The 72,089-nt window shown below is 41.1% G+C and overlaps 2 protein-coding genes across 3 annotated transcripts; both read right to left on the bottom strand.

The window, feature by feature from the left end:
• Positions 1-12,571: 12,571 nt before the first annotated feature.
• Positions 12,572-28,088, bottom strand: LOC118289369 (sodium- and chloride-dependent GABA transporter 3-like). 2 transcript variants are annotated; one of them, XM_035616328.1, is made up of 15 exons: positions 27,981-28,088; positions 27,239-27,458; positions 26,099-26,233; positions 24,733-24,870; positions 21,799-21,910; positions 21,586-21,718; positions 20,861-20,995; positions 20,496-20,599; positions 19,373-19,497; positions 19,106-19,218; positions 18,448-18,585; positions 18,258-18,360; positions 14,434-14,534; positions 13,278-13,445; positions 12,572-13,145 (listed from the first exon to the last, which is right to left on the bottom strand). In XM_035616328.1, exons 2-15 carry the CDS (start codon positions 27,366-27,368, stop codon positions 13,026-13,028), a joined length of 1,755 nt encoding a protein of 584 aa, XP_035472221.1. In that variant the 5' UTR covers positions 27,369-27,458; positions 27,981-28,088; the 3' UTR covers positions 12,572-13,025. The 2 variants fall into 2 exon arrangements, with proteins under 2 accessions (XP_035472221.1, XP_035472223.1); XM_035616330.1 differs by lacking the exons at positions 12,572-13,145; positions 14,434-14,534 and having other exon boundaries at positions 13,284-13,445.
• Positions 28,089-35,197: 7,109 nt separating this feature from the next.
• LOC118289368 (sodium- and chloride-dependent GABA transporter 3-like) lies at positions 35,198-63,117 on the bottom strand. Its single transcript, XM_035616326.2, has 14 exons — positions 62,988-63,117; positions 45,978-46,112; positions 44,407-44,544; positions 41,757-41,868; positions 41,468-41,600; positions 39,288-39,422; positions 38,964-39,067; positions 38,531-38,655; positions 38,283-38,395; positions 37,707-37,844; positions 37,487-37,589; positions 36,191-36,291; positions 35,736-35,903; positions 35,198-35,600 (listed from the first exon to the last, which is right to left on the bottom strand). The coding sequence occupies exons 1-14, from the start codon at positions 63,115-63,117 to the stop codon at positions 35,487-35,489; spliced, it is 1,749 nt and encodes a 582-aa protein (XP_035472219.1). The 3' UTR covers positions 35,198-35,486.
• Between the last annotated feature and the right edge of the window lie 8,972 nt (positions 63,118-72,089).

The raw sequence follows: 72,089 nt of genomic DNA, 5'->3' as shown, positions 1-72,089 counted from the left end.
TCGCTGCTGTGCCCCTGGACTTGATATAAACTTCAAACCGTCTAGGTGCACAGCACACAACTACAAAAACACACCAATAAGCGACATCACTTCATGTTTAAAAACATCACCCTGCTGAAAAAAACAGCACAGACCAGCCTAAAATGGTTTCTGGTCTTAGGCTGGTTTAGTTGGTATACTAAGCTGGACAAGCTGGTCAGACTCGTGGGTCAGTAGCTGGCCAGCTTGGTATGGCTGGCCCAGTCAGGCTAAGCTGGTGTCAGCTGGTCAAGCTGATTGGCAAAACTGTCTGGTAAGCTGGTTAAGATGGTTGGATGGCCAGCCACTTGGACTGGTCAGCAAAGGTCAAGCAAGGCTCATAATAGTCCCTCTTAAATTAATTAATTTAATGAATGAATGAAATTAACGCTTTTAGATAATTTACATGGACTGTTTTAATACCTGTGATACATTCATTTTTACAGATAACAGATTGGATATATATTCTGGTACATTTATGGTGATGTACGTGCTCTGATCTGAACTGAAAGATGTCATATCTTTAAAAATGGTTGTCATAGACAAATATATATATATATATATATATTTACCTTACTGTTTCTCATTAACACTGAGCTTTTCATTCGCTGTTAATTTTTACATTCTTTGCAGGTTTCTTTTTTTTTCATAATTATATTTCACATAATTATGTGCAAAATGTTTTTGTATTTGAAAAAAATATAATATAAATCAAGAGCACTGCCCCAGTCTGTAATCCAATCTGTCAACTGAGATTTTGCAATTGTCTTCATCATCATTCTCTATGACCACCAGGTATTCCAGCTAAAAGTGTACCCTGGACCACATTAAAAGAGGGGAGTTCAAAGGGCTTGGCCATTGGTTGGGCTGGTTTGAATAAATAAATAAATAAATACATTTTATTCATAGGGCCCTTTTCATCAAAAGATCTCAAGGGGCTACAGGTTAAAAGCAGTTCTGGGTAAGTGTAGGAGGTTTGAGTGAGTGGAGCGGAGGGAACATGTTGTGTTTTGTGGTTTTAGAAGTTCTTTGAGGTAGAGGGGAGCATGTCCATGGATACATTGGTGTGTGAGGAGGGAAACCTTATACTCAATCCTGGTGGAAACGGGAAGCCAGTGGAATGAGTGGAGGATGGGGGTAATGCGCTCATGTTTGCGCACTCTCATCAGGATCCTAGCTGCAGAGTTTTGGATGTATTGGAGCTTTGGATGTAAGTTGGTTTGACCCAACTTTAGGTCAAAATAATGACCCAGCACAATGGATTGGGGATTGACCCTAATTTACAGTAGTCTACTGTATTTCTAGCCCACCATTTTTTTGAAGACAACCAGAAACAGCAATTCCACTATTTGCTCTAGCATATCATGAAAAACGGTAAGAGGTATAAGCAGGGTTTTATTTGTTATTTTTGCTGGGATTTTATATAGTCTTTTCTATGGTTTTGATTGGGCTTGTGTGTGTTAGCAGGATGCTGTGTTTAAAGTTTATTTGACTTTAGAATACAACAGAGCTGTGCACCACTACCACTTTCTCCTGGATGGAGTCAACCTGACCTCTCCTTGCGTCACGGCTCAAATTTCAAAGTCATCTAAAACAGTTGCTTGAGGTATGCCTAGAGTCATAGATGTAGACAAAATGGGTTATGTGTGTTACAAGATCTTTAGACAGGGGCATAAAACATATTTTTAACCATCTGAGGGTGGCACATAATATTTACTGCACTTTATATTGTTTCCAGTGTGCTCAGGTTGGGTGCCATCGTTCATTAAATCACTTCGTTTAGGAGACACCTACTGGGGCATGCAGTCAAATTTGACATTGGAACAGAAAACAGAGTTTGTTCACTGACTTGATTCACACAGTCTCTTTTTATTTTTACAAATACAAATATTTTCTACTAATAGAAATTTTAGTTTCTAATGGACATTTATTAATTGTATCAACAAACCTATCTGTAAATGTCACCCTACAAGCTCAAAATCTTATTGACCATAATTTGATCCAATACTAAACCTTATCAATAATAATTTAAGACCAATTTTAGATTTCGCATTTCAGAATCTCCTCTTCTTGCAGTTTGGAACATTTTAGAGTTAGATGTTGCCAGCTTTATCTGTCCCAACATAGTTTGAAGCGACCTCTAGATGTACTGCCAAAAAAAGTCCAAAATATAATGCTCTGAATTGAAATTCGTTAAAAATAGGTTCACTGATGCTTTTGAATTTTGTTTATTTAACATTTTACAGACAAACAGCTGCTACCAGTGCTGCTACCAACTTCACTTTATTTAGTGGGAAGAGAGTTTTTAATACATTGACGTTAAATATTCTGCTCCACAGTAGACTTTACTGTGATTACAGTAATGTGCTTCTTTAGTTTGTGTGTGTGCATGTTGAGACCGTGGACAGGATGCGATTCTATCCCAAGATTGACATATAGACACAAACAGTCATGCTCACATTCACCCCTAAGGACGATTTAGATTCTCCAGTTAACCTGCATGTCTTTGGGATGAAGCAGCGGCCAAGGGAAAAACATGCAAACTCAAACACAAAAAGGCGAAACTGTGGTGTGAACCCAAAACCTCCTTCCTCTGTGGTCACCATATTTACCTCAAGTAGAAGAAGGTCTATGTTAGAGATAATTTCCAATTCCCTTTGTTGATAAGCACAGTACAAAACTTTCTTGTTAAATCTACTCCTTTAACCCCTGTTAAATTTTTGTTTTCTTAAAGGTAGGGCTATGTCCCACCCGCTTTCCCGAAATGTCTGCATCGGAGGAGGAAGCCTCGAGCGGAGCACAACATCGCGACCTGACTGTTCGTGGCTCAAGAAAACACCTGACATTATCATGATATTAACGTAAACAATGAACATGGCTATTGTTGGTGGGCACATTTGTCAACCTAACATGTTAGTGTTGGGAAATCTCATGAAAAATAGATTTCTGATGCAATAACTTGTTGCTGGCTAGCTAGCAACTGGCTGCTGCAGGCTAAGCTTAAACATAAACATTAGCTGTACTTGACAGTTTGTTTTGTGTCATATTTTTTAACTTCAGTGCATTTCAGCCATATTGTGACTTTGAAACAGCTGCAGTACCTTCAGAGCTTTCTGCCCTTTTTTCTGTTACTATGTATATGACACAATGAAGGTGAATTTTGTACAGGACTCATGACATGATGAGTGTTGTTGGCTCAGACTATGAGTTTACTCCAGACTCTGTTCAATGTATCTAATCATACATATAATCATTTATCGAATCTAATCATGTGTTACTGTACATGCCAGAATTCGAGGACTGAGCTTGGAGTAGTGATGTGACTAGGGTTGCCAACTTTGTCACTATGAAATAAGGGACAAAAGGTGGTCTGCCGGGGTACAGTTTTCTAGGAATATACAGTGTATTGTTTTAAGCCATTTGTTATAATTATAGCTAATAATCATAATCAAATATTAATACATAACTCTCATGCCTTGGCGACATATGGTAGGGTTAATGTAACAAACCAGTTTAGACCCAAGCGCGAGACACACGTAGCTCAGTTGGTAATCAGCTTTATTGTTCATAAACTGCCGGCGGGCAGACAACGCTGATGGAACTGTCCCGGTGGGCGACACCAACCAGGAAATCGTCAGTCCACAGGCAAGGCTCAGTGTCGGGGGCAGAAGGCAGAGGTCTTTACCGGGGTTCAGACGAAGCGGGGAAACCAGGGACAAAGACAGGGTCGTAACCAGGCCTGAGACGATACTGGGAAGTCGGGAGCCGAACCAGAGTTGATATCGGGAGATCCGTCCGTGGGTCTGACATGGAGTACAAAGAACAATCTGGCGGTGAGTGAATGAGTGAGAGGTTAAATACAGACCTGATTGGTGATGAGCTGCAGGTGCGGGGCCAGGTGAGGTGATGAGGTGGGTGTAGCTGATTGCTCGTGTGGGACAGAGGGGAGGTGACGTGGGAACCTACTGGGCATGATGGTGAGCTGGCTGTGACAGAACCCCCCCTCAAGGGACGTCACCTGACGTCCTCAAAAACAAAAAACAAAGGAGAGGAAACAGACAGATTGGTGGAAGGGGGAGGGTTGGAAAAAGGTGGGCCTAATATTCGTCAGAAGCTGACCAATCCATTCTTTCAGTTGGACAAGTGGAGGGGGTGTGGTGGAGGGATCCTTGGTCCTCCCTAGCTGTCTCCTCCCCGTCTGAAGATGATTCCCCCTCGTCAGGAAGATCAAGGGGAAGAGCCGAGGACACCTTGTCCCCAGGATCCCTCTGATCCCCTGAGGACCGAGATGGTTGCTGGGGATGCTGCTGGTGGAACTCCTGGATAAGCTGAGGGTCTAGGATGTGACGAGCAGGAACCCAGGATCTTTCCTCCGGACCGTACCCCTCCCAGTCAAACAGGTTCTGAATAACCCACCCTCGCTTTCGGGACCTGATGAGGCGATGGACCGAATACCTGAGGCCTCCACCGATGAGTCGAGGGAGAGGAGGAGGAGGGGCAGCCGGGACCAGAGGATTTTGGACACGTGAAAGGTGGGGTGACATCGCATAGACTGAGGAAGCTGTAGTCTTACTGCTGCCGGGTTGATGATTCTCTTTATGGGGAATGGCCAGATGAACCGGGGTGCCAATTTCTGAGACTCCACTCGTAGGGGAAGATCTCTAGTGGACAACCACACTTACTGTCCAACCTGGTAAGTGGATGCCTGGGAGCGACGATAGTTAGCAGCCGTGGCGTACCGTTCGCGGAATGTAGGAGCGACGTTCGGGCTTGAGACCAGGTGCGGTGGATGAACGTCTCCACGGACAGGCAGGAGACCTCCTTCTCTAGGGCTGGGAAGAGAGGAGGTTGGTAGCCATATGCACACTGAAAGGGGGAAAGCCCCGTGGCAGAGCTAGTTAGGGTGTTGTGCGCATACTCAACCCACGGTAGCAACTGGGACCAGGATGAGGGGTTTCTGGACGTCATGCACCGGAGAGCTGTCTCCATCTCCTGATTCTTCCTCTCCGTCTGGCCGTTGGACTGAGGGTGGAACCCGGAGGAGAGACTGACCGAGGCCCCCAGCTGCTCACAGAACTCCCTCCAAAACACAGATGTAAACTGGGGTCCTCGGTCAGACATCACGTCGACGGGAAGACCATGGAGCCGGAAGACGTGGTAGATGATCAGCTGAGCGGTCTCTTTGGCCGAAGGAAGCTTGACCAGGGGAACGAAATGAGCCATTTTGCTGAATCGGTCTACCACGGTGAGGATGGCCGTGTAGCCGTCCGATGGGGGTAGACCGGTGACGAAGTCCAGGGAGATGTGGGACCAGGGACGAATTGGGACCGGCAGAGTTCGTAGGAGCCCCGCTGGCGCCTGATGAGAAGGTTTGTGTTGGTAGCATATTGGACAGGCATTAACAAATTCCTTGATGTCCTCCTGCAGAGTTGACCACCAAAACCGCTGGAGGATGACATCACGAGTCCTTTGGATACCTGGGTGGCAGGTGAGTTTGGACGCATGGGCCCACTGGATGACGTCGGACCTTAGGCTAGGAGGAACATATAATCGGTTAGGAGGACAAGCACTGGGCCCGGGCTGGCCCTCGGTGGCCAATCGCACCTGCTCCTCTATCCCCCACGTAAGGACCGCCAACCGTCAGGGGACCGGAAGGATGGATTCAGGCTCGGTGGGTGTATTCTCCTCCTCTTGGAACTGCCGGGATAAGGCATCAGGCTTCGTATTCCGGGACTCCAGCCGGTAGGAGAGGGTGAAGTTGAATCGCGTAAAGAACAGGGATCACCTGGCCTGGCGTGAATTGAGTCTCTTGGCGGTTCGGATGTACTCCAGGTTTTTATGGTCAGTCCATACCAGGAAAGGATCCCTCGTTCCCTCCAGCCAGTGACGCCAGTTTGACGGCAAGCAGCTCCCGGTTGCCGATATCATAATTCCTCTCTGCCGGGGATAGACGTCTGGAGAAGAAGGCGCACGGATGCAGCTTCTGATCGTCCGGCGACCTCTGAGAGAGAATCCCCCCTACTCCCACGTCCGAGGCATCCACCTCCACCACAAACTGGAGGTCCGGATCCGGAACTTGGAGGATAGGAGCTGAGGTGAATCGTTTCTTGAGAGTCTGGAAGGCCTCCCCGGTGGCTGGGGTCCAGGTAAAGGAGACCTTGGAGGAGGTAAGGGCTGTGAGGGGAGCGGCGATGGTGCTGTAATTCCAGATGAAGCGGCGGTAAAAGTTCGCGAATCCCAAGACCTCTGTAGCTGCTTCCTTGAGTCCGGAACCCCCCAGGAGGAGACCGCAGAGACCTTTTCTGGGTCCATCTCTACCGTCCCCTGAGCCACGATGTATCACAGGAAGGAGACGGTTGATTTCTCCGCCTTTACAAACAGTGAATTCTCCAGGAGTCTCTTGAGAACTGCTTGGACATGGTGGACATGCTCTTCTTGTGACTCAGAGTAAATTAGGATATTGTCCGGATAAACAAAAAGATAGCGGTTGAGCATGTCCCGGAGAACATCATTCACCAGGGCCTGGTAAGTCCGAAAGGCATAACGAGATATTCGTAGTGTCCTGAAGGGGTGTCGAAGGCCGTTTTCCACTCATCCCCTTCCCTGATCCGTCCCAGGTGATAGGCGTTGCGTAGGTCGAGTTTTGTGAAGATGGTGGCTCCTTGCAGTAACTTGAAGGTGAAAGAGATGAGAGGAAGGGGATAGTGGTTCTTAATGATTATATCGTCGATTCCCTGGTAATCAATGCATGGCCGCAGTGTCTTGTCCTTCTTCCCCACAAAGAAAAATTCTGCCCCTGCTGGTGAAGAGGAGGGACGAATGATGCCTGCAGCCAGATAGTCATTTATGTATTTGTCCATGGCCCCCCTCTCTGGAGCTGACAAGGAAAACAGGCGTCCCCTGGGTGGAGACGTGCTGGGTAGCAGGTTGATGGGGCAGTCATACGACCGATGGGGAGGTAAGGCGAGAGCCCTCGCCTCGCTGAACACCTCCCGGAAGTCGTGATACACCGACGGGCCCCCTACCACCTCTGGAGTCAATTTGGGAGCAGTGGTGCGCCGAGAAACGTCCGCTCAGCTTCCTCTCCTGTCTTCTTGCCTGCCCGATAAGTTCATCCAGTGTCAGTGGGATCTTGTATGACACCCGGCCGTCCTTGATATAATCCGCGAGACCGTGCAGAAAAACGACGCGGAGGGCCGAGGAGTTCTAGTCGCTCTGGCGGGCCATGGTGCGAAAATCAATCCTTGACACAGGCTCATCAATCACTGTGCCGCCTCCGAGCTGGCATCTCCCACGCCGAACACCTTACGGAGCTCCTCGGAGAATGCCCGGAACGAGGAGCATGCGGGGGTCTGGCGTTCCCACTCGGCTGTCCCCCAGAGCCGAGCTCTTCCCGTAAGGTGGGTAATTGCGAACGCCACCTTAGCATCCTCTGAAGCGAAGGTGGGGGGTTGTAGGTGGAACAGGAGCGTACAGTTCGTCAGAAAAGTCCCACATGTCTTGGGATCGCCGTCGTAGCACTCCGGAGTGCCGACACGAACCTCCGGAACCTCTCTGGCCGGAGCTGGAGCCGCCACTGGTGTCGGAAAAGTATGCTGCGTTAGCGCCGCTGCTAGCTGCTGGATCTGCGTGGCTTACCTGGGCCAGAGCCTGTGCAGGCTGCCTCCTCGTGTCGCTGAAGAACGCCTTCAATCCGCTCGAAACGATTGGCAGATATCGGTGCGTCCGCTGGGTCCATGTCTGGCCAGATTGTACTGTAACGAACCAGTATAGACCCAAGCGCGAGACACACGTAGCTCAGTTGGTAATCAGCTTTATTGTTCATAAACTGCCGGCGGGCAGACCACGCCGATAGAACTGTCCCGGTGGGCGACACCAACCAGGAAATCGTCAGTCTACAGACAAGGCTCGGAGTCGGGGGCAGAAGGCAGAGGTCTTTACCGGGATGGAGGCGAGACAGGAAGGTCGGGGACAGCAGGCAGAGGTCTTTTCTGGGTTTCAGGCGAAGCGGGGAAACCAGGGACAAAGGCAGGGTCGTAACCAGGGCTGAGACGATACGGGGAAGTCGGGAGCAGAACCAGAGTCGATACCGGGAGATCCGTCCGTGGGTTATTGCTGGAAAGTCTGACATGGAGTACAAAGAACAATCTGGCCGTGAGTGAATGAGTTAGGAGGTTAAATACAGACCTGATTGGTGATGAGCTGTAGCTGCGGGGCCAGGTGAGGTGCTGAGGTGGGTGTAGCTGATTGCTTGTGCGGGACAGAGGGGAGGTGACGTTGGAACCTACTGGGCATGACGGTGAGCTGACTGTGACAGTTAATAATAGTTTGTTGATTTACAGCAGGTATATCCTGGCAATGTTGCCGCCCTAGGTAAGATTTTTGATCGGATCACCCCACCCCCAAGGTATTTACAGTACATGCATTGGTTACTTGCATCACATCATGATAGCAGACAGTGTTCATCATATTGTCAACTTGTGACTGACAGTTCAGGGGGCGCAGTATGTCTTTTTTTGCAATTAAAAGTGTTCAGTGCTGAGCTAGAATTTGGACCGAAATTGCAGATGACCAGTCTGTCTTTCAAGCAATAGAGGGTGATGGTTGAGGGTGGCGGCGTTGAGCAGTTAGGCAGTTTTGTGACTGATTTCCAGGACTGCCTGCTTATACCTGGCACTGCCAGCCTCAGAAATTAAGCAGTACGATCAGAGAAGCAAAATCACCATCGGTTAAACCAACAAACAAGATCTAAACAAAGTCATAGAAGAAACTGTCCGGTCGAAAAAACAACAACTGACAATTGTCTAGTTAGTTCACTTCTCCTAAAGTTCACATTGCAGCCTCTGCCTGACAACTCCCTCAGATGGGTTGTAACATCTGAGGGAGTTCCCCTCTCCTCCCAGATAGAGTTGGCTGGGTCCATATAGCTTCTCAGGTACTTGATGGTAGAAAGAGGCCGAAGGGGCTGAAGAGGCCAGGTTCAAGAGAAGGGGCCATTGGAGGAGGGCGCTGCCAAATGTGCCAAACTCACAGAAATGTTTTGGAGAGGACAGACCCAAGTGGCAGCTGGTAAAGAGAGATATAGGCCTAATGATTAGCAGTGTTATTATAAGGCTAATATTTTAGGCTTAAATATGAGCCCATAGTGAATCACAGAATTTGCTAATATGCAAATACTGATTAAAAAAAACAACAACCTCAAGCTTGATCTGTGTAAACAGTAAAATTAACTCTTCATGATTTTTCTTGGCCAGTCCCCTGCTGAAAATGATGAAGAGGAGCCAGAAGCCATGACTGCAGAATGGACAGGTAGAGAGGATAACAGAGTGAACAATATCAATATAAGTTATTTCATGTAAGATTAGATAACACACACATAGAGCAGGAGAGGTGAGAGATTATATATGATATCCAGATATTCAGAACGGTGTTAACATTAGGCTATAGATTCAGAGTTACGCTAGACAGAATTTATTGTGCCGCATAAATGCATTACAATAAAATGATTGAATAAATAATAGGTTAAAGTTGTTTAAACAAGAGTTCCTATCTGCGGTCATGACATCACAGTGTCTATGCCCTTCTGCATTTGTAATGCTATGCAATACAGGGGGGTCAGATGCTGAGAGAGGAGATGAAGAGACAGCAGCCCAGCAGAAGATTCCAGAGGTACAGACAGATGCTTGTGTAGACCAGGAGACCGATCATTTTGATTATTTTGCTCTTCCTCAACCACAGGATTCAGTTTTCCATTACCATCCTCAGCAACCCACAAAACATCCTCTGCTAGCAAAAGCATTTAACAGCAAGCATGGCACCAAATGCAAGTGACTGACATACAGTGAAAAGACACAACCACTGTATTGTTGTGTGTTTGGCATTTGCACCTGCAGCAAGTGATAGTCCTTTCATAAAGGGAGGTATGAAAACATGGAAACATGTTCGTCAGTGGATAGAGGCGCATGAGAAAAGTAAGATCCACAGAGATAGTGCTGATGGTTACTTTCTGTTGGCTCAAAGGGCAGATGTAAAAACCCTGCTGGCTGGCAAACATGTCTCTACATCATGAGCAGGTGAAAAAGAAGCGTCAGGTGATGGAACGCATCATATATGTGATAAAAGTCATAGGCAAATGTGGACTTAGTTACAGACTCTCCCCCACTCTACTCTAGAAAATATTGCAGTCAATCTTGGCCACTTGCTAGAGTTGGTCATACTTCTGAGCCGGTATGATCTGTGCCTTCAACAGCACATTAGCAGTTGTATTGAGCAAAGCAAGAAGCTTCATGTCACTGGTGCAAAAGGTAGAGGTTCTCTTGTGACTCTACTTTCAAAGGACATTGTTGGTTAAGTTGTGGATGTTCTCAGCCAGGTGATAAAGGACACGATTGCAGATGAGGTTAGAGAGGCAGGAATGTTTTCAGTTCAAATTGATACAACCCAAGATGTCACATCAAAGGACCAGTGTGTTATCATTGTCAGATACTGTATGTCACAAATGCCATTCATGAGCGGTTGGTCGCTGTGGTGGACTGTGAAAAATCCACAGGCAAGTATTTCACAGAGCTGCTGAAACACACATTAGACAAACTCAGCATTGAAATTGGCACATGCAGGCAACTCCACTGATGGTGCTGCAAATATGCAGGGACAGTAGAAAGGGTTCTCTGCATTTCTCTCTGCCTTGAGACAATGTATGTTTTGATTTGGCGCTATACAAATAAAATTGAATTGAATTGAATTGAATACACTTGTTAGAACATATTATAAATAAAATCTACACGATAGAAAGAGCTGAACTGTTGCTTTGTGTATTCAATTTCCACCACACTATAGAAAAAGGGGCCGGTCTTGGGCCTTAAACTCCCGGGCTGAAAATGGCCCCACTCTGACCCTGATGACAGGTGTAGGTGATCAGCACTGCTGCTGTTGCTGTTGTATCAGTCAGTGGTTGGATCAGTATAGCAGTCAATAAACCTATTAGACGAACTTTTAACAATCATGCTCTTCTTTTTTTCCACTTTAGATTGGAACTAACATGGGGGAGTACCTGAACAAAGCTGCTACACAAAACCCTTATGTTCTTGTGCTGGGGGAGAGGCATCAGTGTTCCCAACCGTGTGATAATGGGACAGCCTTGGAGCAGCCATCTCTTTTGGGTGCAGTTGATGTGTGTTTCAATACATTTTTTCGTATTTGATCTTAGTTACCCAAAACCATGTACCCAGGTTTGGCAGTTCATTCAGTCAGAACTCCACACAACTCCAGAGTTTCAGAGAGCCTAAAACTGAGAAGATGGGAAGCACTGTTCATCCTGTTTTAGTTTGAAAACTCCAGGGGTTCGTGTTGAAGTATGGACGGGCAAAATCAAAGGCGTTTGGAAATGATGACAAAATCCCCTGCATTCACGTTGTCATTGGTTCTTCTCAGTCACTTACTATACTCACCAGAAAATACAATTGGTAAAGAAGATCCCAACACCTTGAACATTCCTAGAGACAGCATTGGGAGCACATGTTCAAATTTATAGCGCAGCAGAAAATCTGACTGGCCATGGGAGGAAAAAAATCATCAAGAGGCCTAAGCCATCTCATTAGGACCAAACAACTGTGTTACTGCAAAAGACTTCCAGGATGACCTTTCAGTGGAAGCCATAAGAGGATCATTTAACAACCAAGGATTTCATGGCTGGATTCCATGACATACTCCACCACATCCAGAACTTTTATGATCTTTGTATTCTGCATGAAGCAGCAGACTATTCTGCTGTTTTAATTGATTATGCACATGTATTCTATTTTCTAAAATGGAAATGCTTTGTAACATTTCAACTAGAGGGACAACTGAAAGGGCAGAGAAAGACACTCAAGAAACTTTGCTGAGACATAAATAAAACCTAAGGTTTATCATAGTCAATCACATTTGTCAAATTATTCTGCGGGAAAGCAAAAATCTTTTTCACACAGATAATCCTTGAGTGCTGATTTTTGCTCTCCTTTAAATGTACAGTAGCTAGAACTGTTGCTAGAGCAGCATCTACACTAACACCTGTTTAGAAGCCATTGTTGTTAATGGACAGTTGCTTCTCACTATCACATCTAAGAGACATCTGTAGCTGCCAGTAGTTGAGCCCTCAAAGGATGTTTGTGTGGCATAGCCACATCTTTTAATAAGGCAATATGTATTCTCATCTGTAAGAGATCCAGCTGCATAGCAATCTTACCTAAATCTTGACCATTTAAATTGGACCTGATGATGTCAATATTGGAAGGTTAAGGTAAATATATTACAGTATGTAGAGATGCTAATGATCATGAAGAACAAAATTCACTTACCAAAATTCACTACCAACAACAACAAAATTATATAAGAACGCTTGGCTTGAATATTTTACGAGGCATGATATACATTTCACACATTTGTTAGACCTCAAGTATACACACCATGGGTTTGTCCTAGAAACACTGAATGTAAACGACAAAAACTCCACAGGTTTGTGTTAACTACAATTAACACAAAAAGTTGTAATAGATAATAGAATGAAAAAATTGAGTGTGAGTAAAGATTTTTATTAAAAAATATATATTGTTTATACCATTCAAGAATATATATTTTTAAATAATTACTAGCCAATATCTAGAAGCACTCATGAGAAGCCTCATATTAGACCAATGGAACAGCCCCAATGTTAAAATAACCCGCAAACACAAAGCTACCATTAAATACTTGAACATTTATAGTTATAATATGAAACCAATACAAAACATTAAATGATATAAGCACAACATTTTCAATCACATTCCTCTATATTTTGTAGAATAAATCAAAGCATGGTGACTAATAGTTACATAATATTCACATAGCACACAGCCAATATATCATACTGACAAATCATGCTCATATCATATGTTAAGAGCAATCGTGTAAAAATATTGTGTATGACAATGTAGTTTCTCTAGTGTAATATGCTTTTGGTTTGATAGCCTTTAATGAATATTCATACAGACTCATAAAATGTCAGGGAGAGGGACTGAGATTGGTTTCATCTCTGTTTCATTCAGGAGACTTTCTTTATTTGTCTCGGGACCAACAGGGTCACTAACAGGATGCCACAGGACCAATAGACGCTGTTGAGGGCAGACGATTCAACAATTACAGAACAGGATGATCATAAATTAATATCATATATATATTTGACTGATTAAAAATACAAAAGTCAAGCAGATGAAGAATTAGGCAAAATGTATTTGACCTCTTACCTGTCTGAGGGAGCCCTTGGTAAGGCAGATCTTGCCAATAGCCCAGATGGGTATTATAACTATAGTGGAGAGGGCTATGACCCAGCCAAGATAGTAGGCCCAGTCTGGGTAGACATAGTCCTTAGATGTCAGGGGCTCATGGTCCAGAAATGAGCAAATGAAGCAAACCTGAAGGAAAAAACACAGACATAACTTGTATGGACAGGCAAACTGAACTTACACCATGGAATCTCCCAGTCTTATGGCAGTTTATTGTAGTGTTGTCCTTTATATACAATGTTGTGTTGCATATAAAACAAGACATGCTGATTCTGAAATGTTAGCTAATACAGGATTTGGCCTTTGGTATCAAAAATAATAAATTATCCATGCAAACATATTTAGGTGGGACTCTTAAAGCTACAGTGTGTAATGTATAAGAACGTATTAACAGACATTGAATGTATTGTCCATAACTGTTTGTTCATATATGCATAATCATATGCATAAAAGAACCAATGTTTTTTCATAAGCATTGAATGAGTTAATTTTAGTTACATAGGTGGACCTGACTTCTGTGTATGCCGCCATCTTCAATGTGTTTGTGTCAGTTGACAGTGCAGGCTAACAAGTTTGAGAAGCCAGAGTTCGCAAAATGGAGGATCATACTTGTTATTTATTAGAAAAGAAGGTAGGAGAGCATGTATGGAAGCGACTGTCTCACTAGAGTTTGAAATTTAAAAGAGTTAGGGTTAGGGCCAGGGAATTTCTGCTACTGAATTTTTCTGCATTGAAATTATATATGTGAATTTTTTTGCAGCTGAATTCAACACTTCAATTTCAATGATTTTCACTTGTGTTTTTCAATGTAAAAATTAAATGTTAAAAAAAGCAGAGCAAATTAATGACCGCCAACGACAGAAAACAATGCAACAATACGAAGGTGTAGAACCCAAAATCGTAGCGAGTAGTTTGGTATCTTTCTGCTACTCTCGCTGGTCCTGAGAAGGGAAGGGGGGATTGCACTGCTCAGTTGGTTTGCAACATCCCCACCAGATGCCACAAAATATTACACACTGTCACATTAACTTCTCATTGCTACCTAACTTCCATAATCACTGCTGCTCTTCTCTGCTTTGCTTTATACTCCAGCAGCTGTTCACAGTGTGTAACTCACCATGCAAATCAGAGGGGTGAAGTAACGCCAGCACAGTTTGAAAATGACCCAAGGCCTCTGTCCTGTCATTTCTTCAACTGCATCACACATGCGCTCAGCCCCTGAATGATAAATATAGTAAGTGTGGTAGGAGTTCAAAAGGACAGACCATTGTTAGATGGAATGCATCTGATTTTGTATCATCCATTTTATTTTGTCATTCCGGACTTGAGTTCCTGGTCATTACTCACCTATTTCCTTATTTGTTAATTTTCCTGTGCTTCCAGTCTACAAACTTATGATATACTCTATATTATACTGTTTTGTTAATTCCCCAGATTGTCATTGTTGCATCTGTGTACACATGCCTTCATGTTTTTCCTAGTGTAGCCTATGACTATCATTATGTCAGGTGGCTATGGCTTAGGAGATAGTTGTCCACTAACCAGAAGGTCAGTGGTTTGATCCCTGCTTACCCAATCTGTATGCCGTAGTGTCCTTGGGTAAGACACTTCCTGCAGTGTATGAATATACAGTAACAGAAAAAGCGTGGTTAAGCGCAGTATTGTATGAATGGGTCTAAAATTTAAAATCTAAATCTACACCCTGGTCATGTAGGCCTGTGTTCTTTTTATCTGATTCTCAGTTGCTTCCCATGGTCATGAATAAAACTGACCTGGTTCCCATAGAGGCAGAGAACAAAGGTTTCAAATTCAGAGAAAACATGTTCACTGGCCCAAACTAACTTCACATGGTATCAAATGTAGATGTCAGTGGTTAAGTGTTGCTTGTATGTGACATGAAAATGTGCTAAGTAAAGCTGTACTTTCCATTTGTGAGGCCCCAGTCTTAGAATAGACTTGTGTGTTTGGGACTATATAAGGATTTTGCCTTCTTATTTGACCTTTCCTGTGTAAACAATGTGTTTTTCTAACACAACAAGCTGTGACAGCTTTTTTTTTAAAATTTGTGTCATATAAGGAATGCTGATTGGATAGAAACAGTAATCTCTTTTCGCTTCTGCAGACCTTATTGGATACAATTTGTACTATTATTTTATGACAATCAGATGGAAAATACGCTAAGGATTTCTTGGAAGAGCAAGATTCTTGTTTAACACTTTCTTAATCCTCTCTACTTTTTAGCTTGCTGAGAATATTTTCTATGTAATACTGGGTAACTGACTAAAGAAATGTGGCTTTGTCAGATGCTGAGAGTTCTAGAAACCTTTAACACACATTGTTCACACTGATAATGGTAGTTTAACATGTTATTATGTTTGATATACCCAATGATTAAAGAAGACATTCATTTTCTCACCCTGGTGTACTGCTTTAATATGGAAATACTTGAATAAACCTGATTACCATGTTGACAGGCAGGGGTTAGCGTGTTCGTTTGAGCCCTATCGTAGTACTTGTGTGCAGTGGTGTTACACCAAAGCAGTAGGAACAGGACTTGACTGGACCATGGCCTGGGCCCCAATGCAGGACCTACATAGACACTTTGACAGATTTTAATTTCCATCTGAACCAGTAAACATCGTCCAACTGTGTGAATTAATCTGCGAGAATCCGTTAAGTTGGCACTGAATTGATCATATCACCTCAGCCAAACAGTTATTTGGACATTTCTGGGTCATAGCAAATTGAATTAGCAACTCTATAGTCTGACATGGCCACTTACATTGGATTCTGCAAAATTCAGAACTATATATATTTTCAATGATGATGACAATGTTGTGGTCTGCTTTTGAATACTTCCTGATTCCTTGGCTTTCCGTGTGTGTTCTGTTCTGTGACCTGTTCTGTGCTGCTGGCTGGGTATGGCGTCTCGTTCCTTCTCCTCCCGCCAATTCATCTCCACTCCTGTTTCCCTCTCATTAATCAATGTGGTCACCTGACTTTGTACTTAAAGAACAGCTCAAACACCACAACACTGTCGGATTGTGGTCTTAGCTTATAGTACTTTACGCTTAGGCCAAAACTCTGCTTGACCCGTGCTTGTTTTTGAAAGACTTTTTTTGTCTGTCCACTGGCAACAAAACCTACCAGTGCCTAACAACCTACTATATGATTATTAAAATAATGAATGGTTCATAATAGAAATTGTATTTATAAATAAAACATTGTGGAGCCAAAGGTTGTGGTAGGTTGTGGCTACTTGGCCATCGTCAAGGTAAAACACATTATAAATTAACAATTTATAAAAATGAAATAGCCTTACAGCACAATATGATTTGGATAATTTAACCTAATTAATTGCTGTTAACCTGTTGGTTTCTTATTCTCAATACTCACAAGGCATCTTCAAAGTCTAAGAATTGAAGCAAAGTATGAATAGCTTGGATGAATAACATGGCCTTAAGAACAATATCTTATTCCATTGCCACCTTTTTATTGTATACACAGGTGCTAACTCATAGCACCACTACATTGTGTCGTTGTTACGCCATAAGGGAATGAATAGATCAGTGCGCCCTGTAAACTCAGGACTACTTGTGTTTTCCAGAGTGTGTAAGAGTATAATGGGAGGCAGAGCCCTCAGCCACCAGGCTCCTCTCCTCTAGAACCAGGTAGGCAGACAGCCTCTCTACATTTTAAGTTAAAATTAAAATCGTCCTTTTATAAAGCTTATAAGGCTGCTCACGTGTTTACTGATCCATCTCTTAAATTTGCTGCTATATGCCTAGAGTGCCGGGGGAACTCCCATCATGCACTGAGTATCTCTCTCTCTATCTCTTTCTGCCCCCATGTATTTACATTACATGCCACTTACTCTGTATGTCTCTCTCTCTCAGCTAGTTCAGGTATCTCTGACTCCAGAGCTGTAGTATCCAAATCCGACACTACTATTATTAATATTATGTTGTTGATGTTATTAATAACATAATATCATCTTTCAGGGCAAATGTTCCGCCCACAACTGAGTCCGGTTCTGCTAGAAATGTCTTCCTTTTTTTTTCACCACAGTCACCAAGTGCTAGCTCAGTGTGGGAACTGTTGGGTTTCTCTGTAATATTGCAGTCTTGAGTTGACCTTACTATCTAAATTGTCTTGATATAATGTTTGATGTGATTTGGTGCTATACAAGTAAGATTCAATTGAATTGAATTGAATAGTCATAACTTCAAATCAGATCATAATAAATTACAATATCTCTAATAAATTACTATTTTAATGAAGAGCTTATGAAAACTTAAATGGGGCATATTATTCAAGGACTAGACCTTACTGTGAAATATGGGGAAAATGAGAGAATGATCTTTCAATTTCTATCAACACACTCTTGCGAACAATTATCACTCCCTGTCCATGCCCTAATTGATTCTGAAACAGTTAACAGTTTTTCTATCTCTCCAATCTGACATAGCTTTGGAATAGCAAAGCTCTTACCACTTATGTCCTGGATGGAAGCAAGTTAGCCAATGCCACATTTCACACAGTCCCTACGACCTTAATGCTTTTGAGTAACCATCACAAGACTTTTCAAATCAAAGTAATCTCTGCTTGAATCTGGGTTAAAGCAGGTTTTGTCAATCCTCTTGCTGAACAGTCAGCATTATATCCTTCAGAGGGCACCCTTGTTTTTCTATTCTTCCGAGTACCATGATTTGGAGAGATTTTCAGTGAAGACCATTAGATCCACCCATTTAAACTGTTATTGATGTATTCTTGGTTTTCGTAGCATCCTCAACCAAATGAATATAGACCAGTGCAGGCAATGGTTTCTTGAATTAGGTTAGATGGTGTATGAATACAGGAAATGTGTAAATGTATCAGGACCCCCAGACTGTATCTTTCTGTAAGCTTCTGCCCCCATTTTAAATGACTGATACCACTCACCAAAGGCCCATCCAACAGCCACACACTGGACCAGAGATACAAATAATATTGATGCTCCGTTAGCACCATAGTGATCAACCAGCTGGAACAGATAGACTCCTCCCTGGACAAAAGGAATAGAGAAAAACATATATAGTATTACTTGAAATACTCCACTTTGTTTGGCTAAGGTTGCACCACTTTACTGTACCTGAGTGGTGAGAGGGATCTGTATGATGAAGCAGACAGAGCAGAAGAGGAGGAGGAAGATTTCTCTATACCAGGGTCTGCGCATTATTCCTGGAAACATGTCAATCACCGATGATGTTATAGTTTCCAAACCTGCAAACTGATATATGAAAACAGACAGAAAGGAGAATAACTTATGGCATCTGGTAAAGCTCAGTGGGTTACACTGCTGTACAGAAGGTGCTTACTGCTGATGTTTCAAGAATTGATGATTGTAAGTCACTTTGGACAAAAGCTTCACCAAGATTCATGTAATGTTACATCAACTTCAATTATTAAATCCAAAATACAACATGTCCGGTCTTCATTATTACTTTATATGTAGCTTTTTTTAATTAAACCTGATGATATGCTTGGCTCACACATAACAACATTCTAAAATTAGAGTGAAGAAACATAAAGCCGTACATCATTAGAAGAGGTGTTGCAACCGACACAACCAGTAGGTCTTTCTTGAGGTGAAAATGTGGCCAAATGTTGGTACCCATCCACTTAGAAAATATCTTATTTTCTGAAAAAAATTTAAACTCATAGCCAAATAATTGGCATATATATATATATATATTTCATAGCATGGTTAACAAAATAATCAAATCCATTCAAGTGAGATGTCATCTTACCAATGTGTCCAGCCCCAACATAATGAGCATGATGAAGAAGCAGGCAGCCCACAACTGAGGCAGGGGCATCATGGCTATAGCCTGAGGAAATGCTATAAACGCCAGCCCAGGTCCTGGGATGAAAAATTTGATATTTGAATAGTCAGACTCTCCACTTGCCTTGTATAAGATATTTGTCCTTTGGCAGTAAAAGGGCAAAGGTCCTAAACATGGAGGTAGGTAAATTCAGGTTTGACAGAGACAGTAGCTTTGAACATTAAATCACACCTGATTCAACAACCATGTCGATGGGAATTCCCTGGGACTGGGCCATGAAGCCCAGAGCTGAGAAAACTGCAAACCCGGCAAGGAAGCTGGTGATGCTGTTGAGCACACACAACCATAGACAATCCCTGCAAACACACACACACACATTTATCTTTTGAGCCTCTTGTACCTTTATTTAATAGCAACAGTGAAACATAGTTGTATAAATATTATACATTTTAACAGTAGCATTATGCAGTGTATTTGAACTATACAAGAACACATTGATAGAGGTGTTGCCAGAATTTAATTACAATGCTATTTCCATTTTAGCTATATAATCAAAACAATGATAGAAATGTTCAGTCAATGCTGCTTTTCTTGAACAGAAACAATGAAGAATCAATGAAAATAGATAGTATAGTTAACTTTGTCTAATGACGTATCAAATTCCATGTCAATGAAAACACAAAGTCACCAAAGCGTCCCGTTTGATTTATTATAAGGCAAAAGGTACATTGCGAAAAAAGTCAAATGTACTTTTTTCTTGTGAAGTTTATTTGTTAGACACTGTTTGAGATTCTGTTGATGAGCTTTATAACACTGACAATGGCTGTCCGATCTTCATTAAATACTTAAGAGTTCGTATATTTATAATGCATTTCTGCAGCAGTAAAAATTTGTTACAGAAGTCACATTTTTCGTCGCACGCTCTCCCCGTGGCAAAAAACTGTTAGAATTTATAAAAAAGCCTCTGGGTAACATTACATCTGCCCAATAGGAAGTCGGCCATTTTGGATTTACCAAGCAAATTTGGTCTTGCATGATAATATTCCCACCCTCAACAACACATATATATTGAGCCATAGTCATAGCGTCAACTACTGTCAACAGGTAGTCAGACCTATGTGACAAACATCATTGGATTTACATGAAATTTACTCTGCGCATGATGTACGTGAACACAGGAAGTTATATCTGCGACGCATATTTGCGATGACCAGATTATCGCTGCTTGCAACTTTAATTATGATTATTCTTTTCCGCATGGACCACCATAAAATTATTTTTGAACTGTGTTGAAAACCCAAATAACACAACTTCATTAATGTATCAGTGAAACTACTGATAAAAAAATGCTTACTTGTAACAGTTGTTCTTGACTTTGTTGTAGCTGCCCAAAGTGATTAAGGTCCCTGATGCTAAACCATACGAGAAGAGGACCTGAGCGCAGGCTTCCATCCACACCTTATTATCAAAGGTGAAAGAAGGTCATCACGGTCATAGCAGTTAGTCACATGAGCTGCTGTTTAATCTACATTCTTCCTCTGCAACAACGAGTGGTTCAAGTAAGGCTTGACTGTCCAACATTAAAAATGAAACCATTAAAACACATTATTTAGTCCCATAGCATCATGCCGTGGTTCAAATCAAAACCAACCATCCAACCAAATCCAACCTCTCCGACAAAACATTGAAAAGCTTCATGATTTATCTAAGGTGTCTCACCTGAATGTCTGCCAGATGAGAAGGTTCTGGATACAGGTAGTAGACCACACCCTGCCAGGCTCCTGGCAAAGTTAACCCCCTCACCAGCAGGATGGCCAGCATAACATAGGGGAACACCGCCGTGACATACACCACCTGGAATTTCATTGGTTATATAACATATTGCTCTTTCATGTAACAGAGGTACTGCCCCTACACTCCTGTTAGTGTAGGTTACTCCTTTGAGTAGACCGGTGTTTTTGAAGAACTTGTGAAGTCCACTGTCAGTAACAGATACAAAATCAAATGCTGCTTTCGTGCCATGTCAGCACCATGAGAAGAGTGAGAAAAATATTCCATTGTTAGGACTTGTTAAAAGTGTTAAAGAAATTTTCCAACATTTTTCCAATGTGAGCGCTGCAATGAGAACAGATAGAAATAAAACCCTCTATTTCTGCCATGTTACTTGTTTATAGCAGCAATTATGAACAAAACGTCTCGTCCATGCAGCTCATTTTTATTAGTTGAAACAGTTGTACCAATGTAACAGATGTACAGTTATGAATGTTCCTTAAACGCAAATGTTGTAAATGTTAGGCACTGAGGATAGTAGGTGACATAAGCAGCTGTAATAGAGCTTCAGAAGTGTCAACAAATGGGAAGCAATGACTACTACAGTTGCTTCTGTCAACTCTTATCCTCAGTTCCTAACATTTTATCATCTGATATGGCTTCTGTACACAGACCTTTCCTGTGGAGCGGACACCTTTCCAGATGCAGAAGTAGCAGGCCACCCAACAGGCCAGGAGACACAGCACCAGCTCCCAATTTACTGTGCCAAGCTCGTCTATTCCCCCAGACATGGACAACACTCCTCTCCTGTATGGGCACAGACAGTCAGTAGTTGTTACACGTATGGTGTAACTAATGATGAGCTTGGTGTGACAACACTGACTCACTCCCAGAACTCAGAGACTGAAGACTTGGTAAGAATTCCAGATGTCCAGTTTACTGTCAGGCTGCCGCGGTGTATTGCAGTCCAGTTTGCAGAGGTGAGATCAACACATCTGTCTGTTGATTGGAAAATAATAAAACTCATGAAGTGTTTACTCTTTATCCATTTTGTAGATGAAACATTCCTGAATAGATTCTGTATTTTTCTGATCATTTAACAGATTATAAGCAAAACCATTGAAATACACAAAACTGCCGGACTTACAAGGTCCAACGCTGACCTCTATTGGCCATGTACATAACGACCGCTAGAGGTCTGCTGTCTTTAAAACAACCACAAAATCTAAATCTAAATATGCTGCGTCAAAAACGACTTTTATCATAATATTTTGTTTGGGGACAGACTCACTATATCACATTAATAGGTCTGAAGACCAAACTAACTAATTTCATAATCTCATGATTATTTTCTCATTTAATGTATGCTGAATAAAATATCAGAAAATGGTGTGTACAGATTTCTTTTTTTGGTCACAGTGTAAAACACAAACTTATTTTGTTTGATATGGAATAAAAGAGAACAATTTATTTACTCTTAATTGACAAATACATTTTTCTGTTCAGAACCTGACAGGTTTTTTTGATTGCTTATACACTATTCCTAGACCCAGTAACTAATCATCCCAAACCATTACGCCATCTACCAAATGACAAACACATTTCCCAAAACTCTAACCACAAATCTCTTAATTTATCAGTGGTTACACCATGTGCTCAATCAGAAAGCACTGCATTCAATATCATTAACTCAAGTCATCACAACTTCAACACAATTAGCACACAATTTCTCAGGTGGAGTCAACATTTTTCACACACCAATCAGAACCTCGTGATAGATAGATAAAAGGGCCATGAGGCAGCTGGTTTTGGAACAATTGATCCACAAGAGGAGGAGGAGGAAAACGAGGAAGGAGACAAATTGTTTCAGATGAAATTCATGCAACTCTTGTTGACCATGTCCTTGTCCAGGGGTGTGGATGAGGGAGGCTGGGCAAAGAGTGCAGCCAAATCTTAGCACCTTTACTATCATACAAACCTTAAGTGAGAATAAGACCTAATTGACATACTGCTCTCTACTGTAACTTTGGATTCCTGTACTCTGCGCTGTTACAGCACATACATGTACTTTAGCTGTTGTGCTGTATGCTGTCAGAAATACATTGAATTAGTGTACCATATCACATACAGGTACAGTCATTTGTAGTTACTGTATGCTCCTAGTTTGTATATTGCATGGTTTCCCCATCAGTACTTCTATTTTTGCAGAACTGAGAGACGAGCACCTGAAGGAGGCAGAAGACGTTTATTTTCAGAAGAGTAAGAGAGGAAAATTGTAATTTATGGTCATAGCAACAACATCATTTGCTTACAGAGGAGACGGACTAAATAGTCCATTGTATGGACAAACTGTTTTTTTTCTAATCAAAAGTTATTATTCATTTCAGTATTAGGTTATTTTTGTTGTCAGCCAGGAAATGATTATACTGTATTATACAGTAAATTACTGTAAGGAATAAAAAAGTTCAAAATGCATACATTGCTTGTGTCTTCATATTGTGTTCATCATCTAGACTAAAGAGTTGTTGTTCAGGGGTCAAAGCATAGGCGTCATTCATTACAGTATCAGGTTTTTATGGAAGTGTTTTGAATTGATCTCACCAGTGTTTAATGGCAGTTTGTAGTGTGTGTGAATTTGATGCTTTAGTTTGAGAAATGCAAATCGCAAAAGGCTGTGATTTACAATACCTTATATACCTTATATAATGCAGCGCATCTGACCAGGGTGACAGTCATGCCCACCAATCAGAAATGCCATGCTGAGCACGTACTAGTCATTCTGACCAATCAGAAGTTGCCTAGGGCAGCAGCGTATACGCCCACCAACAACACACGAGTGAAACCAAAGAATAACATTGCGGCGCCAAAAGCAACATTTGACAATTTAGTCCCCCACAATTTAAGCTGCAATTCGGTGATACGGGAGTGTTTCGGTTTTATGTCACCGAGCCGGAGACTACATAAAAGTTTCTCCGCATTTCACTGTTATTCAGATGTGTAATTCAAGTAATATTGATGTACATAGTTTTGAAAGTAGATTTTGGTTTTCGTGTAAGAGTACATGGTTTTGAGAGTAGAGCTTAGTTTTGATGTAAGAGTACATGATTTTGAGAGTAGAGTCTGGTTTTGACATGGAAGTTTGTGAAAATGAGTGTGCAGTTATGCGATTGTGTTTAGAGTTTTGGGAAATGGGATATTATTTCAAAAAATGTGTCTTAGCAATCTAGAAAAACTGTAATCTAAATTGCTGGTCTACATTCTGGAAATTTGAAATATTAACACATTGATAAACATTTTAAAATGCCATTTCTTAGCAATTCAACCTATTTTCAAGACTCATTGTATTGATTTCATCACTTACTATTTGAAAGCAAACAATGCTGCCTTTTTGACTGAGAGTGGTAAATATAGGGACACTTGGTCAAGATTCTTCTTATACTCTGGTTCATAAAGGTATCCTCTTAGGTCCACAGTGAATGGCATGTCTTCATTGCTTTTATAATCACTCATTTTTGTGTCTCTTGAATAAGCCGTGGTAGCTCTGAGTGTAACAGCTGATTTTGTGAAATAATACGCTGATTCTCTGAACCAGCGAGAGTTGGTGTATTAATACTGGGCCCGAAGTACACTTGAAAAAAAGTGCAAAAATAAACCTCCATCTGGCGGTAAACTTAAGCAGTGAAAAAAAAATCATTATCTAGCGTACAATTGAACGGATTATTTTTATTAGGTAACCATTTAAAAATGTCGCGAAAAGTACTTCATACAACCCCACTTCAAAATCACAGAACTATCCCTTTAAAGGAAAAACCCATGCTGACCTGTGTTCCAGGGATTGTTGCAGGTGGCCCAGGGCAGAATACCTCTGAAACAGTAGATGAAGTAAAGTAGGGCCCAGGCCAGGACAATGCTGTAGAGTCTGGAATACAGCTGGATCATTATGATAGAATAGCCAGTTCCTGGAGGAAGAAAACATCCTAAATATAGTATTTCAGTTCATGCACCATTGATTAGATTAGGTTAGATTTGTGATAGAAGTACTAAATGAAGAGGGAGTAAAGAAGAGGACTAGAGAAAGAGGCTGATCAATTATTTCTTTTGGTTGATCAGAAGAAGATTAATTTGAAACTATTTTGATAACTTTCAGGTAAACATGTAAAAATATTTACTGTTTACAGCTTCTCAAATAGGACCATTTGATGCCTTCCTTTGCTGGACAGAATAGTAAATAGTATATTTTTGGCTGTTAGATAAATCCTGTCAAATATCACATGCAAAAAATGACAATTAACTGATGCTACTAAAAACAGCACAGGTTCAGTCGCGTCATAGTATTAAAATAAAGTCGAGGTGTGTGTGTGTTTTCTTCCCTGTGTCTGTTTGTGTGTGTGTGTGTGTGTGTGTGTGTACCGACATATGACAGCATGAAAATTGCTATTGTTAAATACAATTCCTCCATAATCGATGTTCTTTTTTTTATTGACACCTGTGCTTTATTTTATTACTATGACGTGACAAGACCTGTGCTGTGAAAAAGACCTAAACAAGTTTGAGAAGATTTTTGCTTTGTATCTCACAGCCAAAATATTCTATATACTATTTTGTCCAGCAAAGGAAGGCATCAAATCATATTTGAGATGTTGTACTGACCAAAAACAAATCTTACCCATGTAACATTTTTCAAAACATGATCCCCAAGATGTTTGAGATGATATTATGTGGACTGATGAGTCAAAAGTAAGTAAACTTTTGGCCAAACATCATTAAAATCCTGAAGGAAATTGTCCGCCCATCAGTTTGTGACCTCAAACTCAAGAGCAGTCTGGTTATGCGGAAGGACACAAGTAAATCCACCTCTGAATCACTCAAAAGAAATTAAATAAAGCTTTTGTGTGACCTGGTCAAAATTCTGACATATCTCCAATTGAGATGCTGTGACAAGACCAGAAATGGCAGTTAATGCTCGAAGACCCTCCTATCTGGCTGAATTATAACAATTCTGAAAAGAGGAGTGGGCCACAATTCCTCTACAGTGATGTAAAATACTCATCACAAGTCTACTCAAATCTTTACTTGTTGTTGCCGCCAAGAGTGGCACAATCAGTGATTAGGTTTTGGGTGGCTGTATAATGTTCACAGAGTTTGGAATTTCACACTGGTGATATAATCAGAAATTATGATGTTTACCCTTTGATAGTGGACAGAGCTTGGTCCAGCAGGTGATGGCGCCTTCTTGTGTGTACTGACCAATCACAGTCTCCAGCAGGAACAGTGGTACACCACACAGCAAAGCAAAGAAGAGGTAAGGCAACAGGAAGACACCTGCACACACAGAAATACGCAACATCAGCTGACTGGATAAAGTCAGCAATAGCAAAGACTTGCTATCAATTAATCAATCAATCTGTGGATCTCTATACGCCTGAAATAAACTTTTACAGATAAAAGGTAAAACAAATCCAACCACACAGTGGGACAGAGGCATAAAAGCGAACATAAATGAACTGATTCTGCTCTGGGTTTCCCCGAAATGTCTTGCAGTAGCTTTTTAGATTTTCCAAAGCTATCAATTCCCAATTAGCATTAGAGGTCCCATATTTTTCCACCTTTCTGGTGTTTTATTTGAAGTTTTGATATCCTTAAGAAGATATATTTGTGGTTTTAATTACCAAAAACACAACCAACCACCTCCTCAAACACGTGTTGCATGAGTTGCGTAACTCCTGTCGTGAATGGGGCAGTGCGTGGAGTATGTGCGAAGTAGTGTGTTCCTGCATAGTACGAGCAAGAAAGAGAGAAGAGCTGAGTGCAGCAGTAAAGCTTTTCAAAAAGGTATGTAAACTAACTCAACCCTGCAACTGGATGCTGGACAAAGCTTCCCAGCAGCAGCTCCTGCCCTGCTGGACATTTTCTTGTTTTTGAGATCTTTACTTAAGTTGTGCAGTGACCAAAAATGACTACCTTCATAACCTGTTAACCATATTCATCAAATTTACCTTTAAAGTAGCTAATTTAGTGGCTAATATGCCCTTAACTTACCCACAAGTACCATGAGATTTTTAACTATAATTTTCATCCCAATTTTCTAATTTTTCTTTTGTCTAATACAGTGAACTTATATAGAGTGAGTTGCGCTCCAGTAAACTTCTGTAAATACAATTTCAATGCTGACTTTTTTACCTTCCATTTTATGTTATCACAAGCAACTATCATGTGTGTTGTACATATCTTTAACCATATTTGTCCTGCAATGACGGAACTGCTCTTTAGTAATGGTGCAATAGTCTGAAGAATTACAGTGAACTGTCTATGTGTCCTTCATCTTACCTCCTCCATTCTTAAAGCACAGGTAGGGGAATCGCCACACATTGCCCAGGCCCACCACATTGCCTGCTACTGCCAGAATATATTCCCTTTTCTTCCTCCAGTGTTCCCTCTTTTCCACTTTGGTGTCCATGTCTGTGTTCCCTCCTCTGTCCCCCGATCAGCACTATCACTGCACACTCCAGTCAGCCAGATGTAGCCCTCATCTGTAGACAGCAACTGACTGTAGAGGGAGGAGCCACGGTTGCTTACAGGCTTCAATGTCATGATAATCTTGTATTTAAGTTATTTGCTATTGTAAATTAGTTGTAATGTCTCCAGGGTACAGGCCTGTCTCATCTAGATAAACAATATATTTACTAAATACTTGGAGTAGATGTTGTGTTGATTTAGCAATAAGCTTTTACCAATTTAAATGTTAAATACCATGGTCACATTAACAGTAAAAAAATAAGTATTAGCACTAAATTCCACAAGGGGAATGTTACCACGCCAGCTTGTGTGGGACCCATGAATGACTAGAAAACCAAGTTTCCATTTTCGACATCACCAGACAAACCAACAGAACTTGTTTTTTACAAGCGCACACACACATTCACACACACACACACACACACACACAAACACACACACACCTTCTGTCCAGCTCATCATATCAGTAAATATATCTCTAGCGAATTTCAAAGAAGATACATGTTTAGATGATGACAGAGTATTCTTATAACTATTCTCAGCTGTTACTTACACTTCAGTTCTTCTTTAAAAAAACCCGGATGTCTTCATTTGCTTTGGGAGCCATTTTCATCACAAATTAGAGAACATTCAACCACTGACACTTGAATATGATACCAACTGAGTGGGAGGGGTCATTTCATACTCAACTCTAAATAGACTCCTTACCATTTCAGCTTTACTACCGCTCATCAACAAATGCACGACTGCTTCTGCTGTGGGGGGTTTCTGTGTCATTGACCACTGTATTATATTTAACTGTACAGTATATGCAAATCTAATCAATGTAGATGAACGTGTGATGGATAAAGATATTTGTCATTTTTTTACACTATCATAGACACTGTGATGTCCAAGGCAAATTTTAAGAGATATACAGTCTGTCTTATCCAAACCTACATTTTGCAGAAAACACTCATAGTTGCTATGTTGATTTTAAAGATAGATCACAATCAGGCTTGTACTACCATGACAAAGTGGGAGACGCACCAGTTTAAAGGGTCAAAAAGCAGTGTTTATTTAAGAATAGATACTGCAGCATAAATATAATATAGCTGGTGGTATCAGTAGTTTAAGTTGTGCATGAGGGATAAGAGTATATTTTGATGTTGTAGAGTGCACAAGGCAAACTGAGGAGAACCAAGGGAAACTAGACCGGCACTGATGACCACCCTGTTAACCAGAATCATCAGCAATATTTAGCAGCGAGCAGCAGGGGTTGCCACAGGTAACCATCAGGTTAAAATAAAAAGGTAAATATATTGTAAATATCTTCTATACACAAATCTACAGTATGCCCATGGCATAAGTTCTCACAAATGTGTTGCACTTATACTGTAGTTTACTTTGCTTCACCTTGTATCCAGTTCATCCAAAACCAGCTACATGAGGTTTAGGTCTGGATACAGTACTGCGCTTCATGGTCACTACCTGGTTCTGTTCTTCTCGTGTTTTGGGTCATTATTGATCTGTAGGCTGAACCCCTGACCATCCAGTCTGTGCAGGCATCCACTAATGCATCAGAGGGTGTAGTAACCCAATTTGTACCAACGCTGCCTTTTTACAGACAGGGTTTTTTAGTCGTCAACAAAAGTTAGAACACCTGTATCAAGGCTTAATATACTTCCATACTGCGGTTTGAATTTTTTCTTGACCTAAACTGTTGAGATTTATCTAAAATAAAACAGGCTTGACTCGATTTGCAGAGCACTACTCACAGGTACACAGTGCTTTAAAAGATGTATTGTTGATATATGCAAAGTGATAAACAGTGGTTTTGCAAAACATGATCTATCTGGAGCTGTGGCTTGAGCTAGAGGGTAAACAGGGCTACGACAGACAATTCATAGGAACGTGGGTCAGGCACATGGCTGCAGAAACTGAGAGAAGTGAAAAGTTAGGTGAGCAATCATAGAACTGGGTATCTTAAATTAATTGGGGTTAATGATATTTTTAACAGTGAAAAACCCATAGTAATAAACTCAGTCTTTTAATAAATATTCTTAAAAGACTGCCAAACACGGCTGCACGGTGGTGTAGTGGTTAGCGCTGTCGCCTCACAGCAAGATGGTTCTCGAATCCCGGTTCAAACCAACCAGGGCGTTTCTGTGTGGACAGATTTCACAATAGTGTATACATAATATTTAAGTTAAAGTGCCAAGTACACAAAGATTTAAAACACTAGAAAATACTAAAAACAAAGACAAGTTTCCAAAGATGCTTTAAAATCCCCAAACTTGAAAGCTTTTGATGCTTCTGCAGGGTATTCCAGGTTGGGGGGGAGTTCACTCATTGATAATCGGGGCCATTTAAGCAGAGTACAGAGTGCAATGATGAGTGAGGGGTTAACAACCAGTAATATATCTTAGTGCTCCGTGATAGACAGCGTCCAACATCCGCATAGAGCTGGCAGAGGCATTCATATAAACAAGGTCTCCATAGTCCAGGAGAGGTAAGAATGTGTCAGCAACAAGCCGTTTCCAGGCATTAATTGAAAAACATGTTTTGTTACAAAGGAAAACCCTAATTTCAACTTCAATTTCTTCAAAAGGTGTTCCGTATGTGACTTAAAAGAAAGATTTTTCGATTAAAATGCCTAGGTATTTATAAAAAGCCACAAACTGAATAGGGGTGCCTTGCGTGGATGTAATAGAAGGGAGAACTGGTGGCAACTTCTTTTTGTTTGAAAATAGCATACCCTTGGTTTTGTCAGCATTTAACACCAGTTTGAGTGGAAATAAATGCGACTGAATAGCGTTGAATGCGTCCTGCAAATGTTCGAAGGCCAAGGCAACAGTGTTTAATAAACAATTGTGTCACTGGCGTACATTTGTAAAGATAAATCAGCAGCATTCTGACACACATTGTTAACATAAATTGTGAAGAGAGTGGGTCCTAAAACTGACCATTTAGCTGCACACACTGCTGACGACCTAAAAGGTAGTCTGAGAAGCCTATATCTACACAATATCATCAAAACTGTATTGCTGTACATATATTTCACATCACTGTACAATAAAAAAAAAGTTCACTGATGAACATAGACCTAATACTGTATGGTAGCACTCATGGACTGTATATAAAATGGACGTAGTCACCAGGTCCGTAAAATGAAGCCAATGCGAAAGTGCCTGCAGCCCGTATTCTCTGGAATTACCAGCAGAGGTTAACTCCACTGGTTGCAAAAAAAAGAAGTCGGTTTCCAAAAAAGACATCGAAGAAAAAATGACTAATTATCACTTGATTTATAACATCAGTAAACCGTTTATGGTCTCAATCTCTAGTTCCACGTCTTCTTCAATACAGCATGATGTTCATTTTGTACATTATGGTCCATTCAGAGTGAAATATACGATAAAGAATGGTACGCATTGGGGCATGGATATAGTGTGATTGACAGCTAACTGCTGTCCAATTGGTGCATGGTTGCAGGTGTAGGTGGGCACAAAGTGGACAAACTCTGTCAGACCCAGACTATGATCCTCCAAATATGGCTAAAATATCAAACTTAAGGCTTCAAAACGTCAGTTTACAAATCAGTGGGTGATGTCATGGTTGCCTCTTGGTTGAAACGTTTTTAGAAGCAGGACCAAAAGGCAGAGTGAAAAGGAGAACTGTTAGGACTTAGGAAAAGCTGACAGCGCTGCTCAGAGAATCCGACTCGACTTTCACTATACTACGTCATCATGTGCAGGGCAATGTTATTGACGTGCGTATGGTGAAACCACAAATTTCCAAGGATGAACAACAAAAAATGTAGCGGGTCTATCAGCATTTTTCAGTGTTTTACCACCATTCGACATCAGATGTTATGATTCATAAGTAACAGTAACTTATGTGATGACGTGCATCTCTTCTGGGTCATATTCATACTCTTGTACTTTTTCTACTTCTATTTTGGATTGAATCGTTTACGTTTGTGCATGGCACGTCACGTGAATATCGCTGCTGCCATGGCATGTGGGGCATATATATCTCCTTTACTTTCGCATAGAAGCTCCTTTCCTATGCATTTAGAGAATCTGAACTGCTCTTATCATGGCTGCTGATGAAATACTTCTGTTGACCATTCGAGATTTGGGAAACTTCCTAAGCCAATTTGACCGTACCCAGACTAAATACATCAAGATTGAACACAGGTGAGACACATTAAGAACAGGTGTGGTCAATCACAGGGCGGCAGACAAGAAAAGTAAAGACACCAGAAATAAGACAGGAAAAGGAAGAGAAGCAACACAAGGAAAGGGACTTGAGAATAAAACAGGAAACTCAAGAACAAACAGGATAACAAATGAAACTTAACTAAGGCAAAGACACACTAGGAACTTAGGGATGCACAAGGAATGGAAAATAACTAAGTTATTTTGACCTTCAGGGCCACCATCGGACAAGGCAAACATTTTTCAGTGCGAATTTTGACAAAAACACACTGGTTGGAGAAGTGATTCAGAAAGTTGCAGAGAAAAAATAGAACTGTAAAAATATGCTTTACATGCTTTTTGAGAAGAAGTTGCACGTCACTTGGACTTAAGATTCTGGTTTCGAAGGACACAAGAAGGCCCGCAGTGTTTCCTCTATGTTTATTTTGTTCAAAATTATTGCCGCCGCTGCGAGGCCTTTATTTTGACATGACAAGACACAATGATAGATGATGTAGGCAACACGCCCCCGAGGAGAGGGAGGGAGCGAGACCAGTAAGGACAGAGGTTTACCGGGTAGAAAAAATTAAATTTAGCTTCTGCATATCGGTTCCTAGAAAGATAAAGATAGCTATATATATATATATATATATATATATATATATGTTTTAATAAATGTCACGCATCAACGTAACCTGTGTTTTGATAGGAGATAGTGCTTAGCATTCATGCTGAAGTCTGAGCCACAGAGTGAAACATGGATGGAGTTAAACAGTCAAAAGTCTTCCTGTAAACGGAAAAGCTGCAAAAGAATCTCCATGAATATTTTTGGACCCAGTTATCTCAAATAACTCTTTTAAATAGGGCCATGGGTGGCAAATGTCTGGCTCAGCCTCAGTCTCGGTTAGGGGTTAGGGTTAGGGTAAGGCTGACTTTAGGGTGACTGTAATGTGTAACGCAACCCAATGTAGAAATCTAGTGGAGTAGAAAGTATAGATATTTGCTCTAAGATGTAGTGAAGTAAAAGTCAAAAGTACACACAACTAAATCTACTTAAGTAAAGTATAGATACATGATAAATGTACTTAAGTACAGTAACAAACTACTTCATTACTATCCAACACTGTTCAGGGCTGGGCGCTACCCACCACCACATTGCAATTGCAATGTTTTCTGGGAATTGCTAAGGTTTACAGGATATTCACAACCCTCCAGTCTAACCTTAAGTAAAGTACTTAAGCAAAGACAGATGTACTATTCATTGAGATGTTTTGCATACTGTTTTTTTTTTTTTTTTACCATTTAGCCATTTTTCCACCATTAGACAAAATAGCCATTTCAGACATGATAATTCACCCCTCTTAAACTGTCTGCCAAGCTTCATGAGATTCTAAGCATCTATGTCCCTCAAACACACATTTGTATTTGATGGCGAACTATAGGTCGCCATGGCAACACCATTTAAAACATGGTCAAACGTTTCATAATATGACATCATCAGTGTCTCACAACTTCACTGACCAAATTTGAGGTGGATCTTGTAAACCTACAAGTCAGAGGACATAGAAGTCCAAAACTTTTAACTTCCTGTTGCCAGTAGGTGGTGCTATATTGAGTCTGAACCCCTGGCTCTTAAATGCATGCCATGTCCATTTAGTTAATTTTATTGACATTTCAACTTTTTCTGGGACTGAAGACATCTTTTTGAAAGCAGATAAACTTCGCCTATACAGGCTGGGAGGAAAACTATTCCTCTCCAATGTATTTTATCTCCTGCGTCCTCCATCTGTTTCCCCTGCCAAGGACACGAGACAAGAGGAATCACAAAAAAGAAGGCGCCATTACAAAACATGGCAAAAACCCTGAAAGAGAGTCTCTGCTATTTTCCAAATCCAGGCCTCCCTTCTGTTGCTGGTTGAGATGGTGAAATAGCTTTTCCTTCAATTTGCACCATCTCAGACATTGTAGGAGGATTAAGAAGGAGACCTTGGCAGCTCTCCAGCGAAAATACTCCTTTAAAAACATTCAGATCTGTTTTCCCTAGAAGAAGAAAGATAAGCTAATGCAGCAGTGCCAAAAATTGCAAGATTTTTTAAGGTTTCCCAGGCCAGATGGGACATATAGTCTACCGTGGGAGGTCAGCTGTGGCTCAGGAAGTAACCAGAAGGTCAATGGTCCAATCCCTGGCTCCTCCAGTCCACGTGCCAATTTGTCCTTGCGCAAGACAATTAAAGCTGAGCTGCCCCTGATGGCTTTGCCAGCAGTGTATTTGTGATGTGTGTGGGTGAATGGGAGAATGTGACTACGTTAAAGCACTTTGTGTGGCCGAAATGGCTAGAAAAGTGTTATATAAAAACAGAACCTCAACTGGGTCTTTTCAAAGCAAAGGGACAGCAGCTCTACTCCATGCTACCTCTGAAATCCTCCTAACCCTATTTTCAAAGCTAAGCCCAACCAACATACAATGAGAAATAATTTCAGCTGCTTGTATTTATGATCTCGTTCTATTGGTCACTACCTAAAGCCCACTTTAAGTAAGGGTTGTAATGTATTAAGGTTGTAACATTTCTTTATTCCTGAGATTAACTACATGATAATTTCAGCCCCTTTTATTTTTTCACTTTGTTGTTCATGTTAAATAAGTCAATAATAGTGTGCTAGCTGGGTCAATGATGCTGAATGATGTAGCACACATACAAATTTGGATTATCTGCCTTGCATTGGCAGTAGAATTAGTTGGTCATTGGCAGAGCAACATGCCAATGACAAGAAAAGATGAAGAGGGCTTCTATTTTAAACTGCTAAATGCAAACAATAATGGTTACAATCAATAGATATACAAATAATAAATTGCTCTAAAAATCTGGGGAACACTTAATCATCACAGCATAACACCTTAGATTTAAAAAATCTAAGGGCACAGACTTTGCTATGGTCGGAGCATGTCCGCGATATTATAATGCTGGAAATAAGGCCGGAGAATATTGTATATATATGTAGTATATTGTGAGAGAAATGGTAAAGTTAAATAAGGAGTTGTCAGGGAATGAAAGTATCTATGTTAGGTCTGAACATCCTCTCTGACGTGCGGCTATCGAATTAATTCTGCTTCCATATCGATTGGGTTGACGAAGAAAGGACCCATAATTTTTTGACAGCTAGTTCAGGTTTAGGAATAGGGAGGAGTTAAAGAGAAACTCAGCTTTTTTTTTTCAAGAAGACCTGCCAGCGAGCAAGTTAGGTTCACAGCGTCAGTTACCATGGTAACTGACCTACAGTTTAAGTTCACTCGCTTTCTGGATCTATAAACCAACAATTTCCCTCTTTTCAGGCTTAAAATACTCAGAGTTTTAGCAAAACCTGCTTTCTGGTATAGGCCCCCAAGTCAGTTAAACTTCAGCGATATCTGTCCATGTAGGAAGCACAAGTGATTGTGAATCAATTTCACCTGCTTTGGTGCAAATGAAAGTGACAACAGGTGCAATGGAGAGGCAAAAGCAAGACACTTCCCAAAAGGGGAATGGTTTTGCGTGTGGTACTAACGCTATGCTCAATTTATAATATGAAAATTTTACAAAAAACATAAAAGATGTAAATAGGCACATCCGTCTATATTTAATTGAATAAATGCAAGGACAAAAACGACAACTCATATTACATAATACTGACATAGCACACTGTCGGTATATCATATTGCTAAAACATGCCCATATAATAAATGTAAAGAGCAAATGTGTAAAGATATTATATAAGGATCCTAGGATGTTTTCATAGTATTATGCAAAGTACTTTCACATTGTCTGATGTAATACGCTTTTCTTTTACAACATTTCAGAAATACTCTGGGTATATACAGATACAGACCTACAGTACATACAAACTCATGACATGAGAGGGACTGACATTGGTTTCATCTCTGTGTCATTCAGGAGACTTTCTTTGTTTGTCTTGGGACCAACGGGGTCACTAAAAGGATGCCAAAGGACCAAAAGACGCTGTTGAGGGCAGAGGATTCAACAATTAAACAACACAATGATCATCAAATTAATATAATATACATATCCGGCTGATTAAAATACATTACAATAAAGCAGAATGAAAAATTTGGCCAGATGTATTGGCGCTCTTACCTGTCTGAGGGAGCCCTTGGTGAGGCAGATCTTGCCAATAGCCCAGAGGGGTGTCAGAACTATAGAGGATAGGGCCATGGCCCAGCCCAGATAGTAGGCCCAGTCTGGGTACACATAGTCCCCAGATGTCAGGGGCTTGTAGTCCACAAATAAGCCTATGAAGCAAACCTGAAGGAAAACACACAAAAAACCCACTTGTGTGGACAGGCACACTGAACTAACACCATGGAATCTCCCAGTCTAATGGAAGTACACATTTTCTTTTACTGTTTTCTTTTGGATTGAATGTTGTGTTGCTTATAAAATGAGGCAAGCTGATACTGAAATGTTAGCTGATACAGGTTTTGGCCTGGTGTCAAAATTATTAATTGTCCATGCAAAATAATTTAGTAATTGCTGCAGCTCTTATCTTCTTTGCTTCAGACTCCAGCAGCTGTTCAGAGTGTTTAACTCACCATGCAGATCAGAGGGGTGAAATAACGCCAGCACAGTTTGAAAAAAATCCCTGGCCTCTGTCCTGTCATATCTTCAACTGCATCACATAACCGTTCAGCCCCTGAATGATAAATATAGTCAGTGTGTTAATAGTTTAAAAGGACAGACCATTGTTTGACAGAATGTTTCATTACATTTTTTAATGAAAGAAAATAAAATAAAAAATCATTAAACAACAACAAAGAAAAAAGGTATCATCCCACTTGCGCCCTCCACCACATGACTTAATAATAATAATAATAAATTGCGTTTATAGAGCACTTTTCATTTCTAAAATCAATCTCAAAGTGCTACAGAGTAGAAACAAGATAAAAGAAATTTTAAAAAATAGGTTTAAAAATAAAAAACATCGGTGGGAGAAAAAGTACAGACTTTAGGGGAATGCTCGTTTAAAACGAAAGGTTTTCAGACCCTTTTAAAAGAGAGAGTGCTTTGTGGAGCCCTCAGGTGGTCTGGAAGGGAATTCCACAGGCGAGGAGCGGCTGAGCAGAAGGCTCAATCCCCCATGGTTTGGTTTCCAGAGTGGATGTTGGGTGAGGAGGTTTGTGGTGAGTAGATCTTTCAGGTAAGGAGGGACATTGCCATGGATGCACTGATAGGTGAGTAGGGGGATTTTGTAAACATTTAAAAGTCTTATTGCAGTTTGGAAGAAGCTTTTGCAGAACCTGAATGTTCTGCTGCATATGGACCTGTACCTCTTTCCTGAGGGCAGAAGGGTGAACAGTCTGTGGTTGTGATGGGTGGGGTTTTGTATGATCCTGGTGGCTTTGGACAGGTGGCGGGTGTGGGCGATATTCTCGATGGATGGGAGAGGGGAACCAGTGAGGCTTGTGGCTTCACCACCTTCTGCAGGGCCTTCCATTCTGAAACATTGCAGGTTTCATACCAGATGGAGATGAAGGGGCTTTGAAAGGTCAAATGACACTCAAGCCATGTCTACTCCATCAACCCGCCAACCTGGAAGTCCCCCCTACTACCATTTTAAGAATACAAAATGTTTTTTATGCATTTTATTATGGCTTCAAATATGAAATATGCATTCCTCTCATAATTTCCTGTCCTGGTGCATCAAACTGTGCTGTTGTTAAAGTATTCTTGGTTTTCAAAGCAACCTCAATTTATATAATCTAGACAAGTGCATATTATATATATTTTTCTGGGGGAGGACCCCCAGGCTCCTGCAAATGATGTGACTTTCCAAGTGTGATCCCCCATTTTAAGCACATAATTAGGCATCCATCACAGGTAACACTTACCAAAGGACCACCCAACTGCGACACACTGGACCAGAGCCACAAATAATAAACATGCTCCATTAGCACCATAGTAATCAACCAGCTGGAACAGATAGATTCCTCCCTGGAAAACAAGGAACATGGACATGCAATACATTTAAAATGTATATAGTCCTCCACCATTAGAATTGTGTGAGTGTTAGGTGTTGTGTTTGGGTAAGGTTTTGCCATTGTGTACTACCTTAGTGGTGAGGAGGATCTGTATGATGAAGCAGACAGAGCAGAAGAGGAGAAGGAAGATTTCTCTACGCCAGGGTTTGCCCATCGTTCCTGGGAAGATGTCAATCACTGATGATGTGATAGCTTCCAGTCCTGTAAACTATCTCACATAAACAGACAGAAAGAAGAAAAACGTCATCACTTTATCAAACATGCATTAAAAAAATAACCAGTAAATAATTAACCAAGCACAATTTAAAGCATACACCAATAGAACATGACTGTTGGATTTGGACCACACACCCAGCAGCATGGATGGGGATTATGCGCCCAGGCTTGCACACTAGCAAAAAAAATGAATGAATATAAAATGAAAGAAACATGGGAACATTCAGCAGCTACTTTGCTGCGCTCAGATGGGTTTACAGCACCACATCCATCAACCTTCATTGGAAGACAACGTGACAAAGGCCTGAAATCCCAGATGAGGACATTTACTTTGTAGCCACACACCAAGCATGATTAAAATAAGTGATAGAAAACAGTGGGTCATCTTATACCACTTTCTCCTTCAATTGAGAGGTCCTCCTTATCTTACCGTTGTGTCCAGCCCCAACATAATGAGCATGATGAAGAAGCAGACAGCCCACAACTGAGGCAGAGGCATCATGGCGACAGCCTGAGGAAATGCTATGAACGCCAGCCCAGGTCCTGGGAGGAAAGTGGAGACATTTGAATTCATCTTCACCATTTGCTTTGTTTTAGATCTTTTTCCCTTTGTAGCAAATTGTGAGGCTAGGTAAGTTTAGTTTAACAGAGACAGTAGCTTTGAGCTATAAATCATACCTGAATGGACAACTATGTCGATGGGAATTCCTTGGGAATGGGCCATGAAGCCCAGAACTGAGAAAACTGCAAAGCCGGCAATGAAGCTGGTACCGTTGTTGAGTACACACAACAATAGACTGTCCCTGCATGCACCCAGGCACACACACACACACACACACAGACACACACACAAAAAACACACACACATAAAAACAAGAGAGCAGATTTGAGCTGCACTGCATCCATTTATTATTTCTCCTGTATTGTTATGATACAGAGATAAGTTCTTAATTATTTTTTCATACATTTTTTGTGTATTTTGTACCTTTGATTGCAACAGTAGAGACAGACAGGAAATATGGACTGTTGTTGAATGTTTAGACTTTTGAGCAATACTACAATTACACAACTTCATCAATGTGTTGGTGGAACCACTGATCACATGGTTTACCTGTAACAGTTGTTCTTGAATTTGTTATAGCTGCTCAGAGTGATTAAGGTCCCTGCTGATACTCCATAGGAGAAGAAGACCTGACCACAGGCTTCCATCCATATCTGATTTTCAAAGGTGAAAAACCATGTGTAAGGTCATGTGTGTCACAGTAGTTGCTGTTTTTTTATCTACATTCTTTATTCTTCAACAACAATAATTGGCCCAAGGTTTGACTGTACAACATTAAACACATCTATTAGTCACATGGCATCAGTGTTTTCACAAATGCCACCTCTCAGACAAAACATTGTAAAGCTTCATGATATAGCCAAGGTGTCTCACCTGAATGTCTGCCAGACGAGAAGGTTCTGGATACAGGTAGTAGACCACACCGTGCCAGGCTCCTGGCAGAGTTAACCCCCTCACCAGCAGGATGGCCAGCATAACATAGGGGAACAATGCTGTGACATACACCACCTGGAATTTAAATTATTGATGGGGTTATGCACCTGTTAGTGTTGGTTATTTCTTTGAGTATTTTTAAGAACGTTTCAAGTCCACGTTTCAAGTCCATGCACTGTCAGTAACACATTTTTTTTTGCGATTGCTAAACAACAGTGGGCACAACTGGTGCCACGCGCAAAACTCTAACCACAGTCTGCACAGCAGCAGTTCATGTGGACCAAACTGTAGAATTCGTTTTCCATTGCTTGAACAGCTTTCAAAAGTCTAGAAAATTATACCATGACTTCAATCATAATCTGCACAATAATGTGGATTAACAGCACTTTGTTCAAATGCTAACACACTGCTGTCAAGCTGTTAACAACACATTCAAAACAGAATGGATTTCAGTCTGGTGCATTTCAAACACTGCTGATTGCAATTTCAGCTGAAAGCCTAAGCAGATGTCTTGCTTTAGACTTGTTAGTGAACACATACAGTACCAGTGAAAAGTGTGGACACGCTTTCCCATTCAAGTGAATGAGAAAGCGTGTCCACACTGTTCTCTGGGAAAAGCTCACAGAGAGTTTTCTTGGAAATGGACAAAGGCAGGTTTGTGGAAGGAGAAGAGAGGCAGGCAGAGTGTGGCTGCGTGAATACGTAGAAGAAGACAACCTGCTGTAATTTCTGATGAAATAATGGCTACACGTATTGACCATGTTGTGAATCATGGTCTCACATTGAGGGAGGCAGGGTTGAGGGTGCAACACAATCTGCAAAGATCTACAGTTGCATCTGTAATGTGAATTTTCCACCGAACAAACACGTGAGAGACACATCCGTAAATACATAAATGATAACATTACAGGAATTGATTTCTTTAAATATACTAACAGTTTTGACTGTAAACGGCACTCCAGAAAGTTTTCCTGAGGTGCATGGCAAGAGACGACATCCAGTATGATGTTGATGAAAACTTGTGGCCTGATGCTGGAGAGAGGCAGGGTTAGCCCCACAATTCTTTGTTACTATAACGTACTTTTTTCCCCAGTAATTACGTAAATTACTACAGACAAAATGAAAATACATATATCCTGTCTGTTTTCTGTCCTGGTTCCTCAATGATGGAACGAGCTCCACATTGACATCAGGAGAGCAGAATCCCTTCAATGTTTTCGTCGCAGACTGAAAACTCACTTGTTCAGACTTCACCGCAGTCCGGGAATTTATTACATTAAACAAAAAAAATAACAACAAAAAAGCACTTAATTACAAATAAGCACTTGACGCGATTTTTGCCTATTTGATAAATGTTCATGTACATAGAGTACATATATCTTATCTCTTGATATTCATTCCTTCTTGTTTACCTAAAAAACTGGTAAATAAAAAGTTCTGTGTGAAAGAATTTCACTCTTTTCTTGAAAGAAAATATTGATTTGTGTGAAGTCACTCAAATTATTCAAACTGTAAGGCATAAAAGATTCTAATTTCTGTATTGGTGTTTGATGGTAGTGTTTTTACCCTCAGTGTGTTCTGAGTGACAGTGTGTGTTGTCTCAAAATGATTGTTCAAAGTGTTTCGCTGCACTGAGCCTGTTTTGAGACGTGTGTGAAACGTTGTGTTGTTTGGAATGAGTTTTGCAGGTGATGTGAACTGTTCAGCTCAGGTGACTGTTGGTAATGCAGACTGTGCTTTGACTGGTTAGGGCAGTCAGACAGTAGCAAAAGCGGAAAACACAGTGGCAGGATCTGAAACAACAGAAAAGGTGAGTAACAAAAAAACAACTGAAATAATAAGAGACATGAGACATGACAGTACCAGCAGTACGTGACTCAGTGTGCACCAGTGTCGACAGTAACTATTCTCATCAGTATTGATGTTTCTTTAAAACTCAGTTCCTTCCTTGAGGTCATATTTGTTTAGGTGCGGTGCATGAGACAAAGCCTGAAAGGGAGGGCTTTTATAACCTTAACCATACAACACCAGCGACCATAAAATCTCTTCCAAAATGTCAAAGACAATTCTGAGAATATAAACTAGTTTTATACCAATCAAGCCTGATCTAGCTTGTGTACCTTTCCTGTGGAGCGGACACCTTTCCAGATGCAGAAGTAGCAGGCCACCCAACAGGCCAGGAGGCAAAGCAGCAGCTCCCACTTTACTGTGCCAACCTCATCTATCCCCCCAGACATGGACAACACTCCCCTCCTGTTCAGATACAGACAGTACGTGGTGGTCAGACGTGTTAAGATTTGCTGTTTTCAACAAGGACAGAATGTACTTGATCAATTTATGTCGCCCTATGTAATTTATAATGAGCTTGGTGTAGATCATATCCAACTTGGTGTGACAAAACTGACTCACTCCCAGAACTCAGAGACTGAAGACTTGGTGAAATTTCCGGATGTCCAGTTTACTGTCTGGTTGCCACTGTGTATAGCAGTCCAGTTTTCAGAGGTATGGTCCACACATCTGTCTGTTGATAGGAAAACAGAAATAACAGGCCTCATTCACCAATATCTTAATAAGTTTTAATATAAGTATAAGTTTGTGTGTCCTTAAAGCTGTACTTAACAGAATTCCTAAGAAAACTCTACGTCAGGTCAATGACGTTTTAAAAAGCAGCTGCAGAATTGTTTGCACCTGCGTCCTATGTTGATGAATCCCACTGTATTCGTAGATTTGCAGCACCTTTCTCATGAGTCTCTCTCCATTTTTATACCAAAGGCAGCTGCTGTTAAATCCAGTCTCGGGATTGTTGTCTCTTTCAGCGGTGACACTCTGGACATGCCGATGATGAATGAACAGTGTGTTTCACCGTTTGTATTAGTTTCTGTGTTTTGACCCCTTCTTTTTCAGTTATTGCCATGTCACGGTGATGCGGTCGTCTTGCTCATGGGCATGCTGTCTTACTTAATGTTGTGGCTATCTTTGTTCTACATTCTACTTATTCTTCATTTAAACTTACTACTTTCTTTAACCACTTTTCAAGGACGACAATAGACTGTATTATATGTTGATTCGGCTCGGTTAAAACGGCAACGTTAAAACAACCATGTTGCTCTAATGTTATCCATTTATTTACAACTGAAAACTGTCACAATAAAATTCATCTTCCTATTCACTTGTTGCGTATCTATGGAAACTACAAAGGACGGTAACAGAAAATTATAATAAATTCATAAATGAGTCGTTAATATACCGCAAACTCTTTGTTGACTCCAGGTCAAACTACAAAGAACCTGGGTGTGAAACCGGATGACCAGCTGTGCTTTCCTGCCAACATCGTAGTGACGACCCGCTCCTGCAGATTCATCCTCCATCATCAGGACAATACGTCCGTTCTTTACCGAGAAGGCGACACAGGCATTAGTACAGGCTCTTGTCATCTCATGCCTCAACTACTCTTTCTAGCTGGTCTGTAGGCTTGCACCATCCCACCTCTGCAGCTCTTCCAGAATGCAGCGGACCGGCTGAACCAAAGTTCTCCCACATGACACCGCTTCTCCGCACCTTGCACTGGCTCCCGTTGGTGGCTCGAATCTGGCTTCAATACATGATGGAATTGAGGCTCATTGTGGCAGGAATGAATCCTGCCCCAAGGCTCACTACTCTTTTCTGAATTAGTGCGCATGTTAACACTTCCTGCAGAAATAGCGACCAGCAGCAACACAGCGCCTGCTGTGTCTAAGACTGTAGAAATATGATGAAATGCCACCTCACAGGACAGATCAAATGCATTAACAATGCTGTTGATTGAAAAGCAACTGACACATGACATTCCTGATTTCAAAAAAGCTGTGATCGAAACATTTGCGCATCTGAAAGATCAGCGAGGCGACTTCCAGGTGAGGTTGCAGGATGAGACGGTGACATGACAGTAGCAGGCCTATTTTATTTACTTTTGTATATGCTCATACACTTTATATGTTTCAGCTCCTCAAAAAATGTCACATTTATCTTATTTTCTCTGTTGTTCAACCGTGTTTATAGTGGGTGTTTTTTTGTCACGCACACTGGTTATAGTCTTTTATCTTTGAATTGTATTGACTACTGCAGCATTATATTTGGTGCTGGCTGGTATGTTTATGTACTGTCTATTAATAGGTATGTGTAATATACTTAATTATTCAAATAACCATATGAAAAATGGGCATGGCTATCAATTGAGTGCCTGGAGCCAGTGTCTGCCCCTCTAGAATTTATGACGACGGGACGCTATTGCATCTAGGTCTGCAACTAACAACTATTTTGATAATTGATTAATCTGTCAATTCTTTTTTCGATTAAAAAATGATTAATCAAATAAAAAGAAAAAAATTACATTTTGTCCTTTCCAGCAGTTTATTTGAAAAACAACTTACTACTTATAAATTATGTAGCCATTTTATATTTAATTTGCCTCTACTCAATATACCTTAAATAAGGTTTGAACTAGTCAGAATGGTGTTGTAGATACGATGCACTTGAATTATGACATGTCAGAATTTAATTGTAGATATCTAAAACTGGAATTAAAGTTAATTAAAGTCATGATTCCACTGAATTGTAGAAACCTCACACACATGAATGGCAAAGGTAGTTGGAATTTTACTAACCAAAATTGAATTACAGATGTATAACACTGGAGATTTGAGATGACAAAACTTTATTGACAAAAATTTAAGTTAAGGTTTTGACTATTCAGACTATTGTTATAGATATCTAACATATAAATTCTTACTAGTCACAATGAAACAAGTTGAAATCAAGTTTTTGATATCAGTAATGTCATGCATGACCGTGACTTCACCAAATGTGTTCTTTGACCTATGGTCCATGTACCAGCCACTATGAAGGAGGCAGAGTTTATCATCTATACTGTAGCCAGCCACCAAGATGAGTTGGCTGCTTTTGGGGAGCTGTCATGTCGTCCATCTGTACATAGGCTAGAGTCTATAAACTGATATCTAAATATGCCTATCTGAGTTGTGGACGAATCGTCGTACATATCAATTGTAAAAAACATGCTGACCTGTGTTCCAAGGATTGTTGCAGGTAGCCCAGGGTAGAGTGCCTCTGAAACAGTAGATGAGGTAGAGGAGGGACCAGGCCAGGATCATGATGTAGATGGTGGCATACAGCTGGATCACAATGATAGAATAGCCAGCTCCTGGAAGGAGAAAAGAATCCTAAATACAGTACCATAGTTCAAGCCCCATTGTACAACAGAGAAATATGACACCTCTGTATCTGTGATAATACTGCTCACAACCATTGATACATTGCAAAGTATGTATTATGTGTGCACCCATAGGTATATGGACATATACAAAGTAAGTTTGAGTATTTGAACATTGCAAAATGTGTCAAGTCCCATCTTTTAAATCTAAAATGTAAACATCAGATATAGCCTCCAGCCTGTTAAGGCTGTTATATAAATTTGCGAAGGGAAAATAGAGATACAACTATGAGTCAATAAATCTATTAGATGGTCATAAAAAACGTGTCAAACACTTGTTGTTCAGTTTCAGTATTTGAAGACTGTGAATATTTATGAATTTTTGGCTGTGCTGTAAAACAAGATATTTGAAGACATCATCTTGGCCTGTTGGATATTATGACAATTATGAGATTTTTCACTATTCTCTAGTCTCATTTTATAATATATTATCTGCAGATGAATTGCTAATGATGATAATAAGATATAGGGAATTGTGAATGACATTTCTTGATTTTGTGGGGCCACCGTGGCTCAGGAGGTAGAGTTGGTCCACTAACATGAAGGTTGGTGGTTTTGAGCCCAGCTTCCCCTAGTCCGCATGCCGATGTGTCCTTGGGCAAGCCACTTAACCCTGAATTGCCTCTGATGGCTCTTCCAACAGTGTATGAATGTGACAGAAAAAGCACGACACATAAAACCGCTTTATGAATGAGTGTGAATGGGTGAATGTCTCTTGTACTGTAAAGCACTTTGAGTGGTCAATTAGACTAGAAAATTGCGATTTAAAATACAGTCCATTTACCATTTGACTTTGAATATTATGATCATATAATATACATATCATAGTTTGGAGGTTTTTTAACATTACATTAGATTCATTTAGCAGAGGCTTTTGTCCAAAGCAACTTACAATAAGTCCATTCAACCATTAAGATATTACACAAAAGTGCAAGAATACATGAACATTTATCAAATAGGCAAAAATCGCGTCAAGTGCTTATTTGTAATTAAGTGCTTTTTTGTTGTTATTTTTTTTTGTTTAATGTAATAAATTCAGGGACTGAGGTAAAGTCTGAACAGGTGAGTTTTCAGTCTGCGACGAAAACATTGAAGGGATTCTGCTCTCCTGATGTCAATGTGGAGCTCGTTCCATCATTGAGGAACCAGGACAGAAAGCAGACGGGATTTAGATGAGTGGTGGTTGCCCGGCCCCTCGCAGTGAGTGAGTAGCAAGCCGTTTGGCAGTAGCAAAGTGGAGTGGACGGGCTGGGGTGTAACGTTTGATCATTTTCTGGATGTAGGAAGGGCTTGTACCATTTGGAGCCCGGTAGGCGAGTACCAGTGGTTTTTACTCTGGAGATATAGACAGAAATAATGACTACCTATTGATAGTGGGCAGATCTTGGTCCAACAGGTGATGGCGCCTTCCTGTGTGTACTGACCAATCACAGTCTCCAGCAGGAACAGTGGTACACCACACAGCAAAGCAAAGAAGAGGTAAGGCAACAGGAAGACACCTGGGCACAAAGAAATACACAACATCAGCTGATGATAAAATGAGTGACAGTGATGACTCTGAAACAATGTGACATCCATCCAACCACTGCTGGTTAATATTCTGTCATTTGATTTCACACTTAATCTACAATTGCTTTCAATTCTAATCCAATTCACAATCGGTAAGACTTTCTGATATGCAGGAAATGTTTTTGTAATTAACAGTTAATGATAAAAAAAAATATGTGAAGGGGTGATAACATGTGTCCTTTTGTCAAAATAAAATGTCCTACAGTAAATATTATTTTTACCAAAGTCGTCTGCACAACTTAGCATGCTTTTGTAATTTGTAAGGAAAAATGTATAAATTAATTAGGTATTGTTGATGACTGGATGGGAAGTCAGAGCATCAGCAGAGTTATTACAATTTATCCTGAGGGGAACATTGTTCTTTTGCATTGAATGGCAGGAAACAATGTACTGAACCCAAGCTCAAGAGAACAAAGTAAAAATATTCAGGAGTATAAAATCTATCAAATCAAAAATGCCCTCCTGACATGTTTGCAGGCTGGCTATCAACAACCCAGGTCACTAACAAAATACTGATACACAAAGTTTGGTGTCCGAATGAGATTTCTACATGAACAGAGTGTGCAGGCTGAGTAGAGCAGAGTGATTGAACTCATGGCAGCAGGGGATACTGAGATGGAGATGTTGGGCTGCTGTCAGCAGCCAGAAGGGGCCAAGGGTTTAGTGCTGGTAACAAAGGATATGGAGACAGGCAGTGGTATGACGGCTAAGCACAGCAAGTACACAGACATAGCAGGTGATCCACTAGGTTGAACAGCGTTCTTGCAGAGTGGTAGTTGAGTCAGCAATAATATAATGTCTGATTAAGGAGGATTGGTTGATTGCTGCAGCTTAGGTGTGCAGGAGTGTTGGCTGAAGAATGAGGAGGCCTGAGGCCAGCCACACCACACAAGCAGACAAAGCCAGCAAACACATACTCCCAGCAAACATAACTGTGTGAAACAGATTCTCATAACATTTCATTCGATTTTTCAGTCCAGATCAAAGTCATTGACAAATCTGACTGGCTGACATTGTCATTGATTGAGTTAAACTTTACCTAACTGTAATTAACAATATGTAACTGCTTTGGTTTTGTAACAATTCAATTCATTTCAATTTTTACAATGGTTACAAGGATTCAAACGAAGATTATACAGTAGACCAGGTGTAGCAAAGTCTTTACTTGAGTTCCTAAGGTAACAAACAGGTAGTCAGCCCAACAAAGGTAATTAAAAACAGGCATGGTGTAGGGGAAAATCTAAAACAAGGTAATCAAACAAAAGCCCATAGGAAGCAACACTAGGAGAAACGAGAGAGCTTGCAAACTGAGCTAACAATTTAAATCTGGCACTGAAAGAAAGAGTCTGGCTGGGAGTCGTAACGGAAGGTAATGGTAACCCCCTTGATAGCCATTCACATGAAAGGGAAAACGTCCAGTTGAGGAAAAATTGTGAGCATACTCAATACAAACCATTTGTTGAGTCCACAATGAGGGCTTTTGAGAATCTCCAGCTCCTGATTATTAAGTCTCTCTCTGTTCATTAGAAGGTGTGGCCCGTCCATATGGGCAGTTGGGGCAGAGCCACACTCAATAAAATCATCCACCCCAAAACATAGTTCCTCCTCATGAAGTATTTTCCCACAACAATACATAAGTGTAATGGTTTTTATAATGACAACAGCAATGATAAAGGCACCAATTAATAGTACTACGACTACCACCACCACTATTAATACTACTACTAATAATAATAATGATAATAATAACAATAGTAGTAGTTGTTGAGTAATGAGTTTGTTTTGAGTAAAGGTTATAGATGAGCATGAGTTAATATGTCATAGTCCACATTTAATTGCCTTGATTTTGGTTCTTTTATATTAGTTGTCTTAACCTTACAGGGTTCTGGGTGAGTGACTGCTGTAACAGAATTGCAGAGAAGCACGTACAGTAAGAACTACAAACAATGGTTCTTTAGAGTATAGTCATAACAAAGATTAACAATCAGCACCTTAAAGTCTCATGGTCAGGGTTATGTCTCTCTAAGTGGTACATACGGAGCTTGGATCTACAATGTAAGTCTGAGCCACGTGAGAATATTTGGGTTAAAATATGCAATGTGAAGGACGATTTTCAGAATATTGTGTTTGTGGCAGTACACAGAGTAAAAATTTATTGATCATCTCTCTTCTCCTCAATATACTGATTCTGCATAAAACCAGAATCCATCACATTTAGTTTGAATGTTTGGAAGCTCTGTTTGCTAATCATCACTAAAGACAAAATTAAGGCATGTGGAGTTGTGGAGTTTTAGTCTGTTTGTTTAGGGGATGACACACTCAAGGCATCATAAGTGTTGAGTTGGCTCAGGCACAGGTTATGTCTGCCCCTGGTCATGTGGACCCATTGGGTTTAGGGAACAAATGTTATATATATATACAAATGAATTCTGGTTTGTGTTTGCTGCAGTTAGGTGAGATTGATTTGTTTCTCAGCCAAAATATATATTCTTTCTGTTTCTCATTTAAGAAGTTCAGAATGACACAATTAATAAGTGTCACAACCACACAGCTTCGGCTGGATCCTACACTGAAATAAACATGGCTCACCCAGTCTCTACACAATTTCTCAGATGCTTCAGCGGAGAGGTGTGTTTCCTGTAGGAAAATATCTTTTTCCTTTTAATTGGATGTCCTAGGCCCCTCCCATACGCACGTGTTAAAAATACATACACAAAAGAAACAGCTACCCCACCACTATATGGTTATGATACATAACCTGGTCAAACCCTTCCATCCCAAACAACCCCCCCACCCGGACATAGCGCGTAACACTGAACCCTGCGCTTCTCCCTTGAACAGAACACTCTTGACAGTCCATGATCGTCGACTGACTAAGTGACTAACCCCCCATGACATGAAAAAAAACAACTTGAGGTCACTGCCTATACAATAAAATATTAAAATAAAATAGGGGGACTTCAGTGGCTGGTCCATAGATTCACACATTTTTACGAGCGAGGGGAATGGAGAGGGAAAATAAAGGACAAGAAAAAATAAAATTAAAATAAGTGCACAAGGAGAGAGAGAAAAAAAAAGAGAAAAGAAGAACGTCTACAGTTTCCAAAGTCCGTCTCACATGTAGCTGTGTTGAGGCCGGGCCCACATACCATATTGTAGGACATTACCTCTGCAAATCAGCAATACACAAGTGTTACATTTACTCAATTTCATATTTGCAACACATAATACATTTTCAGTTAATGTATTGATCTGATTATGCAATTACCTAGTTATGTATGGCAAAGTATTCATTTTAGAATCAATCATCACTTCCCAGGTAAGGCGTGGTAAAACTACAGCTGCTATCAGCCAATGTGTTTTATTTTTTACTTAATGGTTAATAGTGATTTAATGTCTGCGGTTTGTTAACATATTACAACGGAGCAGAACACTGAAAATTCCCTGTAAACCTCTTGATAAATGGTCAGGTTGTTTTTCACTGGCATGGTGGAGTGGCTGACATTTTTGCTGGAGAAACCATCAACAGCAAGGACATGGGTCACCCAGAACATCAGCAATTTCTCATTTTGGTCGAGGTGCAATTTGTGACCCACATACTCTGCACTATATGGCACTGGATTTAAGTTCCTTGATCTCTGATGAATAAAAACAAAACAAGTTATTGTTCTATGTTGTCACAGCAATCTCCAGCACAATACAGTGTATAAGCCTTTTTAATAACACCTACATTACACCGATCTGCGGGGTATGGCTGGTTAATATGTCTGAGGGCACGACCAACACGCCCCTCTGATGCTCTGATTCGTTTTGAGGCCAGGTAACCAGTCATCATTGTTCTTCCATATGCAGGTCCAGTCTGAAAAATAAATAAATAAAAGGAGATCTAATCAATGGGGTCTATTCAACTGAATTCATTCATTGTACCAATCTGTTATCACATTGCATACAGATTTTTGTTATATATATATGCTATATATAACTACATTTTCTGTCTTCACAATGAATTCAAAACAGTTTGAATGTGTGTCGGTTGTATGTTCAAACAGGCAAATGTACAGATATTTCATTTCATTTTATACATACCAAGATATCATTTCTTCACTGAAATTCAAAATCGCATCAGGTAAGTATGCATGGATAGCAGCTACAGCCTTTTTCTGTCTAGCTGTCAATATAGACACATTTCTATTTTTATAGCCACATTTCTATTTTTTGGAGAAAATTTATGTCACAAAACCTATTGATGAGGAGGTCCTCACGGGGCGACACCTGCTGGGCGTCTACCGCAACTACCTTTGGTTCCATCGACGCCAGTGATCTTTCTAATGATTGAAAACAGACTTCACTGTCCACTGGACATCCTGAGGGAAACTTACCCCGTGTTTCATTTTCGAGAAATGGTGCTGAGCAATTGAGGGCATCTTTCTAGCCAATCAGAAGTAAGGGGGCACAGTAGACCCGCCCACCAATGAAAATGGAACATCGGGTGGTATACATGTTCATCAGTAAGAAGAGTGAAACAAGAAATCGAGCTAAATTCTTGTTTTTGTTTTTCTCGGCTAAAAACGAAAAAAACAACCCGTTTCTGGTTCCTGCCTGTGTCAATTGTACCAAAAAAACAAACGGTTCAAACGTACCTTGGTCGTCCGGCAGGGTAGAGGAGAGCGAACTTCATGTTGCGCTCGTGTAAGGCCTTCTTACATTCACGGAATTTATCTCGTTTCAGCTGCTTGGCTTGTGAAAAATCAGGGAAGATCATAATGCGGTTGCCTTCCTAGCTCAGCTCAGATGAGCTCTCTGTCGGCTGAGCGCAGAAAGCAAACCAGGATTGTTTGCGGTCTCTCCCCCGGGTTTGGTCGTGGTGTCGGGGGCTCTGTGCGCCCGGTCGATCTCCGGTGGCTGCGCGTCTTCCTCCCAGTCGAGCACAGATGTCAGTAGTTTCTGCACAAACACCACCATATCCCCGCGTTCTTGACCTTCTGGGACACCCACCACACGTGGATTATTGCGCCTGTTGCGGTTCTCCATATCTTCAAGTTTATCGCGGAGGTCGTCCACCTCCGCCTTTGTAGCCCTGGGGTCGGCTGCTAGTGACACCTGCCTTTCTTTATCTGCATCCTCCAGCCATTCCACTCTTTTCTCCACATCTCCCATTCGCGATATCAATGAGGTTAATTTACCATTAACCGAGGCTGTGGTACGACGAATGTCCTCGGCTGGCTAAATCGTTGGGTATTTTTTGCAGTGCGAATGTCCTCGAGGCTGGCTAAATCGTTTGGTATTTTTGCAGTGCCAATGTCCTCGAGGCTGGCTAAATCGTTGGGTATTTTTTGCAGTGCCAATGTCCTCGAGGCTGGCTAAATCATTGGGTATTTTTTGCAGTGCGGTGTAAATGTTAGCAATATCCTGACCAACAAGTGCCGACGCATTATGGCCTCCAGAGCAGCCGCCGTCGTCCTCTTGGTGTGGCTGAGACTGCAACATATGTTTCTTGATGTCCCCACTTTTCAGCTGCTTAGACATCTTATATGATCAGAAAAGTTTAAAAAGTGTAAAACACGTCTTTATCCCTATTTAAAACAATAGTTACAGGATAAATAGAATGATGCTAGTCGGAGCCTCGGTTCAGGCATCCATCTTTACCAACCGCGTCACGTGACTCCATAAGTATCAGTCTGGTAGAAATTAAAGCAACTGTTATACTACCCCCCTATCCCCCGATATGTTTACAGTACATGTCACTAACCCTGTTTGTGTTTTCTATCTCTCCTAGTGTATCTCTGACCCCAGAGCTGCAGAACCCAAACCCGTCATTATTATTGTCATTATTAATATTAATATTAATATCATCACTAATAATAACAACAACATAATTGTATTTTTTAATTATAAGTATCAGTCTGGTAGAGATTTAAGCGGCAGTTGTACAACTGTCCTCTCTCTCTCTTCTCTCCTACTGTCTCTCCCCCCTCCCTCTTTCTGCTCACCTCTCCTCTCTTCCTCATTTCTCTCCTCACCCCAACCGGTCGAGACAGATGACCGCCCACAACTGAGTCCGGTTCTGTCAGAGATTTCTTCCTGTTAAAATGGAGTTTTTTCTCTCCACCGTCGCCAAGTGCTTTGCTCATTGTGGGATTTGTTGGGTTTTCCCTTTAATATTGTAATATTGACCTCACTATGTAAAGTGCCTTGAGACAATGTATGTTGTGATATGGCGCTATACAAATAAAATTGAATTGAATTGAAATTGAACTCCCGATAGAACCTATTTTTTAATTATGTGATTGTGCTTGCTATAAAGTAATAAATGAAAGTTAAATCTGAATTCTTTTGTTAAACCTCACTGTACTAAAAGACCACGCCTCAAACACACCTCATTTCTGCACGGAAAGTACTTAAGCTCCCTTGATCCGTTTCCTCTCTCTTTGACTCAGTTCTCACATGAACAGTGTCAGACATGCAACATGCTCAGGACACTCCCGAAGTCCCAGTATCTTCCTCATCTCCTGTTCTCCCACCTCACTTGCTCTCTCGCATGCGATCGAAAATCCTTACTGCCCAACGCTCGGAGCATTACCCTCACCATCTGGTTGCCGCAGCTACACGAATCCAACATGCCTACACTCTGGCCTCCCCTAACCTCCAAACAGATCCAAACCAACAGTCACTCGCATAGGACACTCTGCTAGACGAACTACCCTTCCAACACTCCAACAAAAGGCAAAGACATTCAAACTTTTCACCGATTCTCAGAAAAAACATCAGTCGGGTTCCGCGAGCCTCCAGCGCACTTCCGGGTTCCAAGCATTGCACACCCGATGACAGCGCATTTTGGGGGTTTTCTCATCAGCTCCATTTAGGGCCAAGTCCCATCATATTCTCACAAACGCTTCCTCTTTCCAATCAGTCTTTTTTCCTCTGTCTTCCCTCACTTGCAAACAACCCGAGCACACGCAGCCCTCCTTTGTCTTCCCCCAATCACAAACAACCGAGAACATGCATCCCTTCATCCCTTCGTCTTGTCTCGTTTCTGCCCTCAACGGTTCTATCGGCTAACATCCTACATTTCCTACTTTCCTTCTACACATTTTCCCGAGGTGTTTATGGTTTCAATCGCAGTTTCAAGTCTTCCTCATCACATCATGTTCATTTCATAAAATTACAGTTGCATTTAGACTGTCACTCCCTGCACGATCTCTTAACCGAACGGTTGTAACTTCCACTAAGCTCCATGCCTCTCTTAGCATTCTTTCCCTTCACTCAAGGTCTTATCTCTGTCCAGCATCACCAGATATGCCCATTCAATTCCTGAGTCTAACTTCTGCTCAAATCTGCGATTCCCCAGTATCATACTCCATACCTTCATCCATTTCAAATCGTAGCCGCCTCCTCCCCCTCCAAATAGGGAATCCCTGAAGTGGCGCTGTGCTAGGTGGCAGCCTGTTGCAGCAGCTCACGGTGTTTAGAACTTTTTTATGTCTTTTATTTGCCTTTTTGTACTTTTTTATTTCTAAATCTTTGGGACCACTGCAATAGTGATGACAACAATGGCTGGTGTCTGTTTCAGAACGTTTCTCGCTGTTTCACTGCTACTTTCTTTACTCTTGGTAACGGGGAGCCACGCACAGGGCAGCGGGTGCCTTGTTTACACACGTGACCAGCTGGTCGCGGAGGAGACGCCGGGGTTGCAGAGCGGGAGCTAAACGTAAAGCAAATAGGAGTAAACATAAACCAGCCGTTCCAGCGGTGATCATGGGGAACGTACGGTCTCTTGGGAATAAGACGGACGAGCTGGGCATGCTTATCAAGACCCAGAGGGAATATGAAGTGAAGCCTGGAGCTTTATGGAGACGTGGCTGCACCGTGGTGTAATCCCGGACATGTAACCGTGAAGGAGCGTCTCTGCAGCCCGGACATTGAACTGCTGGCCGCCGGGCTGCGTCCGTACTATCTGCCGAGGGAGTTTACGTCTGCCATGAAGATCGCTGTTTACATTCCTCCATCAGCTGATGCGGAGGTAGCTGCTGACGTCATAGACGCCACAGTCTCACGTCTACAGACGCAGCAGCCCATGGTTATTACTGGGGATTTCAACCATGCAACACTGGACAAAACACTCCAAAACTTTCATCAGAATGTTGACTGCCCCACCAGGGAAAACGGAACACTGGACCTCCTGTATGCAAACACCAAAGATGCACACAGTGTCACCGCCCTCCCCCCAATCGGCAGATCTCATCACAACCTTGTCCTGATGACTCTATGAAAATATGTCCCTCTTGTCCAGCGGCAGCCTGTGTTCACTAAGACAGTGAGGAAGTGGACTCAGGAGGCCAATGAGGCACTGTAGGACTGCTTTGAGTCTACGGAGTGGGATGTGCTATGTGAACTACATGGGGAGGACATCAACAACATGACTGACTGATAGTGACCTGAAAGAACTTCTTAACAAGAAGAAGAAAGCCTTCAGGTCGGGGGACAGACTCTAGCTGAGGGGGCTGCAGCACGAGCTGAGGGAGAAGCTGAGGGGGAGTAAAGACTCTTAAAGGAGGAAGCTGGAGGCCAAACTCCAGCAGAACAACGTGAGGGACGTGTAGTGCTTCACAAAGTGGAGGACCTGATCATTTGGTCCTTTGTTCCAAAGACAAAGGAACAGACTGGAAAACTCTGATGCCCAGAATGCTTCACTTATCACACCTTGGTGTGAACTCTCCTCCAAGCTCCAGCTGCCATTGGTCACTGTGTGCCCCAGACCCCAGGGGGTCATCTGGCCCATAAAACCCCAGCGCACCCAAGCGCGCGTGCTGGAACAGGAACCCCGAGCACAGTATGTGCACTGCACCGCACATCTGGTGAATTTGGTTGTGCATGACGTCGCCCAAAACATCCCAGCATGTCGCAACTTTATGACTCTCATTCGTGAATTGATAACCCTGCTCAGAAATTCACCGAAACGTCTCGCCTGGTTCCAAATGTTTCAAGGTAAAGAAGCACCATCTTTGAAGCCTCTGTGTCCGACGCGCTGGACTGTGAAGGCGGTCTCTTTGCAATCCATTGCCTCAAACTACAGTGCGTTGATTGACTTTCTAGAGGACCTGAGTTCAAACGAAAAAGGTGATGCAGGGGGTAAAGCCAGTGGACTGTCTGTGCACCTGCAGAAATTCAGGACTTTTTTTTCTTTGAAACTCATGCTTAACTTCTTCTCTTGCATGGAAACGGTCAACATTGCTCTCCAAAAGCATCAGCTCCACAGACAGAGCGCGAGGGAAATGATTGACACAATCAGAGGTGACATGAAGGCTCTTCGGGAAGGATTCACTGAATTTTGGGAAAACACTACTGCAGCAGCCGATGACTTGGGTTTGGAAAGCCCGGTTTTGCCCAGACCAAGAAAAATTCCCCGCCGATTGGAAGACGCAGGTGCGCCGCTGCACAGCTTTAAGACACCAGAAGAACTGTACCGACAACAGCACTTCCAGGTTATGGACACAGCATCAGCATCCCTGGATTGGAGATTTAGTCCTTCTGCATTCAAACACATGCAAGATGTTGAGGAATTTGTCACTGGAAAAGGCAACTGCAAGATCATACGGTTTCACCGGGATGATTTGGATGAAACCAGACTCATCGTCATATGTGCATGGACATAGCAACACAGCGAGGAGTTGCTACTTTTCAGGATGTAGTCAACTTTCTCAAAGGGGATCAGGGGGAGTATTTGAGAACACTGTTGCCAGAGGTCACAAAACTTGTGAAACTTGCCCTGACTGTCCCTGTAACATCAAGCACTTCAGAGTGGTCATTTTCTGGACTCCGGCGCCTGAAAACCTATCTGCGGTCCACAATGGGGCAAGCAAGGCTGAACCACGTTGCAATACTGAACTATCACAAGACATTGTCAAGGAGTAGGAACCTGGAAACAATCGCGGACCAGTTTATAAAACGCACCGCTACCAGGGGCAACACATTCCTTACCAAGAACTAACAAGAATGGTGAGTGACAAAACAATACATTAAATATGTGTTATGATATAGCCTACTGTGGTACTATGTTTTAAAGGATGTGTTGGAATGGTTTTGAATTGTGGATTTGGTCCATGATTTGCTTTTATTTGAGCCTTTTTGCTATTGTTTTGGTGGTTATGATGATTTCTTTCTTGGTGTGTGTTGTTAGTAAAACTTTTGATTTAACCTACAACTATATTTGTCTCTTTAAAAGCCAGTTGTGATCATTGACAGTATAATTAATATCAGGTTGTGATTAATGAATGAGTTCTATGATAATGTAGTGGAGTAAAAGTATGTAGTTCTTCTTTATAATGTATTTAAGTAAAAGTTGAAATAAAAATTAAAACTCAAGTAATGTATAGATACTCCCAAAATCTACTACAGTACTACCACTGATGCCAGCTCACATCAGTTGATGGCTCAGCTGATCCTCTCCCACACATTCAATTGGAAAAGCTCATATTGCGCGCTCTATTTAAGCTGCTTTAGCCATATCATCAGAGGAGGATGATATGTTCCCTCTGGGGCAACAGGGCACAGTAATGAAGTAAAATGAACGGAGATTTTCAGTAGGGCAGTGGCAGCTCCGAATATTGATATGCAGCCAGATCAGGAACCTGTCCCCTCGCAATTCGACAAGGCCAAGCGCTGCCAAGGCTCGTGGACCGGGCTTTGGCGTCTGCCAAGTTTGGGCCTGGTGCTACCAAAATGCCATATTAGGAATAGGAGGCTCACCACTGTGCTCGCAATGTGCCAGGTGCTTTGGAGTGTTGCCGGCCTCAGCCATGTATGAGCAATCACGGACAACCTGAAGAGTCAGCTGGATGCAAAGCGGCGGGACAAGTTTAGTCAAGGTGGAAGAGGCTTGAGTGGCCAAGGGCCACCCCAGCCCGTGCCTCAGTCCTGACACATCCCCCTGAGACCGGCCACACATGAGGCTGCTAAGCAGGACACTGGTGAACAAGAAAAAACTGTCAAATAAGAGAGGAAAACACAGAGCTTAAATACTAAAGGGAGCGGAGACAATGAGATACAGGTTTGACACATTAGGTCAGGTATGGGTAATCAAGCAAGGAGCAGACAGGATGATCAGGAAGTTGAGTGAATAGTAAAAACCAGACTACAAACAATTTAGATAACAAGAAAGTAATTTAACTACGCAGATATGCACAAGGAAGGTAATCCAGACACAATTTAATAGACAAGACCGCAACCAACTTGAGAAAGATCTTTAGAACTATGTAAATTATATTAATGCAAGTGTTAAACTCCCCATCCCAGTTTCCATTGGATGTCAGTTATTACCATGAAGAGATTAAACACTTTAAAGGTGACCATCCCTCAACAGTTTGCCTATCAGCCTCTTCTGGGTGTGGACGAAGCTGTCATCTATCTGCTGCAGCGGGCCCATTCGCATCTGGATGGTGTTGGCAGCACTGTGAGAATCACTTTCTTTGATTTCTCCAGTGCTTTCAACACCATCCAGCCACTGCTACTGGGTGACAAGCTGCAGTTGATGGGTGTTGGCGCGTACCTGGATCACTAACTACCTGACAGGCAGGCCGCAGTTTGTACGACTGGGCCGTGTTCTGTCTGACATGGTGGTGAGTGGTTCAGGAGCTCCACTGGGGACTGTGCTGTCTCCTTTCCTGTTCACCGTATACACCACTGAATTTAAGTACAACTCTGAGTTGTGCCACTTGAAGAAGTTCTCTGATGACTCTGCAGTGGTTGGGTGTATACGGGATGGACAGGAGTGAGAGTACAGAGCGCTGGTGGACGGTTTTGTGGAGTGGGCGGGAACAAATCACCTGCTGCTGAATGTAGACAAGACCAGAGAGATGGTGATCGACTTCAGGAGGAAGAGAAAAGCTTCACAACCCCTTTTCATTCTGGGGGAGGAGGTAGAGACAGTGGAGGACTACAAGTAACTCGGAGTCAACATCGACAACTGACTGAAATGGAAAAGCAACAGCCTGACTGTGTACAAGAAGGGGATGAGCAGACTCTTCTTCCTGAGGAAGCTGAGATCCTTCAATGTGTGCAGCAGGATGTTGGAGATGTCCTATCTGTCTGTTGTTACCAGTGTACTGTTCTTCACTGTGGTCTGCTGGGGGAGCAGCATCGCGGCCAGCGACATGAACAGATTTAACAAACTGATCAGGAAAGCTGGCTCCGTAATAGGTCCATATTGTCCCTCATGGATAACCCGGATCATCCTCTCCACCTCACACTGGACAGACAGCAGAGCTCCTTCTCTGAAGCCCCTTTCACACTGGCCAAAAAACCCTTTTAAACCCCCTAACACCCGGCGTTTTCTGCAGTGTGAAAACGTTTAATCGGCATTCAGCCCCAGGTCAAATGACTCTGCAATCAACCCGGGAATTAATCGGCTTCACCTCCGATCAGCATTGATGTGAACCTCACACCCGGGTGAACCCGCTAATTTGCGCGATGACGGACGCAACGCAGGCTTGACTCCTCCGTCGGTAACTGCTGTTACCTCACCAGCTGTAGTTAAGAGACCTCTCGCATGTAGCTAACTCGCTCAGCCTAGCTTTGGGTCATTGGTGGTAACAACTAACACAATCCAGATCATCGATGAGCTTTAGAACGGGGCACTTTATTTCAACCCTTTGGCGGACATACAAGGCCTCATCAGGCAGTCTCTCATTACACAGTGGCCATAAACTGTCGGTAACATGGAGGATGTGCAGAGCCCATTCTCCTTGTGGCTGCAGCTACGTACACAACAACAGGCCAACCTTCTTCTTCTCTCATACACACACTTCACAACCCATAAGGCCACCTGCTTAAAAGGCCAGGCTTGGCTCGTGACAAAGCTTGTAAACTTTGAAAGAGTGACAAGTACAAGATGGAAGGTAGCGGTGACCACCGGCTCACTGGCGACCATACTTTCTGTTGTTTACTACACTGTTCTTCTTCTTTGTTTTACGGCGCGCACCGCTCTCTACCGCCATCTATGGCCGCCAACTGTCACTACACAATCATCAGACCCTGGTCTGCTCGCAGTGTGAAAGAGGCCAATTGCCGATTAAAAAAAAAACCTGGGTCTACGCGGTAATTTTAGTGTGAAAGAGGTATAATAGGCTGATTCAGCTTCTCTGTCACAAGGACCGTTACAGGAAATCTTTCCTGCCACAAGCCATAAAACTATACAACACCTCACCTCTGGCTGACAGATAGACCTTGTTCCACTGTCAATACTTCATGTAAATTTTGTGAATTTATTATTCTTAATTTCATTTTTTTTTTTTTTGCCAATTCGTATATTTTAAATTCATTGTGTAAATATTGTATATATTTTGTGTGTTGTGTGAAACGTGCTGCTGCTACACCAGAAATTCCCAGCTTGGGATGAATAAAGTATTTATCTATATCTATCTATCTATCGCATTAAGCTTAATTCATTCATTCATGACCCTTCGTCATTTCCTCCCTCAACCTTTCATCCTGTCCTCCCTCCTCCTTTTCCTCTTTTACATCATCTCAACATTCGTACATCTAAATAAACATGGTTATTCCTAACTGAGAGGTGTGGTCATTGTTAGGGAACTTGTCTTTGGCTTCTATGATCCATGTTTGTAAAGACCAACACAGAGGTGGCACCATTTTTGGAGGATAAAGACTGAAGCTGAATGAAGATTTGCGCAAAGGAGCTTTACAAAGGGGCATTAGAGATCCATACTTATACACGTCATTTCTAACAGTAGATATATAGATAGAACAATAGTTGATTCACTTTTTTTAGCTCAGTTAAACCAAAACAGTTCGGGGTATTTGTGTGAGGTATAAAGTAAATACTTAACACACCAGCATCATACTCGTAGAGTCTAAGTGCTTTAGGGGGATATCCTCATTTGTTATCAGAGAGTTACGGAGTGATTGATTGAAATGGAGGCATGTGTAGACTTTAATTCAAGTAATTTTCACATTTTGTAGCCTGCATGTGATAACATCTCAATCATATTGGCTTTTAATTAAGATTCTTGCGTACACGTGACAAAAACACTTTCCTCATGAATTTAAAAGCCTCCCTAACTTCCTGCTGCCACAGCGTGACATTTCACCGTAAAAATGTCCTTGAGTATCAACTCATAATCAATGTGCGCCCAATATACACTGCAAAGGCTTGCGCTGCTGAACACATCCCCTTTAGCCATGTTAGTTTAAAAACAGAGCTTCTAATAAACACACGGAGAGTTTATCACACTAAATAAATATAGCCTAAGTAATATTAGATCTTCAGTTGAATTCAATAAAGATTATTTGATTCCCAACAGAATCCCTGACAGTGTTTTACTTTCTATCACTGCAACTCGGAAATAATATGTGTGACGATAAATATAAATCTTTTATAAGAAAAATGACACACTGTGCAACATATCTGATGATTATGAAGGAACATGTCTGATTCACCTCATCACACATCACTTCTCTTCTCTGCTTCAGCTGCGGAAACAGTCTGACATCACTTCAGCTTAATAGTTTGATCATTGTCAAACAAAAGATCATAAATATTCAATAAATAGTAAACTCAGGTTTCATGTACCTCTTCCAAAGTCAAGTTCAGGCCCTTTTCAAGGTCGATTTTCAAGCTTTGACCACTTTCAACAAATTTTTAACTGAAAATTTGAAAAAACATTTATCTTTGAGTCAGGCTCTCAATCGGCTCATTGACCTTACACAGTATTGTGCAAATCAAAACAAAACAACCTGAGTTGACAAACAGAGCATTGACAACACAAAATAGTGTAAAAATAATATTGGGCAAACCAGGTTAGGCCAAAAGTTGCATTATATGCATACCTCTATTTAAGTGTTGGATGAGAGCTAACAAAAGATTTGATGGTGCTTGTGGTCCTGCTGGTTGTTTGATATGGATTAAAGAACCATGTGGATGGTAGAAGGGTGACTCCTGGTGCTACTCCACTGGCTGCTTCCACTGCACTGTCACTCTCTACACTGCTGGTTGTTGACGTGGATGTAGCTCTGCTGTGTTGCGTTTCTGTTGGAAAAAGAATCCACCACTGCAGAACCTTGATTTAGAAGTCTTCTCATCAGATCTTGATACGTTTTTCCTAAATTACATCAAAAATAGGAGAAATATTTTTGTCAATAAAATTATCAGCAATGTGCTGAAAATGATATTTGTCAATCAACTTTGTTGCTGCATGTTTTATGGTAGACACCCTCAATGGTCAACATTAAAGCGTTGAATCTTTTCATGGTAATAACTAACATACAGTAAGTCTTTGAGCCAATGACATCTGCAACTGTCACTACATTCCAGGTCAGAAGACTTTGACAGTGCACAAGTACCTGCCTGATATTCTTGAAAAGAGAAATTGTGCTTTTTCTTCTCCATTTATTTGTATATGCATTTGTCGACTGGAGTAGCGAGCAGTGTATATGTGGGTCTCATACCAGCAAGGTTATCATCTCTGCTAAATACCCACATATACATAGCATAAGAACCCCAGGGAGGATGAGGATTCTTCCAGGTATTTATCAAACCCACTGGTGTTCCCAAAGAAACCAAGTCAAGACTTGATTGCAAATCACATGAAAATATAAAGTAATGACTGATTACAACTTTGCTACGGTACAGCATATATAAGTTGGCTAGTTATGCATTGGGCTAACGTTCGCTGTTAGCCCAATTTTTCAGTTGCTTTCAGTTGCAGGAAGTTACTAACTTTACCGATACTGTGAAGTAACGTTGACTATGTTCACTTAATATTCCATTAATGAGTGTGCCATAATTGACATGCAATAGAAGCATTGCCACATTATCACACACAGTGCCTCTCAATCATTTAGCCTGCAAGTTCGCCAGCTAGTGGTTAGCATAAACAAATTAGCAACAACGTGTAATGTTGTCCAACTCCAAAATGCTGTATTACGACATACCTTTCATGTGACTCAAGAGCGCAGACTCCGCCATTGTGGATTTGGTCCTGGTCTTTCCAGCCAACGCTCATTAAAACAACGTCCCGACATGTTGGTGCAATGATCTCTGACTCAGTGTGTCTTCAGGAGGCGGGGTCACACATGAAAACAGACTCTGCCTTATAAGCAAACTATTCAGTCACATAGCTATTTGTTGTAGAAAAAAACATCAGATACAATTTAAGCATTTTCAAGCACTCTATGCAAAATTCAAACACTTTTCAGAACTTGAAAACACAACTTTAAAATTCAAGCATTTTCAGGGATCGCAAGCACCCGTACGAACCCTGTAAACTTGACAAATTCCTGTGTTTATTTAAAATATATTTTTAGGCTGACTTTATATTTTGAAAAATATTTTTAGTGGTTCTTTCCTGTTTTAGTGATTTGATCATATACAGTAATTACATTTCACTTTGGAGAATGTCCCTTTTAATGTCGTTTTAAGAATTCCCCTGCTGGTATCAGCATATTTTTCTTGTAACATTCAGAACTTTATTCATGGTTCTTCTGACGACGTCGCTTGTAATTAATGACTCCGCCTATTCCACATGAACGTGCCCGTAACATGATAGGAAAACCCAGGATTAATTGAGAGAGTTGATATCCAGCATCCAGCAAGTGCGGATAACATTATCAACAAAAACAGACTGTTGGAAATATTTGGCACTTTCTTAGCTTCACTTAACTTTTTATTAACATCTTCCTCTGGATGGAGTCACAAAATATATCCATAATTTATCTCATGTTAGTAATGCCAAAGAAAAGAATATGACATATACGCTGTTAATTTTAGTCAAACTTTGTGTCCTCCAGCTTACCTCCTCCATTCTTGTAGCACAGGTAGGGGAATCTCCACACATTGCCCAGGCCCACCACATTGCCTGCTACTGCCAGAATATATTCCCTTTTCTTCCCCCAGTGTTCCCTCTTTTCCACTTTGGTGTCCATATCTGTGTTTTCTACTCTGTCCCCCGATCAGCACTCATCTGAAGACGTTCAACTAATGGTAGAAGGAGGAAGCACAGGAAGCACAGGATATGCTCATGTAAATAAAGTTTATATTTCAAATTAGTAGGTGGTTCCTGGGAAAAGGCCTGTCTCATCTGGTTAAATTGAGCATAGCGTTAGTTCAGGCAGGCCCCAAAGTCAGCTAGCAGTAGAGATCTCTGTCAGCCAGTGGTGTACAAAGTCTTACATGCTTTACTTGAGTTCAAGCAAAGATATCTTACTTGAAAATGACTGGTAAATATGTTACCCATAAGAAATGTACCCATAAGAAAAAGTGTTTGAAGTAGTTTACATCAAATGCACTTGAGTATCAAAAGTATTTGTATTACTCCCTCCCTCTTTTCTCACCCCAAGTTACTTCCCTCCTCTCTTACTCCTTCCCTCTGCTCTACCAACTTTACTCTAAGTTATTGTGGACTCTATAGTTTGTTTATTTTACTATTCCCTTGTTGTACTTTTATATTAATTTCTTGATCCCTTATTGTTGTTTCCTGTTTTATTTGTGGTCCGGTTTTTTTATTTTGTTCCTTTGGTCCCTTTGCGTGAGCTAGAGTTTTTTCGAATTACCTGAGTTTTGGATTGTGCTTGTTTTTCCTTGAAAGACTAAGTCTGCTTTTTGGTTACCCTTTATTAAATACTTTTTCCTCCATACCTGCACTTTAGGTCCTGCTTAAACCCCAAGGGCAACCCCCGCCCGTCCTGCAATGCCAAATATTTGTTCATAGGTGTCCAACATAGGAGAATATTTTCTTTACATACAGCCACAGGTGTTCCTTCTTCAAAGCGGCGGGACAAGTTTAGTCAAGGTGGAAGAGGCTCGAGTGGCCAAGGGCCACCCCAGCCCGTGCCTCAGTCCTGACACATCCCCCTGAGACCGGCCACACATGAGGCTGGTATCCAGGACACTGGTGAACACGAAAAAACTGTCAAATAAGAGAGGAAAACACAGAGCTTAAATACTAAAGGGAGTGGAGACAATGAGATACAGGTTTGACACATTAGGTCAGGTATGGGTAATCAAGCAAGGAGCAGACAGGATGATCAGGAAGTTGAGTGAATAGTAAAAACCAGACTACAAACAATTTAGATAACAAGAAAGTAACTTAACTATGCAGAAATGCACAAGGAAGGTAATCCAGACACAATTTAATAGACAAGACCGCAACCAACTTGAGAAAGATTTTTAGAACTATGTAAATTATATTAAGGCAAGTGTCAAACTCCCCATCCCAGTTTCCATTGAATGTCAGTTATTACCATGAAGAGATTAAACACTTTAAAGGTGACCATTGAGGGTGTCTACCATAAAACATGCAGCAACAAAGTTGATTGACAAATATCATTTTCAGCACATTACTGATAATTTTATTGACAAAAATATTTCTCCTATTTTTGATGTTATTTAGGACAACGTATCAAGAGGAGGCCCTCAGGGAAGCACTGATTTTAATAGACAGACAGGTGAGTTACAGGCCCTCGGGGAGCTTTGATGTCAGAGACAGACAGCTCTGTGTTTCTTAGTAAAGGCTGCTTGAAGACTGCAGACAAAGATCGTCAAAAACGAAAAAGCCACACTGGGGTTTACACAAAGCTTGCCATTTATTACTAGCTCTCTCATCATCCTTACCAAGTCCAGTTGGATGGCTAGTATCCTCATTTAAGGCGTTCTAAAACATTTGATCAGTAGGGTAGTCGATCTCACAGCACAACTAATGTCATCACCAGGGTGGGTCAAAAGGTGGGACCCACAAGGTCACATATATAATGTAGAAAATATATTAAATATTATATAAGTTTCATGAATGACAAAACTGGGTTGCACTGAGCTGGCCCAGCTGCTGTAGGAAATAGTGTAGAATGGAAACTGAAAAGTAAACAAAAACAGACAGTTGATGGAGCCAGTAGAAATTTCCATTTTGTAGCTACACACTAATCACAATATATATATATATATATATATATATATATATTTAAACATATTGACACAGTAACTGGCCTGTTTGTATGTAGCTGTGCTCACATTGCTTAAAGTTTAACATTTTTTATTTTTTTTCCATTGACAAATACTAGATGCTCCAAATCATGTTTTTCAGGTTCAGTACATCTCAGCTTTATTCTGGAAAACGGTGGGTGCGGGAGTACCTTCCTTTGCTTCAGGAACGGCAGAAGTGGGATGAAGAGAAAAGGAGTCTTGTTCTTGGAGATATTATCTTGGTCATAGATTCTGTTGCTCCTTGAGGCCCTTGGTTACTTGGCCGGGTTTTGGAAACCTTTCCTGACAAAAAAGGTCTTGTACAATTTGTTCGTCTCAAGACAAAGTGTATTGTATGGAAAGACCTGTGACCAAACTTTGCCTATTAAAGGCAGCCTCAGGTGCCTACCTGGTGTATCATGTAGCATCTGTATGTTAACCTACCCAAAGAACATCATGTGAGTTTAATGGCTCTTTGTTTATATTGTTTATAATTGTTTTCTGCCCACACTGTAAACCCCAACTTGTTGTTTCAACGTAAAAATTTGAGTGACAAGGCTGCCATAAAATTGTATGTCAAGACAACAAAGAAAGTAATTTAATTCAAATACATATTGTTATTTGACTCAACTCCAACATCAGTCCATAATACGTGAAGACTTTAGTTGATATAACTTAACCTTGAGTCACTACTACTTAAAGTCAATAGTTGATTAAACTTCAATAGCATTATAAGTAACTTACATTTTTTTGTTGATGTAACTACAAAATCAGTTAATTGTACTTACATTTATCAACTGCTTTAATATAACCCCCAAATAAGATTACTAACATTCACATTTTATTTAGCTCTAATACTAGTGAGTTGCACTTAAATTTACAAGTTGCTTAAATTAATGCTATATCAAGATTTACATTTTAAATAATATTTTAATTTTAGTTCTCTGTTTCACCTGTAAATACATTTCAGTTTGCTCACTGTGTCACATTTAATACTGGTTAAGGATGTTTTCAACAAAATAAATGACCAGCCTTCACCAGACATTTTGGCAGTCATTGACCAACATTTTTATTTCATGTATTTTTTCACTGAAGATGAACTTTTAAGAAAAACAGTAAAATGTTAAAATTTTACCAACACATCATCAAAATGTCAAATCTGTACTTAAAAGCTTTTTTAAAATGGCCTTTCTTAATGTATTCTTTAATTGCCAATTATTTTTCTTCACATGTGGACATAGATACCCACATTAAGGTATCAATCCAAAAATTCTTTAAATTTATATCTCTAAATTTATATCTACAGATTTGTATTGTGATGACATCCTTGTGCCAACTTGAAAGGCTAACATTTGTTGGCGTTCAACAATTAGCAGTTTGTGCAGATAGTGCATCAAAGCGTAAAATAAATGAAAAAAAAACAGTAATGCAAGGGGAAAAGGCCTATGGAAATCTAAATTTTCCAGTTGTAAATGACTACCAAATACATATCAAATGAGTGTATGTGGTGTCAACTTGAAAAACGAACAATCTGTTGACATTCAACAATGTGCAGTTACAAAACACATAACCCAGAAGTGTCTGTGTGTTGCCGTCCCCCACATCCAGACAGTGTGACCTTCCAAAGCGGCCATTCACTTTTGTCTGATTAAAGTGTCAAATGTAATGCACATTCTACAGGTTTATATTTAGTTAACCAGAATATATGAGGGGCCATTAGGGACCTTATTCAGTATGAGGGGCCGTTAGGGACATTATTCAGAATTACCTCACACACAAAACTGAAACACTCTCACACACACAACTGAAATGACCTCTCACACACAACTGAAACACTCTCACACACACAACTGAAATGACCTCTCACACACACAACTGAAACACTCTCACACACACACAACTGAAACACTCTCACACACACAACTGAAATGACCTCTCACACACAACTGAAACACTCTCACATACAACTGGAACACTCTCACACACACAACTGAAATGACCTCTCACACACACAACTGAAACACTCTCACACACACAACTGAAATGACCTCTCACACACACAACTGAAACACTCTCACATACAACTGGAACACTCTCACACACACAACTGAAATGACATCTCACACACACAACTGAAACACTCTCTCACACACAACTGAAACACTCTCACACACACAACTGAAACACTCAACACAACTGAAAAATTGTATCACAAATTCACCTAGAAGGTCCTTGCACACATTCCAGACTTTTATCTTTGGATTTTCATCTGCATTTAACACTATCCAGCCGCATGTTTTATCAAGGAAATTGCTTGTTGATATTAATCTCTAAATAAGCCATGTGGGATGACTTTTTTCAGAAATACGCAGCTAAGAGCAAGAGCAAGAGCAAGACCAGTGTGAGCTCCTGGTGACCAGAGGACTATAGCGGAGCAGCACAAGGACGAGCAAAACCAAGTGAGGAGAGAGACCCACGTGGACGTGTCACAATCCTCAGTGAGGCTGCACAGATCAGTGTGGGGGTGTATCCGACAGACCGAGAGAGGAGGCGTTTTGGGATTCGAGGGCGAGAAGTGTGCCCTGTGCGGGATTCAGTCCTCAGAACTCTGAAGCCCTGGTTCTGCACAAACAATTGTTCACCTGATTATTCAGAGTTTGGTGAAGCTTGACTCAGTTCACAGAATCCTTAAAAGAGAACAACACGCCTTTGTCATGATTGACAACGTCTCAAACATTGATGAGTCCCAGCTGCCGCTGCGCTGATCAGCTGCACTTTCTTGGACCCTAAACAACACACATGCCAATCGCAAGGCTGATGAACAGTTCTCAATGCATGACAGATAGACACACCGACAGACAATCAGACGGACTGACTGATTAACTGACTGACTGACTAGTTGAAATTAAATGAAAATCATAATACAGACAGGAAAGCTTATTTGATGTATTGCAATATCCTCAGGAAATAATCTACAAATTGCTACTTTTACTCAAAATTTGTGCAGGTGTCAAGTTCACTATGTTCATTGTACAATTAATTGCTCTGTGCTGTTTATGTTTTGAAGCAAAGACTTATATAAGATTCAATTTTGAAATGTACACAATCTTCTTCCGGGGGAGCATGCCCCAAAAGGTGACTTATTAGAAGTAACATGCAATGGTGTGGGTTTTTTTGGGGGGCTCTTTATGCTGGACTTAGAGCCGGCCCTAGGCATATGCTGTATAGGCAAATCCTCAGTGTGCAGCATTCATGGGGGGCACCGCCCCGACGCAAACATAAATTTCACATCAAGGCTCTGAGTTGACTGTTGCTCTGTCTGTCAGTTCTCTGTGTCAGTGGGCGTGGTCTTCCTGAGTTCCTCGCTGGGCTGCACACCTGTTCCTGATCAGGCTCGTTATCTCCTGCATTAAAGCTGTGACTCGTCATTAGATTGTTTTGTCTTGAACGTGGTTAAACACTCAGACAGTTTCTTCTCTGACTTCTTGTTACCAACTTGTTCTGAGATTTTCCCGAAGCTGATCGTTTTGCTCAGTTTCTGAGCCAGGCAGTGCCAGGTATGAGTCCTGGAACTTAGCCCAAGCCTGGAACTCAGTCACGTAACTATTGCCGAACTCACGCTGCCTTGCTATGCTCTACCTAACTGCTCAATGTCAACCCCTTCAATCCTCACCATTTATTGCTTGAAAAACTAATAAATATGTTAAAAATTTCATGGAGTCTGGCGGTTTGCATTTTGGGTCGAAATTTGAGCTCAGCCCAGAACTCTTTTAATTACAAAATAAACAAATTCCCCTGAACTGTCAGTCACAAACTGACAACATGATGAACACTGTCTACTGTCATGACATGATGCAAGTAACCAACACATGCACGTTATTATGCATCATCCAAGGCTGTAGGTCTGCCTTTGAGTTGCAGCTGCAACGAGATGAAAATGGATGATATATTCTTAACAGTTCTCAAAAGTTTATTATATATATATTAATTATGCGTAATTAATACATCATTAATATTTTTATTATTGTATATTGTAAATCTTAGATGTTGTACAATGTTTAATTTCTTGCATTGCAAGTGGTGATTAGTGTTGGAAAAATAATGGGGTGGGGGGCGCCGATCAAAAATCTCGCCTAGGGCACCAACATTGCCATGGCCGCTGCTGGCTGGACTGGTTGGCCACCCCTGTTATAGTTCTTCCTCTCCCAGTTGTTCCTTTTAGTTAATAGATTAGTAATCTATTTGGATAATCGATTAATCGGTTCAGGTAGTTTTTACGACAAGAAAAAAAAAAAGATTTCAGCTTCTTAAATATGAATATTATAAAGAAAACATCAATCTGGAGTTTGGGGAAACATAATCGACATTTTTCACCATTTTATGACATTCTATGGACCAAACAACTGAAATTAATTATAGTTGCAGCCCTAGTTGGCACCCAATCGTAGCAGCCTAGGGCACCAAAATGGCTAGAGCCGGCCCTGTGAGAAGATTTCAGTATAGTGTGTGAGAGGATTTCAGTATAGTGTGTGAGAGGATTTCAGTATAGTGTGAGAGGATTTCAGTATAGTGTGTGAGAGGATTTCAGCATAGTGTGTGAGAGGATTTCAGTATAGTGTGAGAGGATTTCAGTAGAAACAGAAGGCTTTTCAGCTGACACGGAAGTTGATTCAAAGTAGAGCGCTTAAGGAGAACAACCGTTGCTAGTAAATTTGCATAATTCGCCGCGCTGATGGCTGGCCAACTGCCTGCAGGTAGCTTAACCGAAGCAGCGGCATTACTTGGCAATATACTATGAGGGGCCGTTAGGGACATTATTCAGAATTACCTCTCACACACACAACTGAAACGCCTTCCTGTTCAACTGAATCGCCTTCCAGTTCAACTGAAATGCCTTCCTGTTCAACTGAAACGCCTTCCAGTTCAACTGAAATGCCTTCCTGTTCAACTGAAACGCCTTCCTGTTCAACTGAAACACTCTCACACACAGAACTGAAAGGCTCTCACACACACAATTGAAATGACCTCTCACACACCCAATGAAATCCTCTCACACACACAACTGAAATGACCTCTCACACACAGTTGAAATGACCTCTGACACACACAACTGAAATCCTCTCACACACACAACTGAAACACTCTCTCACACACAACTGAAATTACCTCTCACACACAACTGAAACACTCTCACACACACAACTGAAACGCCTTCCTGTTCAACTGAATCGCCTTCCTGTTCAACTGAAGTGCCTTCCTGTTCAACTGAAACGCCTTCCTGTTCAACTGAAACACTCTCACACACAGAACTGAAAGGCTCTCACACACACAATTGAAATGACTTCTCACACACACACAACTGAAATCCTCTCACACACACAATTGAAATGACCTCTCACACACACAACTGAAATCCTCTCACACACACAACTGAAATGACCTCTCACACACACAATTGAAATGACCTCTGACACACACAACTGAAATCCTCTCACACACACAACTGAAACACTCTCACACACACAACTGAAACGCCTTCCTGTTCAACTGAATCGCCTTCCTGTTCAACTGAAATGCCTTCCTGTTCAACTGAAACACTGTCACACACAGAACTGAAAGGCTCTCACACACACAATTAAAATGACCTCTCACACACACAACTAAAATCCTCTCACACACACACAACTGAAATGACCTCTCACACACACAATTGAAATGACCTCTGACACACACAACTGAAATCCTCTCACACACACAACTGAAATGACCTCTCACACACACAATTGAAATGACCTCTCACACAAACAACTGAAATCCTCTCACACACACAATTGAAATGACATCTCACACACACAACTGAAATCCTCTAACACACACAACTGAAATCCTCTAACACACACAACTGAAATGACCTCTCACACACACAATTGAAATGACCTCTCACACACACAACTGAAACGCCTTCCTGTTCAACTGAATCGCCTTCCTGTTCAACTGAAATGCCTTCCTGTTCAACTGAAACGCCTTCCTGTTCAACTGAAACACTCTCACACACAGAACTGAAAGGCTCTCACACACACAATTGAAATGACTTCTCACACACACACAACTGAAATCCTCTCACACACACAATTGAAATGACATCTCACACACACAACTGAAATCCTCTAACACACACAACTGAAATGACCTCTCACACACACAATTGAAATGACCTCTCACACACACAACTGAAATCCTCTCACTCACACAACTGAAATGACCTCTCACACACACAACTGAAACACTCTCAAACACACAACTGAAATCCTCTCACACACACAACTGAAATTACCTCTCACACACACAACTGAAACACTCTCACACACACACAACTGAAATCCAGTTCAGTAGTGAATATGATATGTATATACACTGTATACAATCCCCATCAAAAATCACTGCCATTGAACTGTACTGAGTGTTACTGAGAGGTGTTTCTAATTTTCAGTCTACAGTATACTCATTCATTTGGGATGGACAGCCAACACACAAAAATAGATTATATAAAAAGCACAAATATTAAAAACCTGATAAACTGACAGGTAGAAGTTGGTATTTTAATAATTTAACAATATTAGGGCTGTAACAAACTATTCTTTTCTATATGGATTAATCTTTCGATTTTTTTCTCGTTTGTCCATCGTGTTTCATGAACCTCAAGATGTTTTGTTTTGTCCACACACCAAAGATATTCAGTTTACTATTATAGGAGCAAAAGAAGAAGAAATATTGACATTTAAGAAGCTCAAATCAGAGAATTGTGTTAATCGATTAACTTCTGCAGCTCTAAATAAAATTGAAATAGATCAGCCTACATTCCACATACATACTCGACTGTCTTCTTGCAACTCAAACAGGCGTGGCACAATTAGGTGCACAAACATTAATACATACATAT

This window comes from Scophthalmus maximus, chromosome 17 (assembly GCF_022379125.1).
Source record: "Scophthalmus maximus strain ysfricsl-2021 chromosome 17, ASM2237912v1, whole genome shotgun sequence".
Classification (NCBI taxonomy): Eukaryota; Metazoa; Chordata; class Actinopteri; order Pleuronectiformes; family Scophthalmidae; genus Scophthalmus; species Scophthalmus maximus.
The sequence above is the reverse complement of the archived record's forward strand: the minus strand, read 5'-3'. Positions and strand labels throughout refer to the sequence as shown.

What these genes read in the sequence shown, in the direction of transcription:
- LOC118289368 (XM_035616326.2), bottom strand. Translation starts at nt 63,117, where the DNA reads ATGGACACCAAAGTGGAAAAGAGGGAACACTGGGGGAAGAAAAGGGAA. An exon ending in GTGCTACAAGAATGGAGGAG is followed by an intron (nt 46,113 to 62,987) that starts GTAAGCTGGAGG and finishes CTTTGTGCCCAG; the next exon opens with GTGTCTTCCTGTTGCCTTAC. An exon ending in CAACAATCCTTGGAACACAG is followed by an intron (nt 41,869 to 44,406) that starts GTCAGCATGTTT and finishes TCCTATCAACAG; the next exon opens with ACAGATGTGTGGACCATACC.
- LOC118289369 (XM_035616328.1), bottom strand. Translation starts at nt 27,368, where the DNA reads ATGGACACCAAAGTGGAAAAGAGGGAACACTGGAGGAAGAAAAGGGAA. An exon ending in GTGCTTTAAGAATGGAGGAG is followed by an intron (nt 26,234 to 27,238) that starts GTAAGATGAAGG and finishes CTGTGTGTGCAG; the next exon opens with GTGTCTTCCTGTTGCCTTAC. An exon ending in CAACAATCCCTGGAACACAG is followed by an intron (nt 21,911 to 24,732) that starts GTCAGCATGGGT and finishes TCCAATCAACAG; the next exon opens with ACAGATGTGTTGATCTCACC.